General features: G+C 34.0%; 6 protein-coding genes and 2 long non-coding RNA genes across 11 annotated transcripts; 6 read left to right on the plus strand and 2 right to left on the minus strand.

Annotated features, from left to right (window-relative positions):
- The first annotated feature begins 1,773 nt into the window (after nucleotides 1–1,773).
- LOC148761493 (disease resistance protein At4g27190-like) lies at nucleotides 1,774–7,257 on the plus strand. Of its 2 annotated transcripts, XM_088808091.1 has the most exons (6): nucleotides 1,774–2,028; nucleotides 2,230–2,259; nucleotides 2,603–2,826; nucleotides 3,129–3,220; nucleotides 3,679–6,451; nucleotides 6,593–7,257. In XM_088808091.1, the coding sequence occupies exon 5, from the start codon at nucleotides 3,691–3,693 to the stop codon at nucleotides 6,403–6,405; it is 2,715 nt and encodes a 904-aa protein (XP_088664217.1). In that variant the 5' UTR covers nucleotides 1,774–2,028; nucleotides 2,230–2,259; nucleotides 2,603–2,826; nucleotides 3,129–3,220; nucleotides 3,679–3,690; the 3' UTR covers nucleotides 6,406–6,451; nucleotides 6,593–7,257. The 2 variants fall into 2 exon arrangements, with proteins under 2 accessions (XP_088664217.1, XP_088664216.1); XM_088808090.1 differs by lacking the exon at nucleotides 2,230–2,259.
- Nucleotides 7,258–13,189: 5,932 nt separating this feature from the next.
- LOC18593886 (disease resistance protein At4g27190) lies at nucleotides 13,190–16,789 on the plus strand. The gene is made up of 2 exons (XM_088808093.1): nucleotides 13,190–15,884; nucleotides 16,213–16,789. The coding sequence occupies exon 1, from the start codon at nucleotides 13,190–13,192 to the stop codon at nucleotides 15,782–15,784; it is 2,595 nt and encodes an 864-aa protein (XP_088664219.1). The 3' UTR covers nucleotides 15,785–15,884; nucleotides 16,213–16,789.
- An 11,880-nt stretch (nucleotides 16,790–28,669) lies between these two features.
- LOC108662722 (putative disease resistance protein At4g27220) lies at nucleotides 28,670–30,504 on the plus strand. The gene is given in 2 exon segments (XM_018124224.2): nucleotides 28,670–29,270; nucleotides 29,273–30,504. Coding segments are annotated over 2 exon segments (1,833 nt in total).
- A 1,400-nt stretch (nucleotides 30,505–31,904) lies between these two features.
- LOC148761494 (putative disease resistance protein At5g63020) lies at nucleotides 31,905–37,730 on the plus strand. The gene is made up of 3 exons (XM_088808092.1): nucleotides 31,905–32,014; nucleotides 33,839–33,957; nucleotides 34,623–37,730. Exon 3 carries the CDS (start codon nucleotides 34,635–34,637, stop codon nucleotides 37,311–37,313), a length of 2,679 nt encoding a protein of 892 aa, XP_088664218.1. The 5' UTR covers nucleotides 31,905–32,014; nucleotides 33,839–33,957; nucleotides 34,623–34,634; the 3' UTR covers nucleotides 37,314–37,730.
- A 637-nt stretch (nucleotides 37,731–38,367) lies between these two features.
- LOC18593889 (plant intracellular Ras-group-related LRR protein 6-like) lies at nucleotides 38,368–41,503 on the minus strand. The gene is made up of 7 exons (XM_088808494.1): nucleotides 41,370–41,503; nucleotides 40,934–41,039; nucleotides 40,176–40,343; nucleotides 39,980–40,076; nucleotides 39,323–39,397; nucleotides 39,140–39,195; nucleotides 38,368–38,861 (listed from the first exon to the last, which is right to left on the minus strand). The coding sequence occupies exons 3-7, from the start codon at nucleotides 40,193–40,195 to the stop codon at nucleotides 38,786–38,788; spliced, it is 324 nt and encodes a 107-aa protein (XP_088664620.1). The 5' UTR covers nucleotides 40,196–40,343; nucleotides 40,934–41,039; nucleotides 41,370–41,503; the 3' UTR covers nucleotides 38,368–38,785.
- A 952-nt stretch (nucleotides 41,504–42,455) lies between these two features.
- On the plus strand, nucleotides 42,456–46,095 carry LOC148761495 (uncharacterized). The gene is made up of 3 exons (XR_016027603.1): nucleotides 42,456–42,841; nucleotides 44,897–45,147; nucleotides 45,982–46,095. It is a non-coding gene; the product is annotated as an uncharacterized LOC148761495 (long non-coding RNA).
- Nucleotides 46,096–47,908: 1,813 nt separating this feature from the next.
- Nucleotides 47,909–59,430, plus strand: LOC148761496 (putative disease resistance protein At4g10780). 3 transcript variants are annotated; one of them, XM_088807847.1, is made up of 5 exons: nucleotides 47,909–48,041; nucleotides 48,193–48,270; nucleotides 49,273–49,390; nucleotides 50,022–52,977; nucleotides 58,422–58,844. In XM_088807847.1, the coding sequence occupies exon 4, from the start codon at nucleotides 50,033–50,035 to the stop codon at nucleotides 52,814–52,816; it is 2,784 nt and encodes a 927-aa protein (XP_088663973.1). In that variant the 5' UTR covers nucleotides 47,909–48,041; nucleotides 48,193–48,270; nucleotides 49,273–49,390; nucleotides 50,022–50,032; the 3' UTR covers nucleotides 52,817–52,977; nucleotides 58,422–58,844. The 3 variants fall into 3 exon arrangements, with proteins under 3 accessions (XP_088663973.1, XP_088663972.1, XP_088663971.1); XM_088807846.1 differs by lacking the exons at nucleotides 47,909–48,041; nucleotides 48,193–48,270 and adding an exon at nucleotides 59,041–59,430 and having other exon boundaries at nucleotides 49,277–49,390; nucleotides 58,422–58,677; XM_088807845.1 differs by lacking the exons at nucleotides 47,909–48,041; nucleotides 48,193–48,270 and adding an exon at nucleotides 54,886–54,943 and having other exon boundaries at nucleotides 49,277–49,390.
- Nucleotides 59,431–59,482: 52 nt separating this feature from the next.
- Nucleotides 59,483–60,529, minus strand: LOC148761497 (uncharacterized). Its single transcript, XR_016027336.1, has 2 exons — nucleotides 60,231–60,529; nucleotides 59,483–59,961 (listed from the first exon to the last, which is right to left on the minus strand). It is a non-coding gene; the product is annotated as an uncharacterized LOC148761497 (long non-coding RNA).
- Nucleotides 60,530–60,948: the final 419 nt, after the last annotated feature.

Genomic DNA, 60,948 nt, shown 5'->3' on the forward strand with positions numbered 1-60,948 from the left:
TCCCAACAAACTGAAATTCCCAAGTAACATCCAGAAATTGCTCTCTGTATATCTTAGTAATCGTAGAAAATAAAGAAGTTCTTGTTTTAATCTAATATTATGAAATAATTAATACAATAAGGAACCTGGCAAGTGTCGCATATGAAACACTTAAGCCGGCGTTGTGGACCTTGCAAATGACAAAAAAGTTGTTGCATAAAAGGATGGAATCCACTGAATTAGGATTCATCACTTTTCTTCGTTGTTTCATTGCTCTTTGCTTTGATCCTTTCAATGGTGGCCGAGTGGTATCATTAACAAAGAACTCACTGTGTTCTGAGGGTTTTCACTCGCTACTGCTCTTTCTTGTCTAAACAACAACGTAGCATATATTAGCAAGTCAGAGGTGGGTGCTTCTAACTTTCCTTTCCCTGCATCTTAATTTTAAGTTTCATGTACTGCAACAAACCTGCTATTATATTCTTTATCATGCTTCCAACACAATATATTTTTGGTCCATATGGTATTTTTCTTGTTGAAATCATTGAGTTAGGCAAGAAATTGTGTCACTTCCCATGTTTTGCATCTTTCTTATATCGACAAAATGCAAGAAAAGTACTTGCCTAATTCCATTATGTGCTCTTAATTCCGGTATCTAATTACCTACAATTACACTTTAAAACATGCTTTTGATCTCTATAGTGATTTTCTTCCTTGTTTAGGGGCCTATACAATTATGAAAAAAATATATTTTGATTCACATTTTTTATCTCCAACTTGTCTAATAGATATACGCTCCTTCCAATGTTGTAATGTACCATATGGTGTTTTATAGAGACGTGCAGCCATGGACCTTTTTGTAAATAAGATTAATAAACTCTGGAACAACCATAGAAGCCTTGACCGGAGCATGAAGGACCTAAAAAGAAAATTGGAGGATTTAAATACCTTGAAAGAAGACACTGAATCAAGAATGAGGGCAGAGCTACATCTGAGTAAGAAACTCAACTGCTAATATGAAGTGTGATGCTGAAGCTCCGTCAAACAACAGAGCACTTCGTTTCCTGTCTCCTTATAAAATGGACTGAATTCAGTAGATTACAACCTATTTCATTTTGAGCATTCTCAAATCTTTCTATATCAGCAACAAGAAAAGAATTCAAGACTGGGGTACTTAATTTTCAATTTGCAGGTTGCACTAATTCTGTTTCTAAATTATAAATTCTGATTAATGTAGTAAGTCTATTACATGACACTTAAGAGAGGAATCTATCATACAAAATTGTATAATTTAGATAAATGTCCTAAAGAATTAACTGTAACATAAGCTGTCTTAGTCAAGAAAACCCTTCATATCAGGGTTAGTACGTGTGAAAGATAGGAAGTGAGGCCAATAATGGAGAAGTAGGAAAAGTGATTCTGTCAGAAAAGATAATCCAATTACTGCCCCATAATCCACTTATGCCTCTCTCTTTCTCTAACTTTTTAATATTCTATTTCGCCACAAACACAATGGATGAACTTTAATTGCTTCATCTTTCCTTTCTGCTCAATTTGCACCTAACTTTTCTTTTGACAAAGTAATTTAATTGCATAAATTATATCCTGGATTCTTCTAGGGTGCTTTCTTTTTCCAAAGCAATTATAGTAGCTTAGGTTATTGTGTCTTTAAGAAAAATGAAGCAGTGTTCACTCTCACTTTTTCATCTCTATATTATTTTAAAGTAGCTTTAAGGGAAATGACCCCGAAACCAATGTCATGACTTATCATTGTTGTGAAACAGAAGACAAGAAAGGGAATTTCATATTTGCGTTATTGTGAAGCAGCTCCAAGGAAAGTGACTCTCAACCTCTGCGACGACTTTGCATTGAGTTGCCCACTTTGAACTCTTTTTTCCTTCATAATTCATTAATTCTCTTCTCACAGAGGATTACGATTTTTTTTTTTTGCAAGGAGATCATCTACTTGTTGCTACTATTTGCTTGCTGCGCCTATTTTCCCAATTTGCTAAAATATTCTGAGATAGAAGTATCAATTCACTGAATCAGGTAAACTGTTTATGCGTACTATGTATTTTTATCTTTGATAACATTAATTAATCAGAATTTTTACCTTATATCATAAATTCATCTTACCTTAAGTTTCATATAAATATTTCGGATTTTTTCTTCCATGTCCTTGTAAATATTCTTGTCTGACACTACTGAGTTTCCTTGATAATTATATGTGAGCTCGTTTCTTCTGCTTAGGAAGTTTGTGCTTAACAAGGAGGCAAGCAGGTTTGTGGATCATTTTAATTTTTTATTTTATTTTATTAAGCCATGGAATTATGCATTTCATAAAAAAGAGATTACAAAATTCCATAACCCTTCAAAGAAGACAAAATATATCCTTATCAGGAGGACCTTGCTCACTCTCTTGTGCAAAAACAAAATATACTCCATTTACAAAATATTCATTGACAATTTCAACTCAAAATCTCTAGCAAACATGCTTAACAATAATCTTAATATTGGACACAACAAAACCGTAAACCACCATAAAACCCATCAAACATGCTTTAGCTGTTCCTTCTCCCTGAGTCCATCATCTTAACCAATCTGATCTAACTTATCAACGCAGGTATCTCCATCGCAGTACACGTTTCAAAACAAGTAATCACTAGAAAGCATCCAGTTACCATGTTTATCATGTTGACTACAATTATCATAGAGGAGTAAAATTGTTGTTTATCGCTCTTGAAAACCCCAAGATCCACCATCGAAAAGGCATAGGACACAAAAAACGCAACAGCCGACCAAATAATTTGAGCTTCTTCTTCCCAAATAATTTGAAGAAGAAACTAGGTATCTTGAATGTCATTCGACTCTCTTAGTTTTTTTTTTTTCACAGTTATTTCTTAAATGTCCTTTTTTGGGATATATTGTTGTTTTCATAAGTTTTCTTGTTTGAATTATCTTAGTAAAACAGATATATCAAAAGCTTGTTGTTTTCGCAATCTTCCTTACTTATATATAGATTATATTAATCCTTCATTAAAAATATTAATTTATGGGTCTTTGATGTTTATAGTTATTGAAAAGTGGCTTTTTTCCCCTCCTTTTATTAATGCTGTAATTATTTAAGAATTTGTGATGGTTATCTACAGGAAATAAAAGGAAATAAATCATTTATTATCAGTCTTTGAACCTCTGTTCACTGCTTCTCCGCTCTGGTTAGGATCAGAGACGGTCAGGACAGGTACTTTCGACATCCCATATCTGTTACTTTTTATTCTCATTAACAGCCAAAAAAGTTTGTTTTGCTATATTATTGAAAATTGCAAAGCCTGAAGAGTATCTCAACATATCCACAGGCGGTTTAATAATTTTTGAAGCAAAAAAACCCAGGCGGTTTAATTCTTGGAATATAGAAAGAACAATAATCTGCCATTCATTTGAAAGCTTGTTTTCATGTATTTGTGTTCATCATTTTGATGATATATAAGAACATGCTTTTCACTTCTGGAGTGATTTTCTTCCTTGTTTAAGAGTCTATACATTTATAAAAACTATATATTTTGATTCACATCTTTGATATCCAACTTGTCGTAAATGTAAGCTCCTTGCATGTATGTATCAAAGAAGACAATGCTGCTAGCAAGTTCGTGCATAAAATCTACCAAAATATATTGTAATGTACCATCTGGTTTTATGTAGGGAAGTGCAGCCATGGATTTTTTTCTTAATAAGCTTGATAAACACTTGGACAACAATAGAAGCCTTGACCAGAACATGAATGACCTAAAAAGAAAATTGGAGAATTTAAATGCCTTGAAGGAGGACACTGATTCAAAAATGAGTGCAGAGCTGCAACCGAGGAAGAAACTCAAGAAACAAGTTGATCTATGGTTGGGAACTGTTGAAAGAATAAATGGTGAGATAGAAAATCTTGAACAAAGAGTTGCACAAAGCAGTACCATCTCACGTGGATTTCACACGGTAACTGTTTTAAAAAAGATACAAGAAGTTGAGGATCTTCTTCAACAGGGTAAGTTTGATCAAGGTTTGGTGGTCGATGACCTTACGCAGATTGGACAAGCTTTGACAACAACAACTTTAGTTGGGCAAGCTGCAGAGATCTGTAAGAAAGAAATTTGGACATGCCTGATGGATGATGATGTTCGAAAGATTGGCGTTTGGGGAATGGGAGGGATTGGTAAAACAACAATCATGAAGATCATCAACAACCAACTTTTAGAAGAGACTCAAAAGTTCAACATTGTGATATGGGTCACCGTATCAAAGGAAATGAACATCTCCAAAATTCAAAAAGGCATCTTACGTGCAATTGGAGAAGACCTTTATGAAGATGAGGAGGAAGCAATTAGGGCAGGGAAGCTATACAAAAGGTTGATTGAAAAAGGCAGGTATGTGTTAATCTTAGATGATCTATGGAACAAACTATCTCTTGAAGAAGTAGGAATCCCTGAACCTTGTAACGGGAGTAAGTTAGTGATAACAACTCGGAAGTTGGATGTGTGTCGCTATTTGGATTGTCGAGAAGTTAAAATGCGCACTCTTCTAAAACATGATGCATGGAGTTTGTTCTTGGAGAAGGTAGGTAGGGATATTCTGAATTATCCAAATCTGTTACCAATTGTGGAATCTGTTGTTGAGCAATGTGCTGGTTTGTCATTAGCTATAGTTACAGTAGCTAGCAGTATGAAGGGCATAAGGAGCATTCATGAATGGAGGAATGCACTAAATGAATTAAGTAGACCTGTAAAAAGTGTGACTGGGTTAGATGAAAAGGTTTTTCAACAACTGCAGTTTAGCTATGATCATTTAGAAAATGAAAAAGTCCAGCATTGCTTCCTCTGTTGTGCATTACATCCTGAAGATTCGAACATCTCTGAATTTGCACTAATAAGACTTTGGATTGCTGAAGGGCTTGTGGAAGAAATGGATAGCCAACAAGCAGAGTTTGATCAGGGGCGTACCATACTGAATAAACTCAAAAATAATTGCTTGTTAGAAAATGGTGAATATACTAGATGTGTGAAGTTGCATGACCTCGTGAGAGACATGGCACTACGCATCACGAGAGTAAAACCACGCTTCCTGGTAAAAGCCGGCATGCAATTGAAAGAGATACCGCATGAGCGAGAATGGACAGAAGATTTAGAAAAGGTTTCATTGAAATTTAATAAATTTATGCAAATTCCATCACAAATGTCACCACCAAGATGTCAAATCCTCACAACTTTATTATTGTCTCATTGCTCAATAGAGAGTATTCCAGATTGTTTCTTTGACCAAATGAAGGGACTCAAAGTTCTTGACCTTTCTGGGAATAACTTTAGAAATTTGCCACGTTCCATCTCTAATTTGAAAGCTCTCATTGTTTTATTGGTTAAAAGATGCCCTCCTTTAGAAAAGGTGCCATCTTTCTCAAAACTTGAAGCTTTAAAGAGGTTGGATCTTGCATGCACAAAAATTAAGAATCTCCCGCATGGGATGCAAAGGGTGGTAAATCTCATTTATCTTCGTCTTGATATCGAAGAAGTCCCCAATGGAATATTATCAAAATTCTCATGCCTGCGACACTTGGTGGTAAGAAATGCATTTGTCAAAGGAGAAGAGATAGGCCAGCTAAAGAAGTTGCAGTTCTTTGAAGGGAGTTTTTATGACTTGAATGAATTTAGTACTTATTCGCAAGCTTTGCATGGTCGAAGACAACAGCTTTGTCGATACCAGATTAGTATGAGTCATCGTCGACGACCAAGGGCCCCTAGACTTAGTTGGAAGAAAACCATTGACTTAGAAGGTTGTAAAATCTATAGAGCTGGCTTCAACTTCCCATCAGATCTTCAGCAATTGAATATTTCTGGCGGTATTGTTGATTTTCCTGAAGAAGAGGTATTTTTTTCGTGGTTTATCCCAATGCCAAATGGCATGTTTTCTTCTCTTAGAGAACTTAATTTATTTGAATGTAACAAAATAAAAAAGCTGTTCTCATGTAGTTGGGTTCTGAGGAACGTCCAAAATTTGGAAGTGTTACGCGTTCAGTACTGCAACCAAATGGAGGAAATAATAGCATCAGAAATCGAATTTGTTGAAGAAGAAGGAATGGGTGGTAGTAACAGTAATACCATCCATTTTACTCTTCCCAAATTAAGGATATTGCAATTGTGTTTTATAGGGCAACTGAAAAGTATTTGTAGTGTAAATAGAGTAATGATTTGTGATTCTCTTGAAAGTATTGTTATCGAACATTGTTCAAAATTACAGAGGATTCCTCTGTATCTTCCACCGCTTGATGATGGCCAACCATCTGTTCCTCCTCTTAAGCGAATCCTTAAATCTTCAAAGGTATTTTGGGAATCGGTGAAGTGGGACCATCCCAATGCCAAGTCTCGATTTAAGCCAATATTTACGAGCTAGTGCTGCTGATTTGTATATCTCTCTCCTTATTTGCCTGACAACAATGGTATGTAACTCAACAAGGCATCTCTCCTTTTCATGTTTCTTATATTATGTTAATTGATTTCAAGCATCTGTATTGTCTGTAAGCCCTTTAGTTTGTTATATGAATGATTGTGACACATCTTTTGCTCCAATATGTTAGCAGGTTTAAGGTTCGATTTCCAATTATAAGTATTTGCTATAGCAGCTCCCTTCCTGCTTCTGTGATTAAGAACAAACAATCTGGATTTCTCCCAAATTGACAACAAGTTAATTTGATCCACCAAACAAGCACTCATTCATTAGTATGTAAGTAAAGGAACGCAGGCATGTGAATTCACAGAAGACTATGAAGATCTTGCTGCTCTGAAGAAACACTATGAGGAAGTTGGAGTTGAAGCTGTCAGAGAGGAAGAAGGGAACATTACTAAATATCTGTTTCATGAAGCAGCAACGAATGGTATACTCTATACCTCATCTCATTTTGACTTCATCAACTGTTCGTTGTTGTAAGTTTGTGCATGTACTTCATCTCTTGAGTTGCCTCTCTTTCTATGTCAAGTGATTTGATTTTCAAGTATAGTTGTGATTATTTGAAGTTTTGTTTTTCCCGATGAGAAGAATTCATTTCAATGTCTATTAGAATCTTGTTACTTAGCTCTTCTCTGGGCAAGGAATTTAAAACCATGTTAGACGTCCAATTCTGGGTGTGTAGTTTATATTGAAAGGGAAAGAAAGAGGGTAGAGAGGAGTTCTACCTCATAACTTATTTATGAGATAATCAGCTTATAATTGACTCTGAAATCAAATATCATCCTTGTCATTACGTAATTGTTTGAAGCATATTGGCTAGCCCCTAAATCAGCATACTTTTTACTCCAAAGGAAATTCAAATCTTACTTTGACTATTTTGTTAGTGCAACCAGCTGTTTGTAATTTATAAATGGAATTTTGTTGATAGTTGGATTGATCTCAATTTCCTCCGGGAATAGAGAGCAAATTGTACAACATTTGGTGATCCTAAGCTTTAATATGTAATTATTTCGTCATGGAACTTTTGGATTCTTAAAAGCTGATGAGTCTGGTGAGATAAGGCCAAAATCAGCAAAAACCTGAATGTAATAGATAAGATGAAGAAAGCACTCGGATATGCTTATGCCAACAAGTGATTGGAATGTCATAATTAGGGATAAAAGCAGTAATTAAGGTTCCAAGGCTTTTGAAAACCATCTCCAGCAGGGTCAAAACAAAGAAAGAGAAGAGGGAAAGATAGAGGAACGTTCTCTCCCTTGGTCATTCTTAGGAACGAGTCATTATTGTCATAGATATATGGAGCAGAGCTAGTAAACTTTTATTAAGAGGTCAAAAATGAAGAGGAATAATGTATAAAATATAAATAACTAAATACGATATACAAAATTAATAATTTTATCTTATATAATCAGTATTGTTTAAAGATTAAATATTCAAAAATAATTTCCTTTCAGCTATATATAAAACATAAATCACATAACAAAAATATCTTATATAATCAAGATTAATAAAAAAATGATATATTAGTAAAATTTTAAGCAATAATCAATACTACAATACTACAACGCAGATTTGAGAATTACATACTAATTTTTTAATTTTTAAAAACTAAAATCATTGAGAACACATAACAGAAAATAACATCATAAGTAAAAGATTTAACTACATAACAAAAAAGAAAAAAAAAAAGAATATCGTTGATGATTCGTAAAAATTTAAAGAAAAAAATCTATAAATATTTAAAACATATGATCAAATGGAACAGTATTAAAAAAATAAACAAATAATAATAATAATAATAATAATATAAATAGAAAAGAAAGATAAAAAAAACTTTACTTCTTTGTAATTTCACAATGAAAAGACAAAAGAGAAGAAAAAAAGAAAAAGCAAGAGATGGAAAGAAGTGTGAAGAAACTTAAAAGGGAAAAATTTAAAAGTTAGGGTAAAGTTAAATGGATTTATAGGGTCATTTTATTATTTTTTATTTGTATTAAGAATTTTAAAAAAATATTTTAGGGGTCCATTTAAAAATAGATATAATATATTGTATTAATAATTTAATAAAAAATTATTTTGGGACTCATTAAAATATATATATAATATATAAGAATTTTTAAATTTTTTAAAAGGCTGTAAAGGGACGCTAGCTCCGCATTTTGGTTAAGTGAAGAGCATTGATTTTGTTTTCTAATGAAATCAATTCTTGAATCTTGTGATTAGTTAGGTGAATTAATGAAAATTGATCACACAATTGGATTTCACTGCTTGATTTGTTTCAAACATATTGGTTGATTTCATAAACTTCCAATTTGACAGCAATTACTTGCCAGAACATAAGAAGAACGTATTCTCATTTAAGCTGATCAGCTTATTCTTTTAAGTTGCCATACAAAGTTTTGTCTCTTTCTGATTTTTTAACTTGTAATTTGCCACTTTTGTTGCCAAAATTCACAAAATTGAGGCTGTTAATCTCTTCTCCTAGTTGAGAATGGACCATCTCCTCCTACTACTTTTGGAGGCTCAATAGCTTTTTTTTTTTTTTTCAATTATATGACACTATTTGTGACGCACTAACGTGAACATCAATCTTGACAAAGTTAGAAAACCTCATTAAGGTTTAAACACCAATCTTGACAAGGTTAGAATACCTCATTAAGGTTTAAAATAGTCAAAATTTCACTTTAGTTGGACAAGTCAAAAAAACTAGAATCTCTTGCTCTTTTAAAAAGAGTAGCCAAAATTTCACTTTAATTAGCCAAGCCAAAGATATTAAAACTTCTTGTTCTTTTAAAAAGAGTTTAAAGAAATAAGTACTCTTCGTTAAGAAAATATTTTTTTATTTATTCTCAACTTGAATGTGAATAATAACTAAGCTTAAAGGTTCTATTTATAGTATTATAAATCCACATTCTAATAAAATTTTACTTCAAGTTGTCTGGTATAACTAGAGTAGTTCACAAAAAATTTAAATAAAATAGATCTTTTATTACTAAATAGAATATAACTAGCCTAAAGTAATATAAGTAAATTAAATAAAAAAAATTCTATTATACTTATAATTCTTAAAAAATAATAATCTAATAATATACTCTTGTATCAATTGGCAAAAAAATTATATAACACTACATCAATATCTTTACCAAATAATTTTCATTACCATCTTGTACCTTATATTTCTCTATATTTTTTGAATTAGTCACATTTAGAACCTTAAAAGTTTGAATTCCATTTCTCAAGTCTAGCAATATGATATGGCTTGTTAACTGGAAAATTCAATCAAGGAGCTAACAACCTGGTTAACTCATCGGAAAACTGCTAATATGAAGTATGATGCTGAAGCTCTATCAAACAACAAGGCACTTCGTTTCCTGTCTCCTTATAAAACGGACTGAATTCATTAGATTACAACCTATTTCGTTTTGAGCATTGTCAAATCTTTCTATATCAGCAACAAGAAAAGGATTCGAGACCGGGTTACTTTGATTTTCAGTTTTCTACAAAATTGAGGCAGTTAATCTATTTTTTAAAGCTGTTAATCCACAAACTTGCAGCTTTAGTTCCAATCACTACATAACTTTGCCACTTTTATTGGCTGAACCCACGAAAATTGAGGCAGCCAATGCATTCTGTTTTCATATTATGAGCTCTTTTGGCATCATTTTGAAGGCTTCTGAATTTTTTCTTTTCTGTTTCAGCCCTTGGCTCGATCTTTGTAGCTTTGCAAAACTCAAGAATGTATCTGATGGTTTTACATAATTTGATAGTATTTCCATTCCAATGCCACCTAGGGCCCATAGTTTTGCAAAATACCAAGATATTCCTTGTTAGTGGTTCCTCAATTTCTACACTTAACATAAATTAAGAGGGGCCTACATGTAGAAGCTCAATGTTAAAGGCAAAAGTCTATAATGGGTATCACATGCAACACACAAACACCAACAAAGTGTTATGTAAAAAAGTATTACATAAACTTAAATAATTAGTAACTTTTTTGTTTTGGTACGTTCAAACACTGAATCGTTGACCAACAATTTGGGTTCATTACTTATTCTCTACTGTGATGTCCCTTCTTTCTTCTTGTAATCTCAATGTTATAAAATAATTAACATTATAAGGAAGCTAGAATGCTGAAGCACACATGAAGCACTTAAGCCGCTATAGTAATAAACATTAAAAAATAACGAAGGATGGAATCCACTGACTTGAGAATTCATAATTTTTCTGCTTTTCTTAAAGCAATTGCACAAAACACTTGTTTAGCACTCCCATTGAAACTGAAATCAGTATCCAGTAACGCCTTTCACTATATACTTTTACGCCCATACTCCAGCAGACTTCTATCATAAATTATCTCAATTCATAGGAAAACTTGATTACTTTCAAAGAATAGAGTAGATGAAGATATAGATTTAGAATTTCTATGGTATTTTGTTAGTATTCCAATTGAATGATTCTTGAATCCTGAGAATAATTTTGGTGAATCAACTAAAAACACAATGGATGAACTTTTTCATGTTTAATTTCACTACAAACACAATGGATGAACTTTAATTGCTTCATCTTTTCTGCTCAATTTGCACCTAACGTCTCTTTTGACAAAGTAAGTAGATTAACTATATAAATTTATCTTGGATTCTTCTGGGGTGCTTTCTTTTATTTCATTCTCACTTTTTCATCTTTATATTATTTAGATATTCTTTATTTTAAAGTAGCTTTAAGGGAAGTGTCCCCGAAACCAATTTCATGACTTATCATTGTTGTGAAACAGAAGACAAGAAAGGGAAATTCATATTTGCATTATGCTTGAAGCAAAGTGACTCTCAACTTCTGCAATGACTTTGCATTGAGTTACCCACTTTGAACTCTTATTTGCTTCATAATTCATTAATTCTCTTCCCACAGAGGATTAGGATTTTTTTTTGCAAGAAGATTATCTACTGGTTGCTACTATTTGCCTGACTGTGCCTGTTTCTTAAATTTAGCAAAGATATTCTGAGATAGAAGTATCAATTCACTGAATCAGGTAAACTGTCTATGCTTGCCATATATTTTTATCTCTGGTAACATTAATTAATCAGAATTTTTACCTTATATCAGAAATTCATCTTACCATAAGTTTCATATAAATATTTCGGGTTTTTAGTCTTTTTCCTTGTGAATTTTCTTGTTAACACTGCTAATTCTGAAGACTTTTGCACATAAGGTTTTCACTTTATTATGACTACTGAGTTTCCTTGTTAATTATATGCCAGTTTCTTCTGCTTATAAAGTTTGTGGTTAACAACGAGACAAGGAGGTTTGTGGGTCATTTTAATTGATATTTGGGCTTCTTCTTCAAGTAATTTGAAGAAGATATCAGGTATCTTCATTGTCATTCTACTCTCTTAATTTTTTCCACAATTATTTCTTAAATGTCATTTTTTTGGGATATATAGTTGTTTCCATAAGTTCCCTTGTTTTAATTATCTTACTAAAAAGGATATATCACAGGCTTGTTGTTTTCACAAGCTTCCTTGTATATAAATTGCATCAATCCTTAATTGAAAATTCGTAGGAGTACAGCTTAAAAATATTAATTTCTGGGTCTTTGATGTTTATTCTTATTGAAAATTGGCTTTTCCTTTTTTTTTTCCCTCCTTTTATTAATGCTGTAATTATGTAAGAATTTGTGATGGTTATCTACAGGAAAAAAAAGAAATAAACCAATAGATGAAAATAAATTTTTCAATATTAAAAATAATAATATAATTAATGTTGCATCATATTTTCAATGTTATATTAAGGTTGATCAAATAACTTGGATCTAGTAAGAAACCTTATTCATTAAGTGCAATGTTGAAAATTAAACCAATGAATTTTTGCCCGATCAGAAGTAACAAATAGTATGAACAAAAGTGTAGGGTCAAGAAGCATTTACCTTTCTGAACTCAGTGAGTTTGGGAAGAAACTTTTCAACTTCAAATTTTTTGCTCCTTTTTTTTTTATTATTTTCATAAAATGCACGAAAATTGCTTATATAATTCCAGAATGTGCTCTTTTAATGTAATATTTTCTCTGCATTGTTTAGGCACACAATATTTGGTTGACGAAGCTTTCTAGTTTATCGCTTTTTTAACTTTTGCTCACTACTTTCTTCTCCGCTCTGCTCAGGACAGGTACTTCTAACATCCCATATCTGTTTATTTAATTTGATTCTCATTAACAGCAAGAAAGTTTATTTATTTTTGTTATATTTCATGCATTTATGCTGATGTTTCTTTCTGTTTACCTCCGAATGCTTCACCAATTCTCTAGTTAATTTAATTTTGTCAAGAGGAATGTATTAAAATGTCATAATCCTTACAAAGATAGAACCTGGAAAGCAAAACGCTGTTCCAACACACTAGTTATTTGAGAATTGCAAAGACAGAAAAGTATCTTAACATATCCACATCAGGCGGTTTAATTCTTTGATCATCGAAACAACAATCATCTACCTTTCATTTAAAATGTTGTTTTCATTTGTTTATGTTCTATACACTTATGAAAACAATCTATTTTGATTCACAACTTTGATACTCAACTTGTCTAATTAATATAAGCTCGTTACATGTATGTATCAAAGAAAACAATGCTGCTTACAAGTTTATTGAGTCTACTTCATTTATAAGTGGCTATGATTATGTGGATAAAATCTATTGGAATATATGATGACCTACTATTTGGTGTTACATAGGGACGTGCAGCCATGGATTTTGTCTTGAATAAGATTGATAAACACTTGCACAACCATATAAGCCTTGTCCAGAACATTAAGGACCTAAAAAGAAAATTGGAGGATTTAAATGCCTTGAAAGAAGACATTGAATCAAAAATGAGGGCAGAGCTGCTACCGAGGAAGAAACTCAAGAAACAAGTTCATCTATGGTTGGGAAATATTGAAAGAATAAATGGTGAGATACGAAACCTTGAAGAAACAGTTGCAGAAAGCAGTACCGTCTCACGTGGATTTCACATGGCAAATGTCTTAAAAAAGATACAAGAAGTCGAGGATCTTCTTCAAAAAGGTAAATTTGATCAAGGTGTGGCAGTCGATGACCTTATGTGGATTGGACAAGCTTTGTCAACAACGAATTTAGTTGGGAAAGCTGCAGAGAACTGTATGGAAGAAATTTGGACATGCTTGATGGATGATGATATTGAAAAGATAGGTGTTTGGGGAATGGGAGGAGTGGGTAAAACAACAATCATGAAGATCATCAACAACCAACTTTTAAAAGAGACTCAAAAGTTTAACATTGTGATATGGATCATCGTATCAAAGGAGACGAACATCTACAAAATTCAAAGTGGCATATCACTTAAAATGGGAGTAACCCTTCCTAAAAATGAGGATGAAACCATAAGGGCAGGGATGTTATACGAAATGTTGACTCAAAAAGGTAGGTATGTGTTAATTTTAGATGATTTATGGGATAAACTTTCTCTCGAAGAAGTAGGAATCCCCCAGCCTTCTAACGGGAGTAAGTTAGTGGTAACGACTCGGATGTTGGATGTGTGTCGCTATTTGGGTTGTCGAGAAATTAGAATGCCTACTCTTCCAAAACAAGATGCATGGAGTTTGTTTTTGGAGAAAGTAGGTAGAGATGTTCTCAATTATCCAGATCTCTTACCAATTGTGGAATCTGTTGTTGAACAATGTGCTGGTTTACCGTTAGCTATAGTTACAGTAGCTAGCAGTATGAAGGGCATAACAAATGTTCATGAATGGAGGAATGCACTAAATGAATTAAGTAGATGTGTAAGAGGTGTGACTGGGTTAGATGAAAAGGTACTTCAGCAACTCCAATTTAGCTATGATCATTTAAATGATGAAAGAGTCCAGCATTGCTTCCTCTGTTGTGCATTATATCCTGAAGATCATAATATCTCTGAATTTAATCTAATAAAACTTTGGATTGCCGAGGGACTTGTGGAAGAGATGGATAGCCAACGAGCAGAGTTTGATCAGGGGTATACCATATTGAATAAACTCAAAAATAATTGCTTGTTAGAAAATGGTGAATCTATCAGACGTGTGAAGTTGCATGACCTCGTGAGAGACATGGCACTACACATCACGAGACAACGATTCTTGGTAAGAGCCGGCATGCAATTGAAAGAGATACCACATAAGCGAGAATGGACAGAAGATTTAGAAAAGGTTTCCTTGATGAGAAATAGAGACTTACAAATTCCATCACAAATGTCACCACCAAAGTGCCAGATGCTTACAACTTTATTGTTGTCCTATTGTGGTATAAGGAGTATTCCAGATTGTTTCTTTGAGCAAATGAAGGGACTCCAAGTTCTTAACCTTTCTGGGAATAATTTTACAATTTTACCAAGTTCCATCTCTAACTTGGAAGCTCTTACTGTATTATTGGTAAGAAGATGCCGTTATTTAGAAGAGGTGCCATCGTTCTCAAAACTTGAAGCTTTAAAGAAGTTGGATCTTGACCGCACACCAATCAAAAATCTCCCGCATGGGATGGAAAGGTTGGTAAATCTCAATTATCTTCATCTAAATATGGAAGAAATCCCCAGTGGAATATTATCAAAATTATCATGCTTGCGGGACTTGTTGATGGTTGATATCTATGAACAGCAAGTATGCGTTAGAGGAGAAGAGATAGGTGAGTTAAGGAAGTTGGCGTACTTTGAAGGGAGGTTTTATGACTTGAATGAATATCATACTTTTTTGCAAGCTTTGCAGAGTCGAGGACAACGGCTTATTGGATACCACATTGGTGTGGGTCATGAAAAGGTCTACAGTGAACACAACTGGGATAAACACATTGACTTAAACAGTTGTAAAATCTGTAGAGATGGTGTTAAGTTCCCATCCGATCTTCAGCAATTGAGTATTTACTACGACATTGTTGATTTTCCTGAAGAAGAGAAGTTTTTTCCATGGTTTGTCCCAACACCAAATGGTTTATTTTCTTTTCTTAAAGAAATTAATATATACGAATGTGAAAAAATAAAAAAGTTGTTCTCGTGTAGTTGGGTGCTAAGTAACGTCCCAAATTTGGAAGTGTTAACTGTTTGGGGATGTGACCAAATGGAGGAAATAATAGCATCAGAAATCGAATTTTTTGACGAAGAAGGAATGGGTGGTAATAACAGTAATACCAGCCAATTTGTTCTTCTCAAATTAAGGAAATTGGAACTGTGGTTTTTACCAGAACTGAAAAGTATTTGTAGTACAAATAGAGTAATGATTTGTGATTCTCTTAAAGAGATTCGTATCGAAGATTGTCCAAAATTGCAGAGGATCCCTCTGTATTCTTCACCTGCTTGATGATGGCCAACCAATGCCAAGTCTTCATTTGAGCCAAAGTTTTTGAGCTGAAGCCTCCGTTGATTTGTATATCTCTCTCCTTATTTGCCTGGCAACAATGGTATGTAACTCAACAAAGCATCTCTCCTTTTTATATTTCTTATATTATGTTAATTGATTTCAAGCATCTCTCTCCCTCTTGATTGTCTATTCAATTGATGGTGAGAGTCGCGAAATGCTCCTAGTGCTACCATCAAAAGCAAGTAACCACATCTGATCGTTTGTTGGTTAGTAGACATCTAGTGCATTTCAATTTCAAATATAATCATATACTCTTAAGTAGTCTGAATATCATTATTGCGTTTACTCTGTCAAGGGAAAAGCATTTATCTTGTCTGTCAACCATTTAGTTTGTTATCTCAATGATTGTGATACATCTTTTTCTCCAGGATTTCAACCGGTTTTAAGGTCCGATTGCCAATTGAAAGTAATTGCAATTGCACTTCCCTTCCTGCTTCTGCGATTGAGAACAAATTCACTACAATCTGGTTTTCAATCGGAATCCTGTGCTTTGTTTGGCATTACAAATGTAGCTTGTTCGCAATGCCATACGAGATCTAAGTATGGTATCACTTAAGCCAACCACAATGGTACTGGAGGGTGATATTGTTAAGGTGTTGCATGCCTGTCTGCATGATTGGCAACAACCCAGTCGTGAGCACAAGTTTGACCACTGCATGCCAAACAAGCCATCATTCATTAGTATGTAAGTGAAGGAATAAGGCAAGTGAATTCTCAGAAACCCGTGAAGACCTTGCTGCTCTCAAGAAAGACTGAGGAAGCTGGAGCGGAAGGTGTCAAAGAGGAAGAAGGGAAGATAACTTTTTTTTGAAAGGTGTAATATTTATTAGCCTCAGGACCGTGATGCCAATTCAAGTCTCTTGCTTATTATGCTAAAGACTGTCATGGCATGCTCAAACTGGTCTGGGCAAAGAGAAGCTGTACATTTATAAAAAGTATTAGCCATTCGGTGGACAATGGCATTCACAGCTAGAAGTCCTAAAATTTCTAATAAAGGGCCAACATACAGCAAACAAAAAATGGCGGCTGATCGGGATCAAAGATAGGCTAACCTGATTACCCCTATCCTGTATCAAAAAGAAGTCAAACATTATCAGAACAGCTCCAATAAATCTGAGCAGAAAATTCTATCCTAATCAAACCATCTAATATTTCCATAGGCCGTACAATCCACAAAAATGAGCTTCATTGGTCCGGACTCAAACATTCTCGTCAGTAAAATCCTTCCTGGTCAGCCTCATTCCATCATGAACTATTCCTGGTTCTTGTGAGAACTCCAAATCACTCAAGACCGCAGCAGTAGAGTCATCCACAAAGTCTTCACAACCCTCAACACGCCTTTCAACTCAACCCATTGTTGAACCTGAAGGACGACAAACAAAACCAACAGCAAAGCGTTGTCACTGGCGGCTTTTTCCTTTTCTTTCAGCATGTGTAGGTTCACACCCCAATCAAATTGATGAAATTCCAACCTGCACTCACATAAAGAAGCAGAAAAAATTTATTTTCCGAGTCCCACATTCCTATTCAAGCATTCACACTTTCCTAATTACGTCCACAATCATTCTCATGAAGTAGCAGCTAATGGTCTACTCTGTTCCTAATCTTATTTTCTGTTTATTGCTGTAAATTTGTGCATGTAATTCATCTCCTGAATTGTCTATCTTTTTATGTCAAGTGAGTGGTTTTTTCAATTACAGTTGTGAGAAATTGCAGTTTTGTTTTATCTAATGAGATGAATCCCTTTCAATGTCTATTAGAATTTCTTCCTTAGCTCTTCTCTCAACAAGGAATATAGAACCATGTTCAAGGTCCAATTGTTTACTCAGGTGATTTCAATATAAACTTTACTTTCATATTTTCATAAAAGGAAATTGAATCTTGATGGATGGTTGTGGAATTTGTCCACAAGATGGTTCACTTAAACATTATACCTCTGCTTGTGTAGTTTATATCGAAAGGGAAAGAAAGAGACCAGGAGTTCTGTGAGATAATCAGCTATAACTATTTAGGACTAGTTTAACACTGTGATTGCGACTGAAAAATTGCAGTAAAAATGTCGAGGCTTGGTACCAAGCTATGCATCAAATAACGTAGCATCTCAGCTACACCACCATCACTATCGCTCATCTCAACAAATTCAGCAGTTGTGAAAACTCCAGAGAAGTATATGAAGAACAAAATGCTAGTGGCTTTCAGCATAAAGAAATCCCGTCAACGTTGTTTTAACATATAAAAGTGCAAACTAGGTCCAGCTCGTCCATGCGGTTCAATGGAACCTATTCTCTACCATGGTAAGGAAAAATCCCGTGGCAGCTGGAAGCCTTCCCAAGAGTAATCTGTTTCTACGAGAGAAGCAGCAGCAGAAATGGAAGCAAAAGGAGGAAAAGAAGCAAAATTACGAAACCCAGGAAGGATAGGGTTACTGAAAACCATGCAAATAAAAACACCTGTCATATGTTTGTATGTTACAAACAGTTAAACTGGAACACGAGCATCAGCTAAGCCCCAGCAAACCAAAACCCTGGAGGCTTCTCAAACAGTTAAACTGCAACATACCTTCTCAAAGGATTTCGATCAGTCTCCAAACCTGGAGGCTTGGTTTAAACAAACCCTGGCGAAGAAACCATTCTCCAAGAACAGTGTAATAAGATATAATCTGAACAAAGACAACAGCAAAAGAAACCCACAAGCAACCAACAAAATTGAAAAGTTGGTACAGGGGTTTTCTAATTCTGACCAGCTCTGGAGGAAGTGCTGAAATGCTATTGTCAGACAAGTCCAGCTGAGTGAGAGATGTAAGGTTCTTAAGTCCCAGCAAATTAATTAACAAAAAGGGAAAAAGACTAAATAACAGTCGATGTGTCAAAAGATAAAACAACAGAGGGAAAACGATTTGCTGCAGGCCAACAATTAGGAACAAAAACACAATAAAATCCAGTATATGTCTTATAACAAACATGTAAAAGGTTCAGGTTGAACTTCCTAGAAGACAAAGAAGATGTAATTCAAAGAATTGTGGAGCTTAAGGCTGCAAACAAAATGGTCAGAGGCTCACCAGAACAGAATGGGCAGTGATCTCATGAATCCAAGAACATGAGAAATTGCTTGTTCCTCCATGAGAACCGTTTTGGTTGTTGAAGGGTGAAGCTGGAACAGTGCAAGAGAAAAGCTGGGTTATTTGGTGGATGCCACGAGATTCTTTCAAGCAAGCAGTTCGTGGGGCTTTGTGGGTTTGTTCTACTCGGAATTGGTTGTGGTTTTGGTTTTTGATTTTTGGTTCTGTTGATTATGAGAGATGGATTTATGGTAGGGGACAGTAGGGGCTGCTTTTGATGTTAATTTTTCTGATTCATGCTTCGACTGTTGGTTTTTGTTCATTGGAACTGGGATCTTGGAGCAAAGCAATTTCAGGAATGTGGGGCTCTGCCGAATATGCTAGGGGTTATGATGACCAGGTTTGGAATGTCATATGATGCCCTAATTTCTGTTGGAGTTTTGAGCAGTGCAATGGCTTTGTTGATATGTTTTTATTGTTGTAGTTTTGTTGTTTGAAGTGAACCTAGTTTTGAGAACTTTGAATGGTGGGGTTTTGTGTTTTATAGGACTATTGATAAACTAAGGACTTTGTTGATGTCAAGTCTTTCACGTTAAGGCTTTTATTTTTGTTGTTAGTTTGTTTTTACTTAGGTTAGGGAAATGATAGCATGCTGCCAGGCTTATGGTGTAGCAAAATGTAATATCCCAACCCAAATGACATTTGGACTAATATATCTATATTGTATCAGAGTGTGACAAATAGGCCTTTTAAGTTAATTAAAAAAATTGGGCGGAAACCATAGTCTTATACTAGGGGTTATTAAAATATGGACTAGGGTTAATAAAAATAGGTCATTTAAGTTTAGCTACCACTTTTTATTTGGTTGAGAAAACAAATGCTTTAAAGTGAATTTCACAAAAATCTCTCTTTGTGGTACGATTTGGGGATTTTCAAGAGCAAGTTTGGAGAATAAAATTATGTCATTGCTACATTCATCCTTATAAGGTGAGTAAAACCCTCTTTTAAATTGAAGAAAAATATTTGATTGTTTTATAAGAATTTGGATTGAAATTGAAAAGGAAATCTATTTGTAGAATCAAGTATCACGTACTGTCCCATCACTTTTGAGTCTGATAATGAAATGATTTATTGAGTTTCATATTGTTGAATTTTATTGCACAAGTGTGTTGACAAGTAATATAATGATAAATAGAATGTCAAATCTCACAAAGAATTATACCAATTTTTGCTAAGTACTAAAATTATCACAATCTAATCTTATTCAAACAACCGAAATAAAGTAATTAACTAAAAGCAAAACCTAAACAATAGCTAAACTAAATCTAAAAGTTGATGGCAAATCTTAACTAGAAAAATTAATCAATAAATAAGCCTAGGATTACAATATCCTTCAACACTTCATCAAAATTTTCTCTCTCTCTCTTGACTTACTAAATGGATTGATTTTCCAAATTATTTGTAAGTCTCTTTCAATGTTGTTATAAAAATATTTATCTTAACCAATTCACTATTTTACTATGAGAATTGAAGTCAAGACAAACTTATTAAGCTCAAGCTCTAATCTTGACTACATAAGTCATATAAGTATATTCCTACCCTACATACAAATCAAATTACCCAATCAACTAAGTGAATTTGAACTTATGCTATCCCATCCATAAGCAAGAGAGAAATTACAATTCTAAATTACATGTTGAATTCAATTGCAATCCTAGATAAAAAAATTTAGTACATGCTGAATAATAAAACATAACCCAAAGAAGTTTAACCATCAATAACAATCCAATAAAATTAAAGAAGAAACAAAGAAGAAAAGAAAATTAAAAATTTTCAAATCTTCAATTTTCAATCTTCCAAGTTTTTCTTCACTTTCTTGAGTGCTTGACGGTTCTTTTTCTTCAAAGAAACCCTAGGTTAATTGTGTCTTTCAATTGCTTCAAAAGTGCCCTTAAATAGCTTGTAAAAAGACCTATTTCTAATAAAGTTCGGAACTAAAATGTTCGAGATATTGGTGTTGCAATGCAGTGCCACACTTGCTATCTCTCAGTGTGTGCTCTACTGCAATCAATCAACTTGTGACGCGATTTTCACCTCAATCTAGGTTGACCTGGGCAAAGTGGTAAGCAAGAAAATTGTAGCCCTATCTTTTTATCTTTCCAATGACTCAAGAATCACATCAATTGAACATCTATAATGAGAATTAAGCTCAAAATACTGAAACGTGTATGAGAGAAGCACTAGCCATTCATGCACTCTTCTTCACCAATTAAAGCCTTTTTATTTGTATACCTATGAAAGCATAAAACTAAATAAATACGGAACTAAATTAAAAGCAATTTAACATCAAACTAATGCAAAACAACTTAAATTAAAACAACTCAACATGATTTAAATTAAACTAAGAAAAACAAATAAAAACACCTAATTTTGAACCTAAATCTCAAGAATTTAACCAATTTAATACTCAAAATGTGACAAATAACTCTATGAAATAGAGTTATCATTTCACTAGTTGAGTTATATATGGTTTGTATGCTACGTGAGCCTATTTTCTAGTGAACCAAACAGAACTGGATTCAAGTTTCCTATGTAAAAATATGGTTTTTTTTTTGTAAAGACAGTGCAACCTGCCTAGCAACAATGCTAAGGGAAATGTCAAAATTTTTCGTAACTTTTCCTATAGTGAACTAAGGGTTGAGATTTATGTGGATAAAAAGCTTATTAACTCCAGTTTCCATTAAACAAATCTTGATTTAAAGTTTCATAACTTAAAATATGGTCATTTTATTTAAGTCATTTTGGTGAATGATGTGCAAGCTATCTTGATTTTTGATTTAGGAGAGTTTGGATTATTTTGTGTAGTTTTAAGTGATAAATAGATTTTATGCAGTTAGATTGTTGCTAATATGTTTAAATAATTATTATTAGGTTTATGATCATTTTGGGAAGAAATGAGTTTTTTAGAACAAAGGGAGGTAAGTATATTTTCACGCGCCTTGCTTATTTTGAAACTGTCATATATGTATATTTCTTGAACGAATCAAACAGTTTATTTCATTATTGTCAATATATGAAAATAGGGTCAAGCATATAATTATTTTCTGTTTTGAGCTTAATAATATGATGAATAATGATTTATGAATGATTTGGTTTACTTATGTGATGGAAAATGAATTTACATATGATTTGAGTTATACATATGATGACTAATGTTTTATGAATGTTTTGATTGATTTATAGGACGAAGGTCAAGATGTGAACGAAATTAAATCTTTGATCATCCTTAAAGAATGTTTTAAGAGCTACGAAATAATCTCTGAGAAGTGGGATAATTGAGACCAAAGCTAGTTCTACAGTTCTGCTAATAGGATATAACAGTTAGCACATAGCCCTGCTAATGGGATATAATAGTTAATAACGATCATGAGAATGGTTAGTCAATACGGCCCTTGTCACAAGATATAATAATGACCATAGCTAAAATGATGAAACTTTATGAGTTTCAAAGATTGAGCAAAATGATTTGCTCAAATGATATTTTAAGAATGATATTTTTTTTTTAATTGAGAAAATGGAGATTCAAACCCTGCTCTCTAGGTAGGGGATCATGCACCAACCAATGAGCCAAATGCTCGATTGTAATTTTAAGAATGATATTTAATGATCAATGATGTACGAACCTACGAAATTCCTCATTTTGGATATAATGATTTATTTAACTATTTGAAAGCAAGATTTATTGAAATGCTCTTGAATGAACTATATGATATATTGAAAATGATGCTTGATCCAATAAGGTGTGTGTGATTATACTTGCTGAGTCATGGTTTGCTCTTTCCTTTGTTTACAATTTTGTAGATGACTAAAGATTGAGAGATTTAGAGTATGAGAGCTAAGAGAACAATTTGAGAAGCCTACCTTAGTATCAAGACATTGTTAACTTTGTTAAAACTCCTATTATGTATTACTAATATTTAAGTTTTAGTTGTTTAATTTATTATAATGGAGACGTTATTGGGATTGTAATAGTTATCTATGACAATATGTTAGAACATAATTGTTAGTATGAATTCAATTGAGGTATTTTATATGAATTTCAGATAGAAAAGCTTCATATTACTTTGGGGCTTAGTCTCGAGGTAATATGGCAATGTCATGTCTCAGTTTCAAGGTGTGACATATAATGGTATCAAAGCTTAGATTTAAGATCCGAGAAGGAGAGAATCTAGACAAGTAGAATAGACTTTAATATTCTTAGTATTGTTCAATTCGCTAAGAATTCTATTGTGCATGAAGGAGATTAAGAACTAGTAATTGATTTTTATATATTTGGATACGTAAGAATTTGATGTTATTTAAGGTATGAACTGGTATTAGAGCTTATGTTAACGATTCTATGGATTCAAAGTACTTAGTTTGGTTGATATAAGATAATAGTTTCAAAATTTTGTGATGAATAGAAAATTAATTTAATAAAGAACAATGATGTGCCTCTATAAATTGATGAAGAACAAGTGATTTGGGTATGAGTTGTGAAAAGGGAGATACCTTATATTTAAGGTTACTGTAGAGAGATTTGAATTTAGAGATCTTATGAAAATTAGGTCAAATTTTTATTTTTGGAGTTTTTTGATAGATAATTAGTGAATCTTTTACTGTGATTAAAATTGTAGTGTATTAGAGTTTAATTATGAAATACCAAAGTTTACATGAGATAATATTTTTGAAATCTTGATATAATTGTTAGTATTAATATTTGTGGAGTGTTTGGGTGAATGTTGATTTCAGTCTTGCACTTAAGATGAAGTGACATTTTGATGGAAAGGGGATATTTCCTTAATTTGGCATGACTTTGATTTCTTTTACTTAAAAAAAAAAGGAGGTTCTTAAACTTGATCATGAGAATTAATATTTTAAGCAATCTTTTTGAAGTTTGAACATTAGATTTTTGTTTTGGAGTGCTATGAGTTTATTAATGTCAAAGTGAGAAATTCGTATATTAGTTTCTAGTTAAAGTAAATTCGAGACTAATTGGAATAATGTTTTATTGGAGAATATTGCTTCTCATGATAGAAGGCATAGATTTTGAATTTGTGTATAAAGGCTAAGGTCATGATCATGTAAAGATCTCATTGAAGAAGTTGATTTGTGATTGAGTATTTTGAGGTGTAGAAATGTGTTTTGCTAAGAGTAACTTTGATATGTTATAAGGGGAATGAAACCTTTTGGGACTGGAGGTGTTGGAGATAGCAATAGAGAAGATTACGATGATTAAGGAAGGACTTAAAGCCTCACAAGATCTTTGAAGAAGTAGTAAGAAAAGAAGAGAAAGAACATAAAGTTTTAACAAAGGAATTGTGCCTTCATAAAGGTGTCACTTAGGTGTTATGAGGTTTGGAAAGTAAGGAAAGTTAAGCTCACATTATGTAGGATGATTTGAAATTCTAGGAATGAGTCTTGAGGTATTGAATCACCACTTTTGTAAAACTCCGTTGGAGTAATCATACACCAAGGGAAGCAACTTCAAAAATGAAAAAGCATATGAGAAAACAATATCCATATTTATTTGAATTTGAAGGTAAATCAAGTTTTGAGGACAAAACTTTATATAAGATGGGGAAAATGTAATATCCTAACCCAAATGACATTTGGGCTAATATATCTACATTGTATCAGATTGTGACAATTAGGCCTTTTAAGTTAAATAAAAATAATTGGGCCCAAACCATAGTCTTATACTAGGGTTTATTAGAATATAGACTAGGGTTAATAAAAATAAGTCACTTAAGTTTAGCAAGCAGTTTTCAATTGGTTGAGAAAACAAATGCTTTAAAGTGAATTTCACAAAAATCTATCTCTATGGTAAGATTTAGGGATTTTCAAGAGCAGGTTTGGAGAATAAAAATTAGGTCATTGCTAGATTCATCATTACAAGGTGAGTAAAACCCTCTTTTATATTAAAAAAAAACATTTGATTGTTTTAGAAGAAATTGGATTGAAATTGAAAAGGAAAATCTACTTGTAGAATCAAGTATCATGTATTGTCCCATCACTTTAAGTCTAATTATGAAATGATTTATGGAGTTTCACTAGTTGAGTTATATATGGTTGGAAAGCTACACGAGTCTGTTTTTTGATGAACTAAACAGAAGTGGATTCCAAGTTTCCTATGTAAAGATATGATTTTTTTTTGTTTGCAAAGACAGTGCAAATTGCCTAGCAGCAAAGCCAAGGGCAAGTTTAAAAATTTTCTGAACTTTTCGTACAATGAACTAAGTGTTGAGATTTATTAAGTCTAGTTTCCAACGCATTAAACGAATCTTTATTTTGAGTTTCATAGCTTAAGATATGGTCATTTTAGTGAATGATATGCTAGTTGTCATGATTTCTGATTTAAGAGAGTTTGGATTATTTTGTGTAGTTTCAGGTGATAAATAGATTTTAAAGAGTTAGATTGTTGCTAATATGTTTAAATGATTTTTATTATGCTTTTGATTATTTTGGGAGGAAACGAGTTTGTTAGAACGAAATGAGGTAAGTATATCTTCATGCACTTTACTTATTTTGAAACTATCGTATATGTATATTTCTTGAAAAAATCAAACAATTTATTTCATTATTTTCAGTATATGAAAATAGGGTAAAGCATATAATTATTTTTTGTTTTGGGCTTAAGAGTACGATGAATAATGATTTATGAATGATTTGGTTTACTCATGCGATGGAAAATGGAATTATGAATGATTTGAGTTATACATGACAATGTTCCATGAATGTTGTTGATTTATATTACAAAGGTCAATTTATGAACGAAATGAAATCTTTGATCATCTTTAAAGAATATTTTAAGAGCTACGAAATAATTCGTAGGAAGTGACATAATCAACACCAGAACTAGTTTTATGGCCTTGCTAACGAGATATAATAGTTAGCACACGACTCTACTAACGAGATATAATAGTTCGTAATGATGATGAGAATGATCAGTCGATATAGCCCTTGTCACAAGATATAATAGTAATCGTAGCTAAGATGATGAAACTTTACGAATTTCAAAGATTGAGTAAATGATTTGCTTAAATGACGTTTTAAAAATGATATTTGATGATCAATGATTTATGAACTTACGAAATACCTCATTTTGGATACAATGATTTGTTTAACTATTTGAAAGCATGATTTTATATCGAAAACAATGCTTGATCCGATAGGGTGTGTCTGGTTATACTTGCTGAGCCATGCTTTGCTCATTCCTTTACTTACAAATTTTGCAAATGACTAGAGATTGAGAGCTTTAGAGTTGTGGGAGCTAAGAACCTACCTTAGTATCAAGATATTGTTAGCTTTGTTGAAATTCCTACTAAAGTTTTAGTTGTTTAATTTATTATAATGAAGATTTTATTGGGATTGTCAAAGTTCTCAATGACAATACATTAGAACATAATTGACAGAATGAATTCAATTGAGGTATTTTATATAAATTTTAGATAAAAAGACTTCATATTACTTTGGGGTTTAGTCTCGAAGTAACATGGCCGTGTCATGTCTCAGTTTCGGAGTGTGACACAATCTTTTGTAAGTATTCAGTTCTCTTACCCACACCAGTCATTTCATGCCACCAAAAAGTCTTTTGCCAAACAGACTAAAGACTTATCATGACATATCTAGCAATAGATAAATAGATAAATAAATAAATACTTAAAAAAAAAAACAAACTGTAACATGTTTGGGTCAATCCAGTATTGACAAGCTGATTGATATTTATAAACCGTAACTACAAAGTGAATATGAGAAGCATAACCATCTTCTTTAGCATGTGAAAGCCTTAGGTGGGAAGGTATTATTCTTACCAGATGGAATTTATACAAGCCACTGCACTCTAGGGATGAAGAGGCACCAAATCAACAACCAAAACAATTCTTATTGGCCACAATTTCATGACTAATAAAAATAGCGTAAGTAGAAATTTGACAGATGATGCAAAGTGTCAAATGTGCAATCGCCATAATTGGATGAACTAAATTTTCAATCTTTTCACCTTTTCTTCTTTTGGCCTTTTCTTTCCACTCCCCTTTTCCTTGATTGAATATTGTCAGCTTTGAGATTGTCATTGAAGACTTAATTCACTTTGTTGGATTGGAGCTTGAAGAATCACAAATGCTTGAAAGACTTGGAAACTAACCCTGCAGACGCTCCTCTCTCTCTAGTGCACCATAGTGGTAGACAGTTCAGTTAGGCATGGTTTAGGTTGACTTTTGTTACACATTATGCTGTCGTTTAATGCATAACTTGTAAAATTGGCTTAAGTGCTTGTCTTGTTCAGTTTCTGTTCATCAAATCATGAAGCTTTGTTAAGATATTTTGTTTAGTTTGGTATATTTTGGATTTTGGTTGAATGAATCAAGGCTGTACCACTTCTTAAGCAGCTCATTTTCTCATTTTTTCTGGTGCAACGTTCCTCTTGATCTTTCTTCAATATAGGTATATTGCTTGAATTAACAAATATCTATAGAGACGCAAAGGCACAGTTCTGTTTCTTTCCTTTCACCGGTAGTTGATTCAATATTTCTTTGCTATGTACACTTATTGTAGCAGGTTCAATAGTTAGCAAGAAGTTTACTTCTTGTCATCTGTTATGCGTTTTCTTCACTGATTTCATCTATTCAAAGTGTTGCACAAGTATCAACAAATCTAGGGCCTTGAGACAGGTAATTTTTACTTCCGCTATTCCGTTTCTTCTTTGTATGCTTTTGCTTACTTGAATCTGTTTCATGCTTGTCATGACTTGTTCCTTATTCTCTGGCTGAGTTCTTCCATTTCTTTTGTCTTTCACCAAAACATTGACTTTAGCTTTAAGATACGGACTTAAGCTAATAGTAATGGTATTGCATCCAAACTAGTAAGAAGTTCAAGAGTGAATTACATCTTATGTGGATCTCTTGTTTGTAATTTATAAATGGAATTTATAAAGGAAAGAAAAACAAATTTTACAACACTTGACATTCCTAAGCCAAAATATGTAATTTGCTTACGATAAGAATTTGTTTAATTCTTTGAACATAGAAAGAAACATTCATCTGCCTTTCATTTAAGAAGTTGTTTTCATGTATGAAGTTCATCATTTTGATGATATCTAATTACCTACAATTACACTTTAGGACATAGTACTTTTGAGTTCTAGAGTGATTTTCTGCCTTGTATAGAGGACTACACAATTATAAAATAGTATATTTTGATTCAGACCTTTGACATGTATTGTTGAAAAACCTTTATGAGAGAAGACTAGAAAGGATTACATTGGATGGTGCCAGTCTTTATTTCAAAGGAATATATATGTTTGCTGCAACATGTCCACAACTGCCTCCAATCGCAGATTCGGTTTTTACTCGTGCAGCACTATTTCCATTTTATGTTCTGTTATTTTCTATTTCATAGATATAGTGGTCATCATGTTTTATAGTTTTTGGAAGTTAAGTTTATTCAGTTGTATGGCAATAGACCTATCATTAAGAAAGGATATATTTCCTGCTGCCTTAACGAACAATTACTTTTCTTTTTCCTGAAAATACTGTTGTTTACTGTGTTAATTTCTCTCAAAGAATTATATATCTCTTTTCACAATATGTATGAAGTATGTACCAAAAGAAAAATGCTCCTTATAAGTTTATTGTGTGTAGTTTATAAGTGGCTATAATTATTATGCAAATAAAATCTTCTCGAACATAATATAATTTACCATTTGGTGCTATGTTGGGACGTGCAGCATGGAATTTTTTCTGAATAAGATTGACAAACACTTGGACAGCCATAGAAGCCTTGGCCAAAACATGAAGGACCTAAAAAGAAAATTGGAGAATTTAAATGCCCTGAAGGAAGACATTGAATCAAAAATATGGGCAGAGCTTCATCCGAGGAAGAAACTCAAGAATCAAGTTCGTCTATGGTTGGGAAATGTTGAAAGAATAAATGGTGAGATAGAAAACCTTGGAAAAAGAGTTGCGGAGAGCAATGTCGTCTCGCATGGATTTTACATGGAAAAGGTTTTAAAAAAGATACACGAAGTTCAGGAACTTCTTCAACAGGGTAAGTTTGATCAAGGTTTGGTAATCCATGACCTTACTTGGACTGGACAAGCTTTGTCAACAACAACTTTATTTGGGGAAGTTGCAAAGATCTGTATGAAAGAAATTTGGACATACTTGATGGATGATGATATTCGAAAGAGTGGAGTTTGGGGAATGGGAGGAGTGGGTAAAACAACGATCATGAAGATCATCAACAACCAACTTTTAAAAGAGAATGAAAAATTTAACGTTGTGATATGGATCACCGTATCAAAGGACATGAATATCTCCAAGATTCAAAAAACATCTCACGTGCAATAGGAGTAACCCTTCCTGAAGATGAGGATGGAACAATAAAGGCAGGGATGCTATACGATATGTTGACTCGAAAAGGCAAGTATGTGCTAATCTTAGATGATCTATGGGACACACTTTCTCTTGAAGAAGTAGGAATCCCCGAACCTTCTAATGGAAGTAAGTTAGTGGTAACAACTCGGATGTTGGATGTGTGTCACCATTTGGAATGTCAAGCAGTTAGAGTGCCTACTCTTCCAAAACAAGATGCTTTGAGTTTGTTCTTAGAGAAAGTAGGTAGAGATATTCTGAATTATCCAAATCTGTTACCAATTGTGGAATCTGTTGTTGAGCAATGTGCTGGTTTGCCCTTAGCTATAGTTACAATAGCTAGCAGTATGAAGAGCATCCGTAACGTTCATGAATGGAGGAATGCACTTAATGAATTAAGCAGATGTGTAAAAAGTGTGACTGGGTTAGATGAAAAGGTATTCCAACAACTCCAATTTAGCTATGATCATTTAGAAGATAAAATAGTCCAGCACTGCTTCCTCTGTTGTGCACTATATCCCGAAGATTTGGAAATCTTTTATGTTGAGTTAATACAACTTTGGATTAATGAGGGGCTTGTGGAAGAAATGGATAGCCAACAAGCAGAGTTTGATCAAGGGTATACCATATTGAATAAACTTAAAAGCAATTGCTTGTTAGAAAATGGTGAATCTCCCAATCACGTGAAGCTGCATGACCTTGTGAGAGATATGGCACTAAGCATCACTAGTGTGAAACCCCGATTCCTGGTAAAAGCCGGCATGCAATTGAAAGAGATACCACAGGCGCAAGAATGGACAGAAGATTTAGAAAAGGTTTCATTGATGGGAAATGAATACTTACAAATTCCGTCGCACATGTCACCACCAAAATGTCAAATGCTCACAACTTTATTGTTGTCCTCAAGCTTTATAATAAGTATTCCAAATTGTTTTTTTGAGCAAATGAAGTTACTCAAGGTTCTTGACCTTTCTTGGAATCCTATTAAAAGTTTGCCGAGTTCAATCTCTAATTTGGAATCCCTCACTGTATTATTGCTTAATAGTTGTCGTTTTTTAGAAAAGTTGCCATCTTTCTCAAAACTTGAAGCTTTAAAGAAGTTGGATCTTGAAGGCACAGAAATCAAGAATCTCCCTCATGGGATAGACAGATTGGTAAATCATAGAAGGGGAATATGCCATACAGAATAGTATAATTTAGATAAACATCCCAAAAATATTAACAGTAACATGAGCTGTCTTAGTCAAGATAACCGTTCACACCAGTGTTACTTCCCATAGGAGTTTGCAATTTCTTTGCTCAAATCCACAAATGTGAAGTTGCTTAGCAGCTGATTGAAGAATTTGGAACTGATGACCTGGATTATTACTTAAGTGAATAGCTGGTATTAGACTTGTAAGGTAGGTGTGAAAGACAGGAAGTGAGGTCAATAATCGAGTAGAGGAAAAGTGATGCTGTCAGACAAGATAATCCACTTATGCCTCCCTGTTTCTATAGCTTTTTCATGTTTGATTTCAGTACAAACACAATGGATGAACTTTAATTGATTCATCTTTCCTTCTGCTCAATTTGCACCGAACTTCTGTTTTGACTAAGTAATTTAACCGTATAGATTTATCTTGGATTCTTCTCGGGTGCCTTCCTTTTCCCAAACAATTATAGCAGGTTAGGTTATTCTTTCAGAAAAATGAAGTATTTACTCTCATTTTTTCATCTTTTATTTGATTTATATTGCCTTTATTTCAAATCAGCCTTTTAAGGGAAGTGACCGTGTAACCAATGTCATGACTAGCATTCTGGAGAGGACCGTAGGACAAGTGGCCCCATTCTCCACACCTACCCTGTCAGCTCTCGTTTAATTCGTATTTGCACTATTCTGAAACAGCTTCAAGGAAAGCTACTCTCACCTTCTGCGATGACTTTGCATTAACTTACCGACTTTGTTCAAATCATTTGGTTTCTAACCAAAACAACATCCAAACATTCTTATTGGCTAGTATTTCATGATACAATCAGTACTAATAAGAATAACGTAACTAGAATATATTTTTATTGCATTCTTATTTGTACAATACATTATTATTGTAGATTCATTATTTTTATTTATTTTTATGTAGGATTCAAATTTATCTTTTTAATTTGTATATAAAAATATATATAAATATTAAATCAAATACTCGAATCTAATTTATTACATTTTTAGTGAAATTAAATTGAACAAGCTTGAATGGTTCTATATATTATTTTTTATTTCATTTGGTTGGTAAATCACTCAAAAACACGATTTAACTAATCCCAACTCACTATGATATTTGCTAATATTTCATAACTTATGCAAATGATGCAAATGCCAACAAATTGTCAAACGAAAATTAAAGTGGCACCTTCTATGAAATTTACCACAAGACTGCAATTTTCTTGGATTCTTCCTGGTGGGACCTTCCACGAACGTGATTTGTCTTCCCAGCCCCTTTTTCTTTGATTGAATATCTATAAAGACGCTAATTAAGGCACAGTTGTACTTCTTTCCTTTTACCGGTACTTAATCATTCAGTATTTCTTTGATATATACACTCATTGTAGCAGGGTCGATAATTAGCAACGAAGTTCGCTTCCTGTCATCTGCTGGGCGTTTTGTTCACTAATTTCATCTATTCAAAGTCTTGCACAAGTATCATCCTAGCTAGGGCCTCCACACAGGTAATTTTTACTGTCGCTATTCTGCTTCTATGTATGCCTTTGCTAGCTTAAATCTGTTTCATGCTTGTCATGACTTGTTCCTTATTCTCTGATTCAGTTCTTATGTATGTTCTTTTCTTTTTTCTCCACAATATTGACTTTGGCTTTAAACTATGAACTTATGGCATGTTTGATTAGGGGATGGAATAGTATTTTTTTTCTATTTTTTTTATTTTCTTTATATGAAATTATTTGCTTCACTGAATGATCATCTCAAGAGAGATCGAAATACTTATTACTGACTCTTTGAAATGGGTATTTTGCCTAAACTGAAATAACATAAAAAATTATCGATAAAAATACAATTAACTAGATTCAAAAATTACTAACACATACAAAACAAACTCTTTTTCTTCATCTTTCTACTCATCTACCTCCCTCCTCTCTTTAATTTCCTCTATCCTCAAAGGATGCCAGAGGGCAGTGGTGGCCAACCAGGGCCACCATGGCCAGATCTAATTGCAAAAGGAACGATTTGACTCTCCTTGATCAGATTTGGTCATGAAAAATGTCGATCTAACGTTGCATGACCAAATCTGGTTGCAAGAAACGTCAATCTGACACTCCATGACCAAATTTGACCGCAAGAAGCATGAATTTAGCGTTTCATGATCAAATCTGGTTGCAAAAAGTGTCAATTTGGTGCTCAATGTTCAAATCCGGTTGTAGAAGAATATATTGCCATGTCATTGACGTTGACTATAATCTATATTCATCCACTGCAAATTTGATCAACATATTCTTTTAAGCTGCCATACACAAACTTGTCTCTTTCTGTTTGTTTATTGTCAAAATCGATAAAATTGAGGCAATTAAATCTATTTTTTCAAGCAGCTAATCTACTTTTTAATACATCAAAGTTATCTCTTCCTAGCAACAATTAAAATTCAACACTGTCGATGATTTCATTTCACTTGTATTTTAATGGAGCCTAGCCTTAGCAACTTTCAACATTGTAAAATTAGGTGAGAAACCAAGTCTCCAAAGGGAACCTACCAAATTCCAATATTATGTCAGATCAAATAGCAAAGGAAAAATTTGAACAATAATGTTGGACATCACACACAAGGCTTTAATTTGCTTTTCCTACTTTTTTTTTTCAATTTTTCCTTTTCAGATTCCTTTCTTCTCGCTTCTTTTCCTTCCTCGTGCTAGTGGATTTCCTCATTCCCCCCTCATTTTTGGTTTGTGTAATTAATGAAAGGAAGATTTTGTTAATGTTCTTCTAAAAAAAGGTTTCTGTGGCCATATGCATAGTCTAATCAATGTTAATTATTGGAACAAAAGAATCTCTTCAAATAAAGTTATAATATTAATAAAAAATAAGTTCTGACATTATTATAATAATTTGCAAACTATTTTGAATTGATAGAAACAATTAGCAATCTACATAAGTTCATTTTTTTTAATTCTTGTACATAATTGACTCTCCATGATTGTTATTTTCTATTAAAATTTTGTGAAATTTAAAAATTAAAATCAACACCAAATCTTGGTATCTTGCCATGTTTTTCTTATGGAGCTTAATTTGTATTTATATATTTTCTCTTTTTTTTTCTTCTTCCAAAACTGCTTCAATTTCCTATATTTTTCCAAAGAAATTGAATTGCTACAATTTGTTCCTTTATAGCTCTTCTTGAATTTCTTTTACCTATGCTTAACGTATGATTTGATTGCTTTATGCATCTCCTCAATGGTGGCAGAGTTACATCATTAACGAAGAAGATTTTTCAGTTGTCACTGTATATGTGCTCTTTCATGTAATATTTTGTCTGCATTGTTTAGGCACACAACATTTGGCTGAAGAAGCTTTCTGGTTATCAGTTTCTGAACCTTAATTTGTTCACTACTTCACTTCCCCGCTCTGCTTAGGATCTCTCAAATATCAGAGCCAGTGAGGACAGGTATTTCAAACATCCCATATCTGTTCGATTAATTTGATTCTCATTAACAGCATGAAAGTTTGTTTGGTCTGTTATATTTCATGCATTTATGCTGATGTTTTGATACATTATTTCTGTCTACGTACATCCAAGTGCTTCAGCAATTCTCCACTTAATTTAATTGGGTCAAGAGGAAAACATTAAAATGTCATAATCTTTAAAAAGATTGAACCTGGAAAGTGAAATACTGTTCCAACACATTACTTATTTGAAAATTGCAAAGACAGAAGAGTATCTCAACATATCCACATCAGGTGCTTTAATTCTTTGAACACAGAAACCACAATCATCTGCCTCTCATTTAAGAAGCTGTTTTCATGTATTTATGTTCATCATTTTGATGATAACTAATTACCTACAATTACACTTTAGGATCACATGCTTTTGACTTCTAGAGTGATTTTCTTCCCTCTTTAGGAGCCTATGCAACTATAAAAAAATAATATATTTTGATTCACATCTTTGATATCCAACTTGTCTAATTAATATAAGCTACTTACAAGTATGTATCAAAGAAAACAATGCTGCTTACAAGTTTATTGCGTCTGCTTTATTTATAAGTGATTTGATTATGTCGATAAAATCTACCTAAATATATTATACTGTTACCATTTGGTGTTATGTAGGGACGTGCAGCCATGGATTTTGTTCTGAATAAGATTGATAAACAGTTGGACAACCATAGAAGTCTTGACCAGAACATGAAGGACCTAAAAAGAAAATTGGAGGATTTAAATGCCTTGAAAGAAGACACTGAATATAAAATGAGCGCAGAACTACAACCGAGGAAAAAACTCAAGAAACAATTTCATCTATGGTTGGGAAATATTGAAAGAATAAATGGTGAGATACAAGACCTTGAACAAAAAGTTGCGGAAAGCAGTACTGTCTCACGTGGACTTCACATGACAAATGTCTTAGAAAAGAAACAAGAAGTTGAGGAACTTCTTCAACAGGGTAAGTTTGATCAAGGTTTGGTAGTCGATGACCTTACATGGATTGGACAAGCTTTGTCAACAACAAATTTAGTTGGGAAAGCTGCAGAGAACTGTATGGAAGAAATTTGGACATGCTTGATGGATGATGATATTGGAAAGATTGGTGTTTGGGGAATGGGAGGAGTGGGTAAAACAACAATCATGAAGATCATCAACAACCAACTTTTAAAAAAGATTAAAAAGTTCAACATTATTATATGGATCACCGTATCAAAGAAGATGAACATCTCCAAAATTCAAAGTGGCATCGCACGTAAAATGGGAGAAACCTTTCCTGAAGATGAGGATGAAACAATAAAGGCAGGGATGCTACAGGAAATGTTGACTCGAAAAGGCAAGTATGTGCTAATCTTAGATGATCTATGGGACAAACTTTCTCTTGAACAAGTAGGAATCCCCGAGCCTTCTAACGGGAGTAAATTAGTGGTAACGACTCGGATGTTGGATGTGTGTCGCTATTTGGGTTGTCGAGAAATTAGAATGCCGACTCTTCCAAAACAAGATGCATGGAGTTTGTTTTTGGAGAAAGTAGGTATAGATGGTCCCAATTATCCAGATCTGTTACCAATTATGGAATCTGTTGCTGAACAATGTGCTGGTTTGCCATTAGCTATAGTTACAGTTGCTAGCAGTATGAAGGGCATAACAAATGTTCATGAATGGAGGAATGCACTAAATGAATTAAGTAGACGTGTAAGAGGTGTGACTGGGTTAGATGAAAAGGTACTTGAGCAACTCCAATTTAGTTATGACCATTTAGAATATGAAAGAGTCCAGCATTGCTTCCTCTGTTGTGCATTATATCCTGAAGATGATAATATCTCTGAATCTGAGCTAATAGAACTTTGGATTGCCGAGGGGCTTGTGGAAGAAATGGATAGCCAACAAGTAGAGCTTGATCAGGGGCATACCATATTGAGTAAACTCAAAAATAATTGCTTGTTAGAAGATGCTGAACGTATCGGATGTGTGAAGTTGCATGATCTTGTGAGAGACATGGCGCTACGCATCACGAGACCACGATTTCTAGTAAGAGCCGGCTTGCAATTGAAAGAGATACCACATGTGCAAGAATGGACAGAAGATTTAGAAAAGGTTTCATTGATGAGAAATAGATGCTTGCGAATTCCATCACAAATGTCACCACCAAAATGCCAGATGCTTACAACTTTATTGTTGTCTGATTGTGGTATAAGGAGTATTCCAGATTGTTTCTTTGAGCAAATGAAGAGACTCAAAGTTCTTGACCTTTCCGGGAATAATTTTAGAATTTTACCAAGTTCCATCTCTAACTTGGAAGCTCTCACTGTGTTATTGGTAAGAAGATGCGGTTATTTAGAAAATGTGCCATCTTTGTCAAAACTTGAAGCTTTAAAGAAGTTGAATCTTTCAGTTAGTAGAATCAACTATCTCCCGCGTGGAATATTTCCAAAATTTTCATGCTTGCGGGACCTGGTGATATTTTCAGGTGCTAGAGGAGAAGAGATAGGTGAGTTAAGGAAGTTGCAGTACTTTAAAGGGTGGTTTTATGACTTGAATGAATTGAATACTTTTGTGCAAACTTCGCAGAGTCGAGGACAACGGCTTATTCGATACCACATGGGTGTGGGTTGGCATAATAACAGTGTCTGCAGGGATAAATTCATTCGATTATCTCATTGTAAGATCTGTAGAAATGGTGTCAAGTTCCCATCCGATCTTCAGCAATTGAAAATTGATGGAGTTACTATTGATATCCCTGAAGAAGAGGTGTTTTTTCCATGGTTCATCCCAACGCCAAATGGCATGTTTTCTTTTCTTAAAGAAATTAATATATTTAGATGTGAAAAAATAAAAAAGTTGTTCACGTGTAGTTGGGTGCTAAGTAACCTCCCAAATTTGGAAGTGTTAACTGTTGAGATATGTCACGGCATGGAGGAAATAATAGCATCAGAAATGGAATTCGTTGAAGAAGAAGGAATGGGTGGTAGTAACAGTAATACCATCCAATTTACTCTTCCCAAATTAAGGATATTGGAGTTGACGTTGTTACCGGCTCTGAAAAGTATTTGTGGTGCAAATAGAGTAATGGTGTGTGATTCTATTGAAAAGATTATAATCAATCGTTGTTCAAAATTACAGAGGATTCCTCTGTATCTTCCACTACTTGATGATGGCCAACCATCTCGTCCTCCCTCTCTTAAGCAAATCTTTATATCTTCAAAGAAGAAGTTGAGATTGGTGGAGTGGGATCATCCCAACGCCAAGTTTGTACTGGAGCCAATTTTGAAATCCAAGGATTGGTTAGATCCTTACGAATTAGATTCTCCCAAAGTTTAATCTGTTGTATGCCACGATCCTTCATTTATTAGCATGCAAGTGCAGGAACGAAGGCACGTGAATTCTTAGGATCCCGTGAAGATGTTGCTGCTTTCAAGAAAGGCAATGAGGAAGTTGGAGCAGAAGGTGTGAAAGAGAAAGAAGGGAAGATTACTAAACATATGTTTCATGAAGCAGCAGCTAATGGTATACTCTGTTCCTCATCTTATTTTCTGTTTATTGTTGTAAATTTGTTCATGTACTTCATCTCTTGAATTGTCTCTCTTTCTATGTCAAGTGAGTGGTTTTTTCAAGTACAGTTGTAAGAATTTGGAGTTTTGTGTTTTACAATGAGATGAATCTCTTTCAATGTCTATTAGAATATTGTACCTTAGCTCTTCTCAGGACAAAGAATTTAAAACCATGTTCAGGGTCCAATTCCTTTCTCAGGTTATTTCAATATAAACTATACTTTGCATATTTTCATAAAAAGAAATTGAATCTTAATGGATGGTTGTGGAATTTGTCCATAAGATGGTTCACTTCAACATTCTACCTCTGCTTCTGTAGTTTATATCGAAAGGGAAAGAAAGAGGACAGAGGAGTTCTATGAGATAATCAGCTTATAACTATTTAGGACTAGTTTAACACTGTGATTGCGACTGAAAAGGTGCAGTAAAAATGTCAAGAGGTGGTACCAAGCCATGCATCGAATAACATAGTATCTCACCTAAACCACCATCACTATTGCTCTTCTCAACAAACCTCAGCTTTGCAGCAACTAATTTGTGTGATCTAACTCAGTAACAAATTCATCAGCTGTGGAAACTCCAGAGAAGTGTTATGAAGAAAAACTACTACTGTCTTTCAGCATAAAGAAATCCCCTGTCAATGCTGTTTCAACGTATAAAAGTGCAACGTAGGTCAAGCTCGTATTTGTGGTTCAATGGAACCTATTCTCTACCATGTAAAGGAAAAATCCCCATGGCAGCAGTACGCCTTCCCGAGAAGTCATCTGTTTCTACGAGAGAAGCAGCAGCAGAAATGGAAGCAAAAGGAGGAAAACAAGCAAAAATACAAAACCCAGGAAGGACAGGGTTACTGAAAAACATACAAATAAAAACACTACTCATATATTGAAGTGTTACAAAGAGCTGAAAACTGGACCATGAGCATCAGCTAAGCCCCAGCAAACCACCCAACCCTCCAAGCAAAAGGAGTGTATGGGGAAAAAATACAATCATGTTGTTCTCTTTTCCAACTTTTCGTTTTGCCCTGTTCATATGAAACAAATTTCTGGAGAGCATTATGATGCCCTCAATCCTTTAAAAGATGATAGTGTTATATCAATGGCAGTACCTCCTCATTATGTTACCTTCTCCACACCCCCAAATTAAGAAAGTCAAAAGCATCACTGCAGTGAGATCAAGCTTTCAGACAAACATAAATGGCAGAGTTACATGCTGTCCTAATCAATAAGAGATGTTCGCACACTATTGTTCCAGAATTTTGTCCTTCAAATATTTCAGCACAGCTTTGGTTCCCTTGTCTAAAATTGCCCTCCTGATGCTGCAAAATGAAGGTAAACAGAAAACCAGATAACGGTTCATGAGTTAGGCTCTGTTAGAACAGAAACAGAAAACATGAAACTAAAATAAGTTCAGGAAACTTCAGTGCTTATCTGTTCAAGTATTTTAAGTTTTGACACTATCTACAGCTTAGAATTAGCACTTTTTTTTCTGCATTATTTCTTTCTATCAATAACAAAACCACAAAGTTTATACAATGAACCACCAAAAATATAAATTTAAAGAAAATACAGCGGTAATTTTCAAAATGCAACATACCTTCTCAAAGGATTTCCATCAAGTCTCAAAACCTGGAGGCTTGGTTCAAGCAAACCCTGGCAAAAAAAACCATTATCTAAGAACAGTGTAATGAAACATAATCTGAACAAAGACAACAGTAAAAGAAACCCACGCACAACCAACAAAATCAGAAAGATGGTACAGGGGTTCTCTAATTCTGACCAGCTCTGGAGGAAGTGCTGAAATGCTATTGTCAGACAAGTCCAGCTCAGTGAGAGATGTAAGGCTGTTAAGTCCCTGCAAATGAATCAACAAAAAGGGATAAAGACTAAATTACAGTCGATGTGTCAAAAGATAGAACAATAGACAGAAAACGATTCACTGCAGGCCAACAATTAGCGACAACAACACAATGAAAACTGGTATATGTCTTATAACAAACTGTAACATGTTTAGGTCAATCCAGTATTGACACCCTGGTTGATATTTATAAGCCATAACTACGAAGTGATATGACTATGAGAAGCATAATCATCTTCTTTATCATTTGAAAGCCCTACGTTGAAAGCTATAATTCTTTCCAGATGGGATTTATACAAACCACTGCACTCTAAGGATGAAGGGACACCAAATCAATTTCATCACTCAATAAATGACTGGAAAACAAATTCAACTTCACATAACTATAAGAGCATTCACATGTGATCAATAAAGAAACCAATAGTTATAGCAGTTATGTAGTGGATGTTACTACAAGAACCATTAGTGAAAACAGTTTATGCCTAATAATAAAGTTATGCAACAGATGCTAACAATCATACAAAACTTATTTGTATGAAGAACTGATAATAAGTGGCTCAGCCTAAAAGAATATCTTACCCCCGGGATTGATTGAAGGGAATTTTGGCCGAAGTCTAGGATTTGCAGTTGACATAAGCTCATTATCTCTGACGGGACTTCTCGCAGCTGCATTCGTCTGTCATGTCAACAGAGAAGTAAAACATATAGCAAATGTTGCGAAAAAAGCAAAAACATAGATCATTTTGCTATGATAGACAAATCAATGCTTTTGTACTTTTGCATCTGAACATGCATCTCGCTGTTTTCACTGCACTGACTTCAAATAAAGCTCCTTCAAGTGTGGTAAGCTAGAAAATGCTGGATTCTCTGGTAATGAAGCTGCATTACCACTTAGATCTAGTATATGGAGCATAGAGATTGCTTGAAATCCATCGGATGGAATCTATAATCAAGTAAATGAGAGATTGTTGAGGTCATACAGATGGAAATAGGAACTTGCATGTGTTGAGATACAGAAACAATTATTGACATTAAGTTAGTGTGTCCTCATATTGCCCTGAAAGTTTTACGTAAAGCAAATCTAGCCTTGCTGCAAAGAAAATAATAGAAGAAATCAAAATATGCAAACCATTGCAGTGGTTTAAATATCTTATAACTTGACCAATCTTGCAGGAATTGATTGTTTCCATGTTCTTAGACAGAAATTCTGGTGGCTATCAATCCAATCATCTGATGCATCAGCCACCTTTAGGTTGATGAGCCATTATTGACAGAATACAGTATACGGTACCTTAACCAACAGGGCATTTTTTTTTATTTTCCACATATCAAGAAGGCAATCATGAATAAGACTATTTAGTGTGTGCACAAGCATGCATTCCTGCCTCTACAGCTAACGTTTAGACGGCAGATGGAAAAAAAATATTTAGGGACAAACAAATTTTATTAGAAAACACACTCTTCATTTCATGTGCCTTGTACATGATCTCATGTATATTGTACAAGAAAGAATTTTTATTCAAACCTCCTTACCTGTCGTAGTGGATTATTGTCCAGCTTCAAACAAGAAAGATTGGAAAGTGACTTCAAAATTGCAAACGGCCATTCTTTAATATTGTTCCTCGATAAAAATCAAAGTCTGCACATTCAAATATGAGTTACCATAGAGTTGCAGATCATCAATTAAACCAGATAACAGTCTAAGAAAGCCAGACAAGTTTGCTTCCCAGCTCAGCCAATCTGTCATTGGTTAAAACACAAGAAGAAGATCATCCATCATACAACAGGGATGAATTCTAAAACTACATGCCCACAGAACTGATCTCACAAGCAAAAATCCTATGGAAGCTTCAAGCAACAATAAATATGTCTTTTATCCCAATTCAGAAACATGGATACACAAATCATTTTACTTCATCACAATCAAAGTCCATACTTCTAGAAGAAATGATAATTAGAGGGCAAATACCTGAAGGGATAAGCATGAGGAAATTTCAATTGGCAGCTCTTGGATGGAATTTCTGGAAAGGTTAACTTTTGTAATTTCACCTGATTCCCATACTTCAGATGGGACAACACTTAATCCCATGCCCTCCAGAGAAAGTTCCTGAAAGTACATGTACAAGAAACTTTAGTTGTTAAATTGGAAACAAAGAACTTAGAGAGTGAATTTGGATATAAATTGTCGAAAATGATGTAGAAAACACATGAAACTAACAAAGATTTAGGGCTTATATGTAATTGAGATAACATTAGCTATGGAATTTGAAAATCAATCTTCCATTTAAGCAGAATTTCAAATTCAAAATTTAGTGAAGATTCAATGAATCTCTGGATTTATTCAGAGCTATAAAAATCTTTTCTTTTTTAATTTTAGCATACACCATTAAACTAAAATTGCAAAAATTCCAAATGCATCTTTTCAAAATCAAGAACCGAAAGACAAAGTGAGTAAATTCTATGCTTTCTGCCCGGAAAAAATAATCATCAAGAAGCTGAAAGATATGCAATTTTGTACAAAGCATGCAACACTACATCATGAATCAAATTCAGAACCACAGACCCAACTTTTAATGGCAGATTCTCAATTTCCCAACCCTTAACATCTGAACAAACCCCATGAGTTCATTTCTTTCTTAAGCTTTGTTGAAGTGTTGGGTTTTGTTCCTGGTGTGAAACTGCTCTGGTTCAACAATGGAGGCTCGCGGCAAAATTCAAAACAGTGAAGAAGAAGACCAAGAGCACGTGACCATCTCATGTCCTTTTTTAAAGTTTTTGTCGTTTAGTTTTATTGTCCATGTCGTTTTTATTATTTCTGTTTCTTTGCTCATAGTCTGGTAAAACTATGTCGTTTGAGTTTGTTAATAGTTGCTGGCATATTAGCTGTCAGAGAAGAATATTTTTGCTCTCCCCAATGCTCAATATTCTCGCCGATGCTTGTAGTGGCCAGGTGGTCTTTTACTATTCGTTATTGTTATCTTTCTCTCACCTCCCTCAACAGAATATATAAGTGTTGCTGGGTTGTTTAATGAAACGGTGAGCATTATATCGTTTTGAATCAAAGAATTGTTCTATCTCTCCTTCTCTCGATTTCTCTTGTTTTCTGGTTCATCATTTTTTCCAAAAACTCACCATTTATCAACATGGTATCAGAGCTATTTACTTGATCTTGAGGGACTGTTTTTTATTCTTCAATGTTTACTTTGCTAGCAAATCATCCTTTTGTTTTCTTTGACACTCAATGACTACTTCAGGATTTAACACTTCAGCTTCACCAATTTTTACAGGGGAGAACTATATTTTTTGGTCAATAAAAATGAAGTCCTACTTTAAAGTTTTTTGCCTTTGGGATGTTGTGGAGACAGGAGAAGATCCAGTTCAAAGACAAATCAATCCTACCTTAGCTCAGATTCGTCATTTTGAGGAGGATAAAGCAAAAAGGTACAAGGCTCTGTCTTACCTACAATCAACTGTTTCTAATGAAATTTTTTCTAGGATTATGCATCTAAATAGTCTTAAGGAGGTGTGAGATCACTTGAAAGATGAATTTTTTGGCAATGATAGGACTAGGCATGTTCATCTCTTGAATTTTTTGTAAAATTGTGCATGTACTTCATCTCTTGAATTGTCTCTCTTTCTATGCCAAGTGAGTGGTTCAAGTATAGTTGTGATACCTTGGAGTTTTATTTTTCCAATGAGATGAATCTCTTTCAAAGTCTATTAGAATTTTGTTTCTTAGCTCTTCTCTGAATAAGGAATATAGAACCATGCATGCTTAAGGTCCAATTCTGTACTCAGGTGATTTCAATATAAACTAGTTATACTTTCATATTTTCCTTAAAAAAAATTTAATCTTAAAGTTGGTTATAGAATTTGTCCACAATATGGATCTTGTCATAAATAAAAAAAGGAATTTCTGCTTGTTAATTTAATATTAAAAGGGAAAGGAAGGACAGCGAGGAGTTCTACATCATAACTTATTTATGAGATAATTAATTAACTTATAATTTACTGTAAAATCAAATATTAAATTTGTTATAATAAATCAGCCTACATTTTACTCTAAAGGGAATTCGAATCTTACTTTGACAATTTTATTAGTGCTACTAAGGCAAAAAATAGCCCAGTTTGTAATTTATAAATGGAATTTTGTTGATAGTTGGACTGATCTCAATTTTTTTCAATCACTGATTGAAGTGAAGAAGAGCAAATTTTACAACATTTGGTGATCCTAAGCCTTAATATGTAATTTGCTTACGAAACGTTTGAATTCTTAAAAGCTGATGAGTGTTGTGATATAAGGCCAAAATCAGCAAACATATTGGTTGATTTCATGAACATCCATTGGAAAGCAATTATTTGCCAGCGCATGAGAAGAACAGATTGTCATTTAAGCTGATCAGCTTATTCTTTTAAGCTGCCATACACAGTTTTGCCTCTTTCTGATTTTTTTAACTGGCAATTTGCCACTTTTTTTGCCAAAACCCACAAAATTGAGGCTGTTAATCTCTTCCCCTAGTTGAGAATGGACTACCATCTCCTCCTACTTGTACTTTTGGAGGCTCAGTAGCGTTGTTTTTAATTATATGTCACTATTTGGCTAAAAAATATTATGTAACACTGCATCAATATCTTTACCAAATGATTTTCATTGCCATCTTGTACCTTTTATTTCTCTATATTTCTCAAGTCTAGTAATCTGATATGGCTTGTTAAACGGAAAAATCAATCAAGGAACCAACAACAGAAGTGTGATGCTGAAGCTCCATCAAACAACAGAGCACTTCATTTCCTGTCTCCTTATAGACTAGACTGAATTCATTAGATTACAACCTATTTCATTTTGAGCATTCTCAAATCTTTCTATATCAGCAACAAGAAAAGAATTCAAGACTGGGGTACTTAATTTTCAATTTTCCGGTTGAACTAATTCTCTTTCTAAATTATAAATTCTGACTAATGTAATAAGTCTATTACAGGACACTTAAAAGGGGAATCTATCATACAAAATTGCATAATTTAGATAAATATCCTAAAGAATTAACAGTAACATAAGCTGTCTTAGTCAAGAAGACCCTTCATACCAGTGTTAGTACGTGTGAAAGATGGGAAGTGAGGTCAATAATGGAGAAGTAGGAAAAGTGATTCTCTCAGGCATGATAATTCAATTGCTGCCCCATAATCCACTTATGCCTCTTTCTTTCTCTAACTTTTTAATATTTTATTTCTCCACAAACACAATGGATGAACTTTAATTGCTTCATCTTTCCTTTCTGCTCAATTTGCACCTAACTTTTCTTTTGACAAAGTAATTTAATTGCATAAATTATATCCTGGATTCTTCTAGGGTGCTTTCTTTTTCCTAAGCAATTATAGTAGCTTAAGAAAAATGAAGCAGTATTCACTCTCACTTTTTCATCTCTATATTATTTTAAACTAGCTTTAAGTGAAGTGACCCCGAAACCAATGTCATGACTTATCATTGTTGTGAAACAGAAGACAAGAAAAGGCAATTCATATGAAACAGCTCCAAGGAAAGTGACTCTCAACCTCTGCGATGACTTTGCATTGAGTTGCCCACTTTGAACTCTTTTTTCCTTCATAATGCATTAGTTCTCTTCTCACAGAGGATTACGATTTTTTTTTTCAAGGAGATCATCTGCTTGTTGCTACTATTTGCTTGGCTGTGCCTATTTTCCAAATTTACTAAAATATTCTGAGATTGAAGTATCAATTCACTGAATCAGGTAAACTGTTTATGCTTACCATATATTTTTATCTTTGGTAACATTAATTAATCAGAATTTTTACCTTATATCATAAATTCATCTTACCTTAAGTTTCGTATAAATATTTCGGATTTTTTCTTCTTCGTCCTTGTAAATTTTCTTGTCAACACTACTGAGTTTCCTTGATAATTATATGTGAGCTAGTTTCTTTTGCTTAGAAAGTTTGTGCGTAACAAGGAGGCAAGGAGGTTTGCATTTATTGGCTTGGATTTATTGGCTAGTATTTCATGATAGAATCAGTACTAATAAGAATAACGTAACTAGAAATTTGACGGATGATATTTTGTTGTAGATTCATTGTTTTTATTTATTTTTATGTAGGATTCAAATTTATCTTTTTAATTTATATATAAAAACATATATAATCATTAAATCAAATACTCGAATCCAATTTATGACATAATTAGTGGAGATAAATTGAACAGGCTTGGATGGTTCCATATATTATTTTTATTTCATTTGGTTGATAAATCACTAAAAACACGGTTTAACTAATCCCAACTCACTATGATATTTGCTAATATTTCATAACTTATGCAAATGATGCAAATGCCAACAAATTGTCAAACGAAAATTAAAGTGGCACCTTCTATGAAATTTACCACAAGACTGCAATTTTCTTGGATTCTTTCCTCCTGGTGGGACCTTCCACGAAAGTGACTTGTCTTCCCACCCCCTTTTTCTTTGATTGAATATCTATAAAGACGCTAATTAAGGCACAGTTGTACTTCTTTCCTTTTACCGGTACTTAATCATTCAGTATTTCTTTGATATATACACTCATTGTAGCAGGGTCAATAATTAGCAACGAAGTTTGCTTCCTGTCATCTGCCAGGCGTTTTGTTCACTGATTTCATCTATTCAAAGTCTTGCACAAGTATCATCCAAGCTAGGGCCCCCACAGAGGTAATTTTTTTATTGTCGCTATTCCGCTTCTCTGTATGCTTTTGCTTGCTTAAATCTGTTTCATGCTGGTCATGACTTGTTCTTTATTATCTGATTGAGTTCTTATATATGTCCTTTTCTTTTTTCTCCAAAATATTGACTTTAGCTTTAAACTATGAACATATGGCATGTTTGATTAGGGGATGGAATAGTCAATTTTTTTCTATTTTTTATTTTCTTTATATCACATTATTTGCTTCACAGAATGATCATCTCAAGAAAGATCAGAATAATTATTACTGACTCTTTGAAATGGGTACTTCACCTAAACTTAAATAACATAAAAAATTATTGATAAAAATACATTCAACTAGATTCAAAAAATTACTAACACATATAAAACAAACTCTTTTTCTTCATCTTTCTACTCACCTATCTCCCTCCTCTCTTTAAATTTCCTCTATCCTCAGAGGATGCCAGAGGACGGCGGTGGCCAACTAGGGCCACCATGGCCGGATCTAATTACAAAAACACGATTTGATGCTCCTTGATCAGATTTGGTCATGAAAAATGTTGATCTAACGTTGCATGACCAAATCTGGCTGCAAGAAATGTCAATTTGACACTCCAAGACCAAATTTGACCGCAAGAAGCATGAATTTCTTGTTTCACGATCAAATCTGGTTGCAAAAAGTGTCTATTTGGTGCTCAATGTTCAAATCTGGTTGTAGAAGAATATATTCTCCTGTCATTGATGTTGACTATAATATATATTTATTCACTGCAAATTTGATCAACATGTTCTTTTAAGTTGCCATACACAAACTTGTCTCTTTCTGTTTGTTTATTTCCAACATCGACAAAATTGAGGCAGTTAATCTATTCTTTCAAGCAGTTAGTCTACTTTTTAATACATCAAAGTTATCTCTTCCGAGCAACAATTAAAATTCAACACTGTCGATGATTTCATTTCATTTGTAGTTTAATGGAGCCTAGCCTTAGCCACTTTGAACATTGTAAAATTAGGTGAGAAACCAAGTCTCGAAAGAGAATCTACCAAATTCCAATATTATGTCACATCAAATAGCAAAAGAAAAATTTGAACAATAATGTTGGATATCACACATGAGGCTTTAATTTGCTTTTCCTACTTATTTTTTCTTTTCAACTTTTCCTTCTCAGATTCCTTTCTTCTCTCTTCTTTTCCTTCCTCATGCTAGTGGATTTCCTCATTCCCCCCTTATTTTTGGTTTGTATAATTAATAAAAGAAAGACTTTGTTAATGTTCTTCTTAAAAAAGGTTTCTATGGCCATATGCATAGTCTAATCAATGTTAATTATTGGAACAAAAGAATGTCTTCAAATAAAGTTATAATATTAATAAAAAAATAAGTTCTAACATTATTATTATAATTTGCAAACTATTTTGAATTTATGGTAACAATTAGCAATCTACTTAAGTTCTTCATATTTTTTTTTTAATTCTTGTACATAATTGATTCTCCATGATTGTTATTTTCTATTAAAATTTTGTGAAATTTAAAAATTAAAATCAACACCAAATCTTGGTATCTTGCCATGTTTTTCTCTTTTTTTTTTCTTCCGAAGCTGCATTAATTTCCTATATTTTCCCAAAGAAATATTGAATTGTTACAATTTGTTCCTTTCTAGCTCTTCTTGAATTCCTTTTACCTATGCTTAACGTATGATTTTATGCTCTATGCATTTTCTCAATGGTAGCAGAACTAAGATTTCTCAGATGTCACTCTATTCTAAGCCTTCCTTCACCGGTTTTCTTTCTGTTGGAAGTGAGACTTTCTTAAATTTAGGTGAGTCAGCGCAGGCAGAAGAAAACCATTTCAGTGGTTCTTTTCTTAATTAAGGAACTTTGGTGGTTTTCATTTTGGCTCTTTTCCCTCTGCTATTTCTCTGCAGTCGCCATCTCCCAGCAAGTTTATTCAGGACAGGTATTTATTTAACTTCATATTCTATTTGTTGTTTTAAGTCTCATAAACTGCAACAGATTTGTTTACATGATTCCTTTTCATGTTTTAAGATTTGTTTTAAGTCTGACACATTGCCAGCACCAATTGATTTCTCTCACTGACTTCTTGTTAGGGCTTTCACTCGCTACTGCTATTTTCTTGTCAAGTTAAGATCTCAAAACAACAAGTAGTGCATATCAGCAAGTCAAAGGTGGGTACTTTTAGCTTTCCATTCTCTGCAACTTAATTTTAAGTTTCATGTACTGCAACAGAACTGCTTACTAAATTCTTTACCATGCTTCCAATACAATATGTTAGAAGTGAATCTTGAGAATACTTCTGCAAGTATTCTTCAACATAGATATCTGTTCTTATAGAGGAAAGAATAGTACACTATTAGAAGTGAAGTGCTAATTCATGGATAGTGGCAGTAAACAGATGAGGCTTTCAGGTTAACAAATGACCAAATAATTAAGCCTTTTTGAGCATCTTTATTGCCTTACTCATATGATCACCCTGCCTCAAAAGGTAACTGTGGTAATAAGGGCAACCAAGATCTTTTAAGTGTTTCAGCAAATAATGCTTAAGAGAAGGGTGATAAAATAACTAGTATTGATTTTGGGGTTGTATTAAAAAACCTTATTCATTAAATGAATGGAATTTTGCCACTTCAGGCATGACAAATAGTGTGAACAAAAATTTAGGGCCAAGAAGCATATTCCTTTTGCAAGTATTCTTGAACATGGATATCTGTTCTTATGGATGAAAGAATAAGAACAGTATCACAAGGGAAGTGATAATCTCATGTATAGAGGCAGTAATCAATCAAGTTCAAAGGGATTACGTTTCTCTAGATGAGGTTTTCAGGTTGACAAATGACAATATAAGGGCAACCAACATCTATTCAGTGTTTCAGCAAATGATGTTTAAGAGAAGGGTGATAAAATATCTAGGATTGACGTTGGGGTTGCATTAAAAAACCTTATTCATTAAGTAGAATGTTTAAAATTAAATGAATGAAACATGCCACTTAGTATTAAGACAAATTTAGGGTCAAGAATCATATTCCTTTTTTATGTCAGTGAGGTAGGGAAGAAACATTTGAACTTCCCATTGTTTGATTCTTTTTTATTTTCATAAAATGCAAGAAAATTGCTTGCCTGGTTCCAGCATATATGTGCTCTTCATGTAACATTTTGTCTGCATTGTTTAGGCACACAAGATTTGGCTGAAGAAGCTTTCTGGTTATCAGTTTCTGAACCTTAATTTGTTCACTACTTTCTTCTCCCCTCTGCTTAGGATCTCTCGAATATCAGAGCCAGTCAAGACAGGTACTTTAGCTTCCCATATCTGTTTCTCTTGATTCTCATTAACAGCAAGAAAGTTTGCTTTGTTATATTTCATGCATTTATGCCTGATGTTTTGTTTTATTATTTCTGTCCACCTCCAATTTAATGCTTCACCAACTCTCCACTTAATTTAATCTGGTCAAGAGGAAAATATTAACATGCCATAATCTTTAAAAAGATAGAACCTGAAAATTGAAATATTGTTCCAACATAATAGTTAATTGTAAATTGCAAAGACAGAAGATTGATTTTCTTAGAACATAGAAACAACAATCATCTACCTTTCATTTAAAAAGTTGTTTTCATGTATTTATGCTCATCATTTTGATAATATATAATTACCTACAATTACACTTTAGGACATGCTTTTGACTTCTAGAGTGATTTTCTTCCCACTTTAGGGGCCTATACAATTATAGAAATAATATATTTTGATTCACAAATGTAATATCCATCTTGTCTAATTAATTAAAGCTTTTTACAAGTATGTATCCAAGAAAACAATGTTGCTTACAAGTTTATTGAGCCTACTTCATTTGTAAGTGGCTATGATTATGTGGATAAAATCTACCAAAATATATTATATATAACATACTATTTTGGTGTTATGTAGGGACTGAAGACATGGAGACTATTGGGAATATGGTTGTTAAATATTGGGACAACCATAGAAGCCTTGACCAGAAAATGATTGACCTAAAAAGAAAATTGGTTGATTTAAATGCCCTGAAGCAAGACATTGAATCAAGAAAGAGGGCAGAGCTACATCCGAGGAAGAAATTGAAGTCACAAGTTGATGTATGGTTCAAAAATGTTGAAAGAATAAATGTTGAGATACAAAACCTTGAACAAAGAGTTGCGGAAACCATTTCCGTCTCACGTGGATTTTGCATGGAAGATGTTTTAAAAAAGATACAAGAAGTTGAGGAGCTTCTTCAACAGGGTAAGTTTAATCAAGGTTTGGGAGTCGATGACCTTATGTGGATTGGACAAGCTTTGTCAACAACAAATTTAGTTGGGAAAGCTGCAGAAAACTGTATGGAAGAAATTTGGACATGCTTGATGGATGATTATATTGGAAAGATTGGTGTTTGGGGAATGGGAGGAGTAGGTAAAACAACAATCATGAAGATCATCAACAACCAACTTTTAAAAAAGACTCAAAAGTTCAACATTGTTATATGGGTCACCGTATCAAAGGAGATGAACATCTCCAAAATTCAAAATGGCATCCTACTTAAAATGGGAGTAACTCTTCCTGAAAATGAGGATGAAACAATAAGGGCAGGAATGTTATATGAAATGTTGACTCGAAGAGGCAGGTATGTGTTAATTTTAGATGATCTATGGGACAAACTTTCTCTTGAAGAAGTAGGAATCCCTGAGCCTTCTAACGGGAGTAAGTTAGTGGTAACGACTCGGATGTTGGATGTGTGTCGCTATTTGGGTTGTCGAGAAATTAGAATGCCTACTCTTCCAAAACAAGATGCATGGAGTTTGTTTTTAGAGAAAGTAGGTAGAGATGTTCTCAATTATCCAGATCTGTTACCAATTGTGGAATCTGTTGTTGAACAATGTGCTGGTTTGCCGTTAGCTATAGTTATAGTAGCTAGCAGTATGAAGGGCATAACAAATGTTCATGAATGGAGGAATGCACTAAATGAATTAAGTAGACGTGTAAGAGGTGTGACTGGGTTAGATGAAAAGGTACTTCAACAACTCCAATTTAGCTATGATCATTTAGAATATGAAAGAGTCCAACATTGCTTCCTCTATTGTGCATTATATCCTGAAGATTATAATATCTCTGAATTTAATCTAATAGAACTTTGGATTGCCGAAGGGCTTGTGGAAGATATGAATAGCCAACAAGCAGAGTTTGATCAGGGGTACACCATACTAAATAAACTCAAAAATAATTGCTTGTTAGAAAATGGTGAAGTTACTGGACGTTTGAAGTTGCATGACCTCGTGAGAGACATGGCTCTACGTATCACGAGACCACGATTCTTGGTAAGAGCCGGTCTGCAATTGAAAGAGATACCACATGGGCAAGAATGGACAAAAGATTTAGAAACGGTTTCCTTGATGAAAAATAGAGACTTACGAATTCCATCACAAATGTCAGCACCAAAATGCCAGATGCTCACAACTTTATTGTTGTCCGATTGCTTAATAGTGAGTATTCCGGATTGTTTCTTTAAGCACATGAAGGGACTCAAAGTTCTTGACCTTTCTGAGAATAATTTTACAATTTTACCAAGTTCCATCTCTAACTTGGAAGCTCTCACTGTGTTGTTGCTAAGAAGATGCCGTTATTTAGAAAAGGTGCCATCTTTCTCAAAACTTGAAGCTTTAAGGAGGTTGCATCTTTCAGGCAGAAAAATGAGGAATCTCCCGCATGGGATGGAACGGTTGGTAAATCTCAATTATCTTTATCTGTGGGTAGAAGAAGTCCCTAGTGGAATTTTATCAAAATTCTCATGCCTGCGAGACTTGAGTCTAAGTTTTGCATTTGTCAAAGGAGAAGAGATGAGTGAGTTAAAGAAGCTGGAGTTCTTTGAAGGGAGCTTTTATGACTTGAATGAATTGAATACTTTTGTGCAAGCTTTGCAGAGTCGAGGACAACAGCTTATTCAATATGACGTGGGTGTGGGTGATAAAAATTTCTATAGTTTCTGCGAATGGGATAAATACATTGAATTATCTTGTCGCCATCTGATCTGTAGAAATGATGTCAAGTTCCCATCCGATCTTCAGAAATTGAAAATTAACTACGGCATTGTTGATTTCCCAGAAGAAGAGGTGTTTTTTCCATGGTTTATCCCAATGCCAAATGGCATGTTTTCTTTTCTTAGAGAAATTGATATATTTAGATGTGAAAAAATAAAAAAGTTGTTCACGTGTAGTTGGGTGCAAAGTAACCTCCCAAATTTGGAAGTGTTAGCTGTTAAGGAATGTCACCAAATGGAGGAAATAATAACATCAGAAATGGAATTCGTTGAAGAAGAAAGAATGGGTGGTAATAACAATAATACCATCCAATTTACTCTTCCCAAATTAAGGATATTGGAATTGCGGTTTTTACGGGAATTGAAAAGTATTTGTGGTGCAAATAGAGTAATGGTGTGTGATTCTATTGAAAAGATTATAATCTATCATTGTTCAAAATTACAAAGGATTCCTCTCTATCTTCCACTGCTTGATGATGGCCAACCATCTCCTCCTCCCTCTTTTAAGGAAATCTTTATGCTTCCAGAGAAGAAGTTGAGATCGGTGGAATGGGATCATCCCAATGCCAAGTCCGTACTAGAGCCATTTTTGAAATGGTCAGATTACGACTCAGATCCTGAATCAAATGCCGACTCAGATCCTGAATTAGATGCAAGTCTGCCTAATGATGGCTAACCATCTCTGCCTCATTCTCTTAACAGAATCCTTTATCTTCAGGGGAACAGTTGGATTCCATGAAGTGGACCATTCCAATGCCAAGTCCCTATTCGAGCCATTTATTACACACTGGAGGCTCTGATTTGTATATTTCTCTCCTTATTGGCCTGACAAGAATGGTATGTAACTCAATAAAGCATTTCTCCTTTTCATATTTCTTATATTATGTTGATTGATTTCAAGCATATCTCTCTTGATAGTCTATTCAATTGGTGGTGAGAATCGTGAGATGCTTCTATTGCTACCATCAAAAGCAAGTAGTGTAGAATTCTTTGATGAATCGAGTTCACCAAAGAACACAATTAAAAGAACCCAGAAAACAGAGGAAAATGAATAACAATAGAGAAGAAATTGGGAAAAAACCACCCAACTATATTTTTGTATTCATATTTATATAAGCATCAAGGTAATCATGCCATATGATTCAGCATTGGAAAAAATGTCTCGTAGTACCCAATAGCTGTGCACAGAATTCCAGACATAGAATTCTGTGCATTACAACGATTAAGCCTAATTGCTATTAGAGTTAAAGGAAGAAACAAAATGTGACTTAATAGCCTTAACAAACTAGACAAAACAACATAAAGAATCAACGTTTAAGCCACTACAAAAAACTAAAGAGACAAAAACGACTTAACAACAAAACGTTTTAACTAATTATTGCCTAAAGAACCAAAACGACATCGTACCCTTCGTGACTTCTTTCCTTCAACCAGTAGTTGCTTCGCACCCAAATTCATTCTTCTTCAAACTTTACTAGCTAGAATCACTGAGTCTTCAACACACCTCCTTAATTCCAGATGAGTAAACTCCTAATTTATCCCTTAGAAACTCAAAGCAATCTACACTTAACCCATTGGTGAAGGCATCAGCCAGTTGCTTCTTGAAGGATAGTATTCAAGTTCTATTTCACCCTCCTTCACTACATCTCTCAAAAAATGGTATTTCACCTTGATATGCTTTGCACGACTGTGCTGTACTGGATTCTTAGCAATATCCATTGTAGATTGATTGTCAACATAAAGTAATGTTCCTCTGTTATGTGAGAAACCTAATTCATTTAAAATCTTCCTTAACCACAGTGCTTAATTTGCTGCTAAAGTAGTTGCAATGTACTCAGCTTTTGCAAATGATTGAGCTAACACCTTCTGCTTTTTTGAGCTCCAAGAGAATACCCCACTTCCAAAGGAAAAATAATAGCCACTTGTACTCTTTGAGTCATCATAAGAACCGGCCCAATCACTATCTAAGAAACCCTGAAGTTCACTACTTTCAGCCTTCAAATACTTCACACCAAAATCTGCAGTACCTTTTACATACCTGAGGAACATTTGGTAGTAATAAAATGAGTTGTTTTTGGAACTTGCATATACTCGGACAAGAGACTTTTTGCATACATTAAATCTGGTTTGGTTGCAGCAAGATATAATAACGATCCAATGATACTTCTATACAGCTTTTCATTGGCCCCTGATGACTCATCTTGCTTCCAAAACTTGCTTCTTGCAACCAATGGAGTTCTAATAGCCTTGCACTGATCCATATGAAATTTCTTTAGCAGGTCATGAACATAATTTGTTTGATGAATCATAAAGTGACTCGAAGATTGAATGAACTCCATCCCAAGAAAACAGGACATCAGTCCTAAATCAGTCATTTCAAAACCTCTCAACATCTGAGACTTAAATTCAACTAAACATTCAGACTCAGGTCTAGTTATTAGCAAGTCAAAAACATATAAAGCAACTATAAGCACAACAGACTCATTTACCTTTTTTATATAAAGAGTTGCTTCAGTGGTGCTCCTGTTAAACCCTTGATCCAGTAAATGAGCATCCATCTTTTCATACCAGGCCCTTGGTGCTTGTTTAAGACCATACAAGGCCTTTAACAATTTGCAGACTTTGTTTCAGACCCTTTTTCCACATAACCTTCTGGTTTCTTTACATAAATATCTTCTTTCAAGTAGCCATTTAAAAAAGCAGACTTTATGTCTAACTGATAAATTTGCCATCCTTCTATTGCAGACAAGGCTACCAGCAACCTAATTGCATCATGTCTCGCCATTGGAGCAAATGTCTCCAGGTAGTCTATTCCATAAATCTGTGCAAAGCCCTTGACTACTAGTCTGGCTTTGTATTTGTTAACAAACCCATCTGGGTTTAATTTTGTTCTAAAGATCCATTTCACACTAATAACATTATGATCTTTAGGTCTATCTACCAGCACCTAGGTCTTCTTTTTCTTAATCATGTTGAATTCAACATCCATAGCACATTTCCAATTACTGTCAACACAAGCTTCCATGTAGTTGATTGGTCCTGTCATGGCTATGTTTCATCTACTGTAAATTTCCTCTAGAGTCCTAGTTCCCTTGATAGCTTTGGACTCATCTTCAATATCTGATAAGTTATCATCAACTTGATTATGAAGTTATTGCTTATTAGTTACTTCTTCATTCTTTAATCCTTGATCGGTAGTATTCTTCTAGTTCCAAAAATGCCCTTTATCAAAATTAACATTTTTGCTGATAAAAATCTTTTTATACTCAAGATTATAAAGTCTGTCGCCTTTTGTCACTTCACTATACCCAATCATCACAGCCACAGCTGCCTTAGCATCAAACTTTGCCTTCTTTTCATCTGGAACTTTGGCATAACACACACTGCCAAAAATCTTAAAATGTGACACTGATGGTTTGTATCCAAACCACATTTCATATGGAGTTTGATCTCCTAATACCCTGGTATATGATTTATTCAACAAGTAATTTGCAGTGTTTACTGCCTCACCCAGAATTCTTTAGGCAAACTCACCTGATAAAGCAAGCATCTGCCTATCTCTGCAAGTGTTCTATTCTTCCTTTCAGCTTTCCCATTTTGTTGTGGACCATAGGTAACAGTAAGTTAATGCTGCACTCCACACTCTGACAGCAAATCATCAAACTCTTCAAATGTATATTCCCTGCCATTATCACTTCTCATTGACTTGATTTTCATGTTGGAATAATTCTTTGCTGATGCCTTAAATGTCCTGAAATACTTCAAAGCTTCAGATTTTAACTTCATAAAGTATATGTAGCAATACCTTGTGAGGTCATCAATGAATATGATATAGTATTTACTCCCACTTGATGATGGAGTCTTCATGGGTCCACATATGTCAGTGTGGACTATCTCCAACTTTTGAGTAGTTTTCCTTTGACTTACTTTAGGAAATGGTCTTTAAACCTGCTTACCTAACTAACAAGTTTCACATAATTTTTCAAGTTTCACAATCTGAGGTAGGCCTTCCACAACTTTACCTGAGTGCATGAGTGACAGTGAACCATAGTTCACATGTCCAAAATGTTTGTGCTAGAGATCTAAAATATCAGACTCACTGTATAGAGCAACTTGATCAGTATCAGCTAAATTTAGAGGATAGTAATTATTGTGCATTTCTAATGTGAACATTTTAGAACCACATGGATCAAACACAGTACACTGTCTACCTCTAAACAATAATGCATACTTATTCTCAGCTAATTGTCTCACACTAAGTAAATTCTGACTTACCTTAAGAACATAATGCACACTAGCTATGTGTTTAACTCCTGATGCAGTATTCACAGACACAGTTCCAATTCCAGCAATTCTCAAGAATTCACCATTTTCAATTTTGACTCTAAAATTGAAGTTAGTATCCAGATCAGAAAATAGAGATTTGTTACCTATGAGATGGTGTGAACAACATTATTTAACAGTCAAATGTTTGATTTTTCAAAATTTCCCCTCATCTGAGTCATAAACAACACTTCTTTTGCTTCTTCAGCCTGCTCTGCTATATCTGTTTGATTTGAAGCTTCTGTTTTCTTTGACTTGCATACCTTTTCAACATGACCCATTTGATGATAAGCTCTGCACTTAATATTAGGTCAATACCAACAAAATTTGGCAGTATGATTTCTCTTCTTACAATTAAGACAAGGAGGATATTTGTCCACAGTTTTACCCTTCTTCCCTTCATCAGCTTTACTTCCTCTTCCATTGTTCTTCTTAGAACTACTTCCTTTGTTTTTCAATCCCTTTGCCTTAGCTACTAAAGCATTTTTAGCCAAATTTTCTCCTCTCAGAGCTCTTTTCTGCTTCTGAGCTAATAAGGCACTAATGAGCTCAGTAATGGAGATCCTGGTCAGGTTTTTGAGTCCTCTAAAGAGGAGATCTTAGCTTTAAACCTTTCAAGGATGCTGACTAGTATTTTATTAACTATCCGTTTATCACTCACTTCTTCCCTAAGTTGCTTGAGCTGATTTACAAGCCTAAGCAATTTGTTAGTATAGTCTCAAATACCTTCATCATCCTTCATCTTCAGTAATTCAAATTTTTTGGATAGATTTAGCACCTGCACAGCCCTTGTCTGGTCACTGCCCTGATATTCCTCCTTCAAGCTATCCCAAACTTGCTTTGGATCCTTATAGTTCATGATCTTCACGAAGATGGATTCTGACACTACTGTTTAAAGACAATTGAGAGCTTTATACTGCTTGGCAACCTCTTCACTATGCGGCTTGATCTGAGCAATAGTGGGGTTGGCATGCCTCTGCACAGGGATCTCAACAGACTCAACAACATCCAATAAATCAAATACCTTCAAATAAGTGTGCATTTTAACTGCCCAGAACGAGTAGTTTTCACCGAAACAAATTGAAAGAGTAGTTGCACTGAAGCAGGCTGTGGCCATCTTAATCACTCACTAAATCACCTAGAAAACAAAGAACAACTCACAGGCTCCTTAAGAAAAATAGCTCTGATACCATGTAGAATTCTTTGATGAATTAGAGAGTTCGAGTTCACCCAAGAACACAGCTAAAAGAACCCAGAAAATAGAGGAAAATGAATAACAACAGAGAAAAAATTGAGAAAAAACCACCCAACTATATTTTTGTATTCATATTTATATAAGTATCAAGGTAATCGTGCCATATAATTCGGCATTGAAAAAAGTGTCTGGCAGTACCCAATAGCTGTGCACAGAATTCCAAACATAGAATTCTGTGCATTATAATGATTAAGCCTAACGACTATGAGAGTTAAAGGAAGAAACAAAACGTGACTTAATAGCCTTAATAGACTAGACAAAACGACATAAAGAACTGGCGTTTAAGCCACTACAAAAAAACTAAAGAGACAAAAATGACATAACAACAAAACGTTTCAACCAATTATTAACTAAAGAATCAAAATGACATCGTACCCGTCTTGACTTCTTTCCTTCAACCAGGAGTTGCTTCGTGCCCAAATTCATTCTTCTTTAAACTTTACTAGCTGGAATCACTGAGTCTTCAACAAGTAGCCATATCTGATTGTATGTAGGTTAGTAGACATCTAGTGCATTTCAATTTCATATATAATCACATACTATAAGCAGTTTGATTATCATTATTTCGTTTACTCGGTCAAGGGAAAAGCATTTCTCATGTCTTTCAACCCTCTAATTTATTATCTCAATCATTGAGAAGAAATTCAGTACAATCTGAATTTTTAATCGTAACTTTCTGATTTGTTTGGCTTCACAAATGTAGCTTGATCACAATCCCATACGAGATGTTCTCAACAACACAGTTGTGGCCTAGGTTTTCTCCCAAAGTTTGGTCTGCTGTATGCCACAATCTTTCATTTATTAGTATGCAAGTGAAGGAACGAAGGCAGGTGAATTCGTAGGATTCCGTGGAGATGTCACTGCTTTCAAGAAAGGCAATGAGGAAGTTGGAGCAGAAGGTGTGAACGAGGAAGAAGGGAAGATTACTAAACTTATGTTTCATGAAGCAGCAGCAAATGGTATACTCTGTTCCTCATCTTATTTTCTGTTTATTGTTGTAAATTTGTTCATGTACTTCATCTCTTGAATTGTCTCTGTTTCTATGTCAAGTGAGTGGTTTTTTCAGGTACAGTTGTGAGAATTTGGAGTTTTGTGTTTTCCAATGAGATGAATCTCTTTCAATGTCTATTAGAATTTTGTTTATTAGCTCTTTTTTGAACAAGGAATTTAAAAGCATGTTCAAGGTCTAATTCTTTACTTAGGTGATTTTAATATAAACTATACTTTGCATATTTTCATAAAAAGAAATTGAATCTTAATGGATGGTTGTGGAATTTGTCCACAAGATGGTTCAATTAAACATTCTACCTCTGCTTGTGTAGTTTATATTGAAAGGGCAAGACAGAGGACAAAGAGGAGTTCTATGAGATGATCAGCTTATAACTATTTAGGACTCGTTTAACACTGATTGCGACTGAAAAAGTGCAGTAAAAATGTCAAGGCTTGGTTCCAAGCTATGCATCAAATAACGTAGCATCTGAGCTAAACCACCATCAGTATCGCTCATCTCAACAAATTCCTCAGTTGTGAAAACTCCAGAGAAGTGCTATGAGGAACAAAATGCTAGTGGCTTTCAGCAAAAAGAAATCCCCTGTCAACGTTGTTTTAACATATAAAAGTGAAAGCTAGGTCTAGCTCGTACATTTGGTTCAATGGAACCTATTCTCTACCATGGTAAGGAAAAATCTCCTGTGGTAGCTGGAAGCCTTCCCAAGAAGTAATCTGTTTCTACAAGAGAAGCAGCAACAGAAATGGAAGCAAAAGGAGGAAAAGAAGCAAAATTCCGAAACCCAAGAAGGATAGGGTTACTGAAACCATGCAAATAAAAACACTTCTCTTATATTGGTATGTTACAAACAGTTAAACTGGAACACGAGCATCAGCTAAGCCCCAGCGAACCAAAACCCTTCAAGCAAAAGGAGGGTGTGGGAAAAAAAATACAAGCATGTTGTTTTCTTTTTCCAATTTTTCATTTTGCCCTGTTGATATGAAACAAATTTTTGAAAGATGATTGTTGAATAGCAATGGCAGTACCTCCTCATTCTGTTATCTTCTCCACACCTTCAAATTAAGAAAGTCAAAGCATCATTGCATTGACATCAAGCTTTAAGACAAACATAAATGGCAGAGTTACATATTGTCTTTATCAAGCAGAGATGTTCACACACTATTGCTCTGGAACTTTGTCCTTTAAATATTTCAGAACAGCTTTGGTTCTCTCGTCTAAAATTGTCCTCATGATGCTACAAATCGAAGGTAAAGAGAAAAGAAGATAACAATTTATGAGTTAGACTCTGTTAGAATAGAAACAGAAAACATGAATCTAAACTAAGTGCAGGAAACTTCAATGCTTCTCTGTTCAAGTATTTTATGTTCTGAGATTAACTACAAGTCGACGGTTTTTTCCTGCATTGTTTCTTTCTATCAATAACAAGAACACAACGTTTATATATTGAACCACAGAAAATTGATTTAATGAAAATAAAGCGAAGATTTCTAAAATGCAACATACCTTCTCCAAGGTTTATGATCAGTCTCAAAACCTGGAGGCTTGGTTTAAGCAAACCCTGGCGAAAAAGCCATTCTCTAAGAACAGTGCAATGAGATATAATCTGAACAAAGACAATAGCAAAAGAAACCCACACAACCAATATGAAATAACATGAAAACACTTGAGCAGCAATATGAAATAATCCCAATGTTGCATACAATATTAGTAATAAAATATTAAAAAAAAAAAGGATGAAGGATGAACTTCATTGTCTTAGAATTAATCATTTTTCTGCTTTTCGTAATCCATTGACTCAGCTCTTTAATTCGAGCACGAAACTATTTTTTAATCTAAATTTTGTTAATCCATTTACTCAGTTCAAATTTGTTTGGTGGAAGATAATGACACACAATTATTTAATCTAATGGGAGTAGGACATTTATTATTTAAATTTTTAATTATTGAACATTAAGTTTTCCTTCTTAATTGCCACACCATGCTTGGAGGGGTCTCTTGGATTGTCTTCTAAACCAACCCTCCACGTGGCAGTTACATTTCGAATATTACATTTCGAAAGTCTAGACCGCATCAACAATCCTGAATAAACAGAGAATTTAACAACATTTTCCTCATCATGCTTCCAATACAATATACTTTTGGTCCCTATGTATTTTGCAAGTATTCCAATTGAATGATTCTTGATTCCTTAGCATACCTTCGGTGAACCGATTTAAAACTT

This window comes from Theobroma cacao, chromosome 7, assembly GCF_053813885.1.
Source record: "Theobroma cacao isolate CCN51 chromosome 7, ASM5381388v1, whole genome shotgun sequence".
In the NCBI taxonomy this organism is placed as follows: domain Eukaryota; kingdom Viridiplantae; phylum Streptophyta; class Magnoliopsida; order Malvales; family Malvaceae; genus Theobroma; species Theobroma cacao.

Coding starts and splice junctions, on each gene's coding strand:
- LOC18593889 (XM_088808494.1), bottom strand. CDS start 40,195: ATGCATGTTCAGATGCAAAA. Junction 40,077..40,175: donor ATGCATGTTCAGATGCAAAA/GTACAAAAGCAT, acceptor TTGACATGACAG/ACGAATGCAGCTGCGAGAAG. Junction 39,196..39,322: donor CAGCACTTCCTCCAGAGCTG/GTCAGAATTAGA, acceptor TTTTTTTGCCAG/GGTTTGCTTGAACCAAGCCT.
- LOC148761496 (XM_088807847.1), top strand. CDS start 50,033: ATGGAGACTATTGGGAATATGGTTGTTAAATATTGGGACAACCATAGA.
- LOC148761494 (XM_088808092.1), top strand. CDS start 34,635: ATGGATTTTGTTCTGAATAAGATTGATAAACAGTTGGACAACCATAGA.
- LOC18593886 (XM_088808093.1), top strand. CDS start 13,190: ATGGATTTTGTCTTGAATAAGATTGATAAACACTTGCACAACCATATA.
- LOC148761493 (XM_088808091.1), top strand. CDS start 3,691: ATGGATTTTTTTCTTAATAAGCTTGATAAACACTTGGACAACAATAGA.